The sequence below is a fragment of the Labrus mixtus genome, chromosome 1 (genome assembly GCF_963584025.1).
Source record: "Labrus mixtus chromosome 1, fLabMix1.1, whole genome shotgun sequence".
NCBI lineage: Eukaryota > Metazoa > Chordata > Actinopteri > Labriformes > Labridae > Labrus > Labrus mixtus.
Genome location: NC_083612.1, coordinates 2,240,097 through 2,311,244, shown reverse-complemented (window position 1 = coordinate 2,311,244; position 71,148 = coordinate 2,240,097). Strand labels below are relative to the sequence as shown.

Here is a 71,148-nt window from a genome sequence, read left to right as displayed (position 1 = left end):
CAAACTATAAGCTGAAGTCCATTTATCTGAACTACAAATAAACATAAACAACAAACTTCATCCGGAAACCGGAGCACATAAAAAGATCCAGCAGGGCGAAGGTTTGATCTGAGCAGTGGGAAGCAGCGATGGGAATGAGCCTTCACAACATGTCCTCCTTCGATCTGGCCTCAGACTCACAGAGGCTCATCTCGGTCCCCGGGTCACAGCTCTCCCCGATCTGACGGTGTTAACGGAGCACAATTAAAGGCCACATAATTACAGCAGGCACTTCAACACAGCCAAACCAGTAATGTTCTCTTCCAGGAATTCCAGGGATGGGTGTGACTGTTCACTAAAAGTAGTCCTGGATGTGCCTGGTTTACAGAGCGGTCCCTGTAATTAGCCGGCCTGACAGCCTCCGGGTTCTGGGTCAGGGTAAGGGGGTGCACGAGGAGATGTGGATCATCATACCCCCAACTATGAGGAGTTACAGTGAACCGACATGGTGACCTCTTAAGATGTAAAAAAAAACGTCTAAAAATAGAACCTCACACAGCCGAGTCGTGCACGCGCACCGCCTCATGGTAAACAAAGGAGTGATGTAGGACTTTTAGATTCAGGACTTTTAGATTCAGGACTGGCGTCGGACTCGTTTGCCGATGGACTGGAGCATGTACTGTATGTATGTGTGTAAGATGGAGAGAAAGACTCTGACTTACTAACTGATTAATATGTGTTTGTGTTCGTTTTATTTTTAAGAAGGGTCGGGTCAGCGATGATTTATTCAGTTTGGACAAACGTTTAACGGTCTGTCCTAGCATCAGCGCCAAAATCAGCCTGATTCTATTGTCCCCTATTGGAGTGCCCACGAGCGACACAGCGTGATACGGCACGCTGTTTTTAAGCCCAGCGCCACGTTTATAGTTTTCTCACTGTTGCTCGAGTAGACGGACGAGGAACCAGGAAGTAAAGGCTCTATAGGTAACTGGCACTCCAGCAGCAGAGCTTGTTAGCTTGCTAGCTCGTTAGCTTGTTTTACAAAGTGGAGATCGTGGAGCATTAATATTATCAACATCATGACTTAAACGTTGACCTTTGACCTGTGTCAATAAAGCAGAGAAAAACCAGTGTGGTGTGATTTCAGTCAACAGCTCGTCAATACTAAGCACCACACTTCAGTTTGTCCACCTTCAAAATAAAAGCACCACACTTCAGTTTATCCACCTTCAAAATAAAAGCACCACACTTCAGTTTATCCACCTTCAAAATAAAAGCACCACACTTCAGTTTTTCCACCTTCAAAATAAAAGCACCACACTTCAGTTTGTCCACCTTCAAAATAAAAGCACCACACTTCAGTTTTTCCTCCTTCAAAATAAAAGCACCACACTTCAGTTTTTCCTCCTTCAAAATAAAAGCACCACACTTCAGTTTGTCCACCTTCAAAATAAAAGCACCACACATTAGTTTATCCACCTTCAAAATAAAAGCACAACAGCTCTCGTTTATCTAAAGTGCAAAGAAAATGTCCTAAATTCGGTCTTGTGAATGAAATGTCAATTGGCATAAGTCCATAAAGTCCTCAGGCGGAGAAGAATAAGTTTTGTGTGAAAGCACTTTCATGGTGTCATAGCTGTACTCTGAGTCAGCTCTGATTACTTGATTTGTTCTGCTAACGTTCCTGTATCGAGCTTCAGTAATCTAACCCCGATCTGTTGTCTCAATGTGTGCCTTGCTCACAGGCCGTCTGATCCACTTTGAAACCACCCGGGGGCGTTTTCTTACCGAAACCCGGTCTGGTCATTCATCGGATCGATAACTGACAGAGGGGAAAGATTCACGCCCTGTTTTCACTCGGGGTTATATAGAGGACATGAACTCATTCATAAAACTCCTCCAGAGAACAAACGGCTTCAGAGCCCGTCTGCTTCAACGGGAAAGTCGAGTCTGTTTTTTCTGCTCCGGTGGGGGGGGGGGGGCGGTCGGGGCGGGGGCGGTCGGGGCGGGGGCTCCCATGTTTACTTCCCTCGTTTTTTTGGGTGTTTTTTTGTCTCGTTTATAACTTGTAGACTTCTCCTGAAGAGGGACCGTGTCCGTGCATGCTGGGAGTAAACACACACTCTCTCTCACACACACACACACACACACGCTCTCACATCGAGCAGCATGGGGGGATGTTTTTCCGGTGCTTTGTACGGTCTGAGGAGATGAAAGCACATCATTAAAGTACAAAGTAGGTCCTCTGGGATTTACTGGAAGGCGTTTTTTGTCTTTTGTTAACCCTTGGCTGAAGGGATTACACATTAAACTCCACGGATCGTCTGAGCGGCCGTCGCTCGGCCCTCCGCCAGATGAATTAGCAGAACTAGACGTGTGTGTGTGTGTGTGTGTTTGCTCATTTGGTTGATTTATTATCCCGATGAGATAATGGACCTCCATGAATTCAGGTGTGTTTTTTTCAGGCAGAAAATGATGTGAATGTTTGCAAACTGTATTCAAACATTTGTGGCCCAACATGCTCTGATACACTATGAAGAAAAAGATTTAAGAGTTTCTGACTTCCATCAAAAAACTTTTTTTAACAGAGGTTCTCAAACTGATGGTTCGGGACCCAAAGGTGGGTCGCAATGCTGTTCCCAGTGGGTCGTGATTGTGCATGAATACCTACTTCCTGTGCACCTGGAAAGTAAAATGTGCTTTTAAAAAATGTTGGGTTGCTTTCTGTATTTGGTCACAGCCTCTGATCTGCAGGTACCGGAGCCACAGAACAACATCTTGAGGAAATGAACACCGTTCAGTCCACCAGCTCAAACACTCCATCCCTCGGCCTTCCTCAATTTAATGACGCCTGGCTTTACTGCCACCAGACTTCTCCAATAAAGCGCCTAATAAATCGCACAACAGAGCAGTCTCTGCCGTGAGAGCAGTAGTGCTCATGTTGTTTCAGTTCACTGCTGTTTTAAAGCTGCAGCAGGCAGCTAGCAACAGCAGCTAGCAGCCTCAGCCAGGAGCAGCAGGCAGCAGTAGCGTCCAGGGATGCATGATTTCTTATGCGTCTCACTTCTCCTATATTTAATCTACTTAAAAAGATTTAACAAAACATGTCAAACTCTTGGAAAAGGACGATGCAAACTAAACACAAACACGTCAGTCATGCCTAAAAGTGTTCCATCAGTCCAGCTAGTCCGGAGCAACACAGACTAAATCCATCCACCTCAGAGTGTTTAGTTTTCTTTTCCCCACAGTCACCACTTTGAGTCTCTGGACTGTAACACGGAGCAGAAGTCTGTGTGTGCATGTCTATGACACCATGAATGTGGAGGACCGTGCAGGACCAGTGGTACCTGTTGTAGTCTTAGAAGTAGTAATAGTAGTAATAACAGTAGTTACTCTGGACGCAGCAGCTGGTTTAGCAGTTCATGCTGCAGTCGGGAGAAACAGTAGTAGCAGCAGCTGTCGCAGCAGCACCGCTAATAGAAGTGCAAACACACTTCGTATTAGTTGTTGGCTATTTAAAAAGAATATCCACATTCATTTCTAGTCCTTCCTCGCCCCCCCGGCCTGCTGGGAAAACAACATGTTTGAGTCTAGACTCAACAAAGTGAGGAAAGCAAAGGCGTATTTTTTTTTTTTTTTTTTTTTTTATCAGGAGGAACAGTTCTGTGTCTGTGACCTCCTCACGACCGGCTGCTTGAAGAACTGGTGACAAAAAGACTCAGCATAACAGTGCGCTGGTTATTTAAAAAAAACAAAAAAACTGTACACCTGTACTCTGTTCCTGCCTCGGGGTCATCCGTCAACCTGAGTGTCAGTGTTTAGAATGAAAGTGGATTGTGGCGCAGAATCAGGTAAACTGTATTCTTCCCTCTACAAGTTTCAGCAACATTAAGAGGGAGTGTTTACTTGCAGGGTGTGTGTTTCTGTCGCTTCTCCATCCTGACAGGTCTACCTGCTGAACGTGTGTTTCATTTGAATACTCGCCGTCTGAAGTCCAAGATGATTTGACTTGATTTATGATCATATCAGGAAGTGTGGGGTTTTCAAAAGCAACTTAAGTGACCTCTGCAGGAGAGAAACAAAACTTAAAACCATGCAGATTCAGTACTGATCTGCTCTAATTTACAGAATCCAGACTAACAGGCTGATTGAGGGAGGGGGATAACTGTAACCACATAAAGCAAAACAAATCCTGTGATATGAATCTGAGGTCGTATCGCCGACCACTAGACCGACTGATTAGATAAGCACCCTCTCCTTTTATTCCATGAGGCTAACACTCTGCCACAGAGAGAAAAAGAGAGAGAGGAGAGGTCTTAACTTCTGTGAACTCTCTTTAGTGAAGAATAATGATGAAGAGTGCAGACCTCTGCTCCTCCACCTGACATCCCTCCATCCATCAAACACGACTTCCTGTTTGTGTTTCTCCTCCTGCGCGCCCACTCTCCACCACTCCAACAAAGAGCCAGCGTATGTGAGACATATCTGCATCTTTGAGTCTGTTAACATGTGTGTGTGTGTGTGTGTGTGTGTGTGCCTGCATCTCAGTCTGCACTGTGATTGGTTTATGACTGTGTCCCTGTGTGTACGTGTGATGTACATGCATGGCGGTCCTGCAACAGTTTCATGTCACAAGACTGAAAACATCAACATGCTGAGTCTGCAGCAAGGCGCCAGTCACCAGGGAAACAATTCAGCCAGACACACACACACACACACACACACACACACACACACACACACACACACACACACACACACACACACACACACACACACACACACACACACACACACACACACACACACACACACACACACACACACACACACACACACACACACACACACACACACACACACACACACACACACACACACACACACACACACACACACACACACACACACACACACACACACACACACACACACACACACACACACACACACACACACACACACACACACACACACACACACACACACACACACACACACACACACACACACACACACACACACACACACACACACACACACACACACACACACACACACACACACACACACACACACACACACACACACACACACACACACACACACACACACACACACACACACACACACACACACACACACACACACACACACACACACACACACACACACACTCACTCAGTCAGCCAAAACACATCGTCTGCAACGCACCAGCAAAACAACACTGCAGTCGTAAACACAAAATGAAAAGGGCGACATCACAGTCACCGAGCTCGGAGGCGTTTGTGCCTTTAATTCGGTTTAGGAATGCATGAGAAGGTAACCACCCGAAAATACATGTTTTGTTTTCTAAACCAAGGAGTCACTCCCCTTTGGAAAGACGTGAGCAGAGACAGAGTTTCGATTGATACCTGTTTAGATCTCACTCTGGTTTGATTAAAGGGATTTTTTTTAGCTCTGAGATCGTCATCAACAGCCAGTAAAACAGTCACATCAGGAAAAAAAACAACACATGCACCATCTTTGAAATGTCTTGGAAGTTTGATTTAATTCCAAAGAAAGCAGCCTCACATCGGCCCAAACAGCTGATCCGTCAGGACGTGAAGGAATATCGAAGATGTGAAGTTTGGGGGAAACAAAACAAAGGGCCAAGGCGAGGAAGTGCTTCAGGTCACTAGACGGACGTCGCATGTCCTGCCATGTGACTCTTATTTTGAATGCATACATCGCAATTGCTATTGTAAAACGATGTATCGTTCAGCCCCACTTTTGGCGAGCCAGCCAGGTGTACTGTATGTGTGGGAAACACTTTAATGAATAATTTAAGTCTCAAGGGCGAACGTTTCAGGTTGGAAAAATCTGAAATCTGTATAAATGTGGAAGAATCCCTGAGTGATACATCACAGATATGGACCTTATACTACACAACTTGTAACATGTGAAACTACATTTAACACCCGACATATATACACCAGCAAACATCTCTCCACTCATCATTCCCCTGCCCTCTGACCTGTGAGCAACCACAACAGGACAGCTAAAGTCGATAACAGTGAACTGGAAAATACGAGCCTCGATTCATGAATAGATTTTGAGAAACAAAAACAAAACATTGTCAACAACTGTACTTCTTCAGCGAGTTGGATTGTGTACATCAGCAACTGTTTACATGCAAACAGCTGTTATTTCTGTATTCTAATTTAAGGTAATGGTATTCTGTTTTGGCTCGTTTGGCTCGTTAACGTCTCTGGCAGCAGCGTCCAGGACGAGCGCCCGTGTGTGGCGTTCAGCTTACCTTTCTGGCAGTGGTTCGAGTTCCAGCAGCGGTAGTTGTAGTTGTCGTTGAACATGGTCTTCCTGCACTGCGGGCTGTTCTCCATGATGCCCGGACAAACGTCGCTGCACTCCTTGGACTGCTTGTTCCCGGCGATGTAGTTGTTGAACTCGGCGTCCATGATGAGGGACCAGTCGATGGAGTCCAGGTAGCACAGCTCCGGGTTCTTCTCGATGCGGATGGCGCCGCGTGTGATGTTCCTCAGGTTGAACAGGCCGATGTCCTTCAGGCTGGTCATCTCAAAGATCACCAGGGCGTAGTTGTAGAAGAGCTTCTGGCCGCGGATGACGGTGAGGTTGGGAAAGAGCGCGCTCAGACTGTCCAGGCCGGACACCCGGAACAGCAGCAGGTAGTCGGTGATCATGGTCAGCTTGGGGAAGCTCAGGGAGCGGAAGACTTCCTGGTTGATGTTGTTGTTGTTCTTGTCACCGATGAGGAGGATCTGCAGGTAGCCCTCCACCACCGTGCAGTTCTCAAGTCGCCGGAATTCACTGATGTCATTGCCGATGTCGATGCTGGGACCACATACTGCGGAGGGAAACACAAAGGTAAAGGTCTGATTTAGATATGTGATCAAGAACTCGTTTTTACAGAGTCCCTCTGCACCTTTAAGAAAAAGCTAAAGACCCAGCTCTTTCATGAATGCCTACTAACTTAATGATGATGGTCTCCATATTATTGATGATGATGATGGTAATGACGATGGTTTTTGTTTGATAACGACGACTTATAAGATGGTTTCTATACTGATTAGAGCTCTCAAGAACTGCCCTCAATGTTGTGCTTTGCCTCTGGTCACTTCCTGTCAGCACCTGTGTGTCCAATCAGACTCAAAGCTGATCGTTTGCTCTTACTGACATTGTTCCCTTTTTTCTAGATCCTTGCTTGTGTTGTTCTTACTCTCTGATGTACGTCGCTTTGGATAAAAGAGTCTGATAAGTGAATTGTAGAATTTTACTAATATTCTACACACACACACACACACACACGAAGGTAACAATATGCATAACAATGTTGTGCACTCCAGAAATAGTCGTGTATTTATACAGAGATGTTTATCCAATACATATCTTCAATATTGACAGTACACTTGAGCTGTGCCGTTGTTGACAGAACATGTTTGCTTTGCAGCTTTCAATTTCAATGCCAACTTAACCCCGGTGTGACGGAGCAAACACTCGGGGCTCTCTTCAAGTGCAATAAAGTGTACACGGCTCGGCCCCCGAGGTCTTTAGCTGCTATTGTTTCCACTTCATATTAAACGTGTGTTTGTCTGCTTTTATCAGGCTTTCATAAAACAATCACAGCAGAGTACTACACCATCCATAAAACATGTACGAGTTCAAACAAGTCGACGTCACACAGACAGACTTTCTAAAGAACTACGGCAACAACTTGGAAATGACTAAATGGCCACAGTGATTAGAAGGTTTAATGATTTGCAGCACTAAACCTGGTGGGGATGTGAAAAGCTCTGTGGGGTTTTAAGTCATAACAACAAGTTATGGTTACGCTTAAATAATAATAAATCAAACAGCCCCTTTCAGACGGCTTTTTTTCAAGCTCAGCCGTCATCACGTCTTTGTACATTCATATTAATTCCATGATGAGGTCACATTGAGTTTCAGGGTTGCACAAGCAAGGCACAGCGGGAGCTCCACATACACACACAGTGAAACGTGTAACGCCTCTGAAGACGCTACAGAGGTGGGGTCACTTCGTCCCCCCATTATGCCTCCGCAACATTCCAGTGTTTCCCATACACTGATTAATTTTTTTTAAAAATGTTAAATTTATTAATTTTTTGTATTCATAAAATTGCTGCGTGCACAAGAGAGAGAGAGAGAGAGGGAGAGAGAGAGAGAGACAGAGAGAGAGAGACAGAGAGAGAGCGAGAGAGAGATGGAGAGAGAGAGACAGAGAGAGACAGAGAGAGAGAGACAGAGAGGGAGAGAGAGAGAGAGAGATGGAGAGAGACAGACAGAGACAGACAGAGAGAGAGAGAGACAGAGAGAGAGAGAGAGACAGAGACAGAGAGAGGGAGAGAGATGGAGAGAGAGAGAGAGAGAGACAGAGAGGGAGAGAGAGAGAGAGAGAGATGGAGAGAGACAGACAGAGACAGACAGAGAGAGAGAGAGACAGAGAGAGAGAGAGAGACAGAGAGAGAGAGAGAAAGAGAGAGAGAGAGAGTGCAGGCGCACTATGAGTATGAAGCGTGTTAGATGTAGCTGCAGCTACTTTTCCCTGCTCCTCTCTCTGCTGTCATGACTGTGAGCATCGCGGGGAACATTGCTGCACAAACGCACAGAACTGGCGGCTCTACAGGAAGAAACGTAGAACGATATTTCACCGACATAAAGCATGTAGATATAAACGATTCTGTCTAACAGGGTACCCCCGTGCACAGTTCTCATGTGCTGGTATTTCAGTCCAGACCATCAGACAGGCTGACAGTGACCCCTCAGAGCTAAAAACAGCAGCTGTAACCGCCCTCTAGCGCCCCCTATGTGACAAGTATCAGTCATGGCGTCCTCTATAATCTCGTGCATTGAAGGATTATTGTTGGCAGAAGTGAAAAGGTCTTTGATCAGACAACAAAGCACAGCTGTCTGGCCTTTGATGGGAAAAAAATTGTAGAAACATGTATTTACGGCGTTTTATGTTCGATTGAAAACACATTTGTTTACATTTATTTTTGACCACTTGAGGACGTCTTTGTTCTCGTTCCTAGGAGAGTCGGTGAACTCTGGGTGTGTTTGTCGGGCTACAGTGAACACAAACCAAACAACTACAAAGAACACACACACACACACACACACACACACACACACACACACACACACACACACACACACACACACACACACACACACACACACACACACACACACACACACACACACACACACACACACACACACACACACACACACACACACACACACACACACACACACACACACACACACACACACACACACACACACACACACACACACACACACACACACACACACACACACACACACACACCTCTGACTTCTGGGAAGAGTCGGGGAGCCCACATGAGGACAGCGTGCGGTAAAAGGCCCGATGGTGATGAGCGCTGATGATAAGTGGAACTGTGTGCCTGTCTAACTTTTCCTCCCACCTGTACGCTCTTCCCCAAACAACACTTAGCCTGAAGCCCCGGCAGCACCCACAGAAACATGGAGGCCATTATCGCACATCACTGCGAGGAGGATTTAGACTTCAAAAAGCTGGAGGGTAGTGAGTCATGGAAAACTCACACCAACACACCAACAGGTTGTCACACACACGACGACTTCAATGCTGCTCTATAAAGTTTGACTCTAGGAATGTCACACAGGCATGTGTTAAAAAAGCAAGTCATTTATTCTCTATGTATGCATTTCTACAACGGCAAACCTGACCGACCCTAAAAGTTAAAGGTCACATATTTAAAATCCTCTTCTCCATGTTCCTCTAACTCTAACATGTGTCTCTAGTCTGTCTACAAACCCCCCAATGATGAGAAAAGTCCATCCTCTCTGTCTTCTGTGTGCTCAAACAGGCCGTTTGGAGATTTTCCCTTCATGACATCACAAAGGGCAGTAGCCCCTCCCCCAGGTGGGTGACACTCCCACAGCTAGGTGTTTGTTCTGCCCTCTGAGTCTGCCTTCTCACCGTAAACAACAGGGCATGGAGCGAGAAAGCACCAAGACACCCAAAGCCCTTCCAGAGAGGGGGTGTGGTCAGACACAGCTCATTTACATATTTAAAGGTACAGACACAGAAACAGCCTGTTCTGAGCAGGGCTGAAATAGAGGGGTTTATAGACATGATCAAACACAGGATCAGAGTGGATTTAGAACAAGAAACTTCACACACATGTTTTGAGGAGCTCTGAGACTTATTTAAACTGAAGAGGAGGAGGAGGATATGTCACCTTTAAGTTTTGGTCAAATCGTGTGACCGAAAGCGTGCAGGTATATCTTCCTCTACGGGAGAAAGCTTTTCATTACAGAAATCGAATGTTTTCCTGTCACTTTAACAAACTCTCTGACACAACAGATATTTAAAAAAGGGTCAACACTGAGCTCAGCTGTCTCAAAGTTCAAGTTTAGCTAAACTAGTTTCTTTAACCCACTTCACATCAAACACTGAAGCCGGTCAAACCAGCATCTCCTGCATGATGTGGGTGTTAAAAACTCCTGATGTCACAGCAATCCTCCAACGCAAGAAGCACATTTGAAACTTAAAGGTAGAGTCAGTAGAAATGTTTGTTGCAAACACAACATTCAAACTGGGCCCCTCCTCCTGAGCTCATCGCCCCCAGTGTGTACATTTACTGCTTGTAGCTACATTGCAAGCTAACGCACGCTAGCTCAAGCTAACCGCCGGTGTTTGTCACCTTCCTGTCCAACAGGAAGTAGACCAACTCCACGTCCACGGGTAAAAGACAACACAAGGTTCACCCTCGTTTTAGAACGAGGGAATGGACGAAATCCACTGCACAGGTCTAACATCATTCTGTGGGAAACACTGGATCGTTTTCATCATTGTTAAAGTTTGCAACAGAGAAGACGAACGAGCAAAAGAATCTGAAGTTCTGCACTGAACTCAAAAGAAAGTTTCACTGTTGCGAGAAAGAGAGAGAGAGGGAGAGAGAGAGACGGGGAAAGAGAGAGATGGAGAAAGAGAGAGAGATGGAGAAAGAGAGGAAGAGAGAGTGATGGAGAAAGAGAGAAAGAGAGAGATGGAGAAAGAGAGAGAGATGGAGAAAGAGAGAAAGAGAGAGAGAGAGATGAGAAAGAGAGAGAGAGAGAAAGAGAGAGACAGAGAGAGCGAGAGAGAGAGAGAGACAGAGAGAGAGAGAAAGAGAGACAGACAGAGAGAGAGACAGACAGAGAGACAGACAGACAGAGAGACAGAGAGAGAGACAGATGGAGAAAGAGAGAGAGATTGAGAAAGAGAGAAAGAGAGAGAGAGAGAGAGAGATGGAGAAAGAGAGAGAGAGAGAAAGAGAGAGACAGAGAGAGCGAGAGAGAGAGAGAGAGACAGAGAGACAGAGAGAGAGAGACAGAGAGACAGAGAGAGAGAGACAGACAGAGAGAGACAGACAGAGAGACAGACAGAGAGAGAGACAGAGAGAGAGACAGATGGAGAAAGAGAGAAAGAGAGAGAAACAGACAGAGAGACAGACAGAGAGAGAGACAGATGGAGAAAGAGAGAAAGAGAGAGACAGAGAGAGCGAGAGAGACAGAGAGAGAGAGAGAGAGAAAGAGAGACAGACAGAGAGAGAGACAGATGGAGAAAGAGAGAAAGAGAGAGAGAGAGAGAGAGAGAGGAGGTGAGGGTCTTTGTTGTGCCCTATTCAAACGTCTTTGGTGTGATTGAGGGCGAGCAGCATGTGGTTCTGTCTTCCTCTGTAATCTTCTGTGCACTCTGTCAGCTGAATACCTGTTAAAACAATCCCAACACCCGGGCCGAGTGACGTTTACATCACCGGCGCAGCCTCGGCACTTCTTCACCCTCCGCGGCCTCGCTGCAACGCCAGCATGGCCGTCTTTCATGGGAACTGCTCCTGACCGCCCTCATGCTCCTGAACACACTAAACAACATTTAGAGCTCAAAACGTTCTTCTTCTGGTGGAAGTGAAACTACAAACAGCAGGTGTAGAGCCCCCCCTCGTCCAACACTGACACATATTGAACAGCTGAGTACACAGGCCTCTCTGTGCTGCTTTGATGAGCCTCCACATCACATATTTACTGCTGATAACCTTTTCTCCAGCTGGCTGCAGCACCCAGACCGTCCGCAGACAATCAGAGGAAATCCACGAGAAGCTCCCTTAAGACCAGAAATAGGAAGCAATATGCCCTCTGAACCGGTGCTTCACACACTGCAGCGAGTGTGTTTACTCCTCGTTTCCATCCTGTTAGTGACGGAGCGCCTGGAGGGGGGGGGGGGGGGGGGGGGGGCGCATTCATAAATACTTTCCTCACGAGACGAGGGGAGAAGAAGAAATGCGTCGGGGAAGATCTTTCCTGACAGATAAAAACTTGTTTTGGTTCACCTGAGAGAGCCAAACCGGGTTAACCCAAAACCTACCAGCGACCCCTTTAGTCCCCAAGCTACTGGATCCAGTAAAACCAGCAGGAATGCTGGGAGTTCAGCCACACAAGGCGCCCTCACACAGCCCCCGCAGCGCAGTGAGAATAAACGCAGGACCTGGATGGGAGAAGCTCTCGGCCTCGCAGGTTTGTCCTGTGACCACTGGGGCGAACAGTAAACCCCATGACACACAGTCCACAAGCTCCTCACTCTTTCCAATCAACAGGACTCACTCTGTTTTGCTTTGAGAGTGTACTTTGGCTTGGTCTATTTTTAAAACCCAGACCCCTGGTTCAAGCCCCCCCGACACACCCCCCTCCCCAACGTGTCACCATGAATGGGATGAATCAGGAAGCCTGGTTTACGGGGCAGCCGGAGAGACATGGAAAGATTTCATGTGGCAGCACATAAGAAGAAATTCTGAATAAATAAAGAAACTTAAATTCATTCAATCTGAAAGTTTACGAGCCGACAGAGGCTGAAGCTCGTCACTGGGAGTCTCATTCTTAGACTTTCTTGGTTAATGTGTTACATTAAAGTCTTTATATGTGATTTTTCACACTTAAATATAAATCAAGTATATCCTCTGAAAATTAACTCTGTGAGTCATGACTGTCTACAATGGGTGTAACACCCGAGTCCCACTGTCTGTGATGTTTTCAGAGTCCTATCTTCACTTTGTTTACATCGCCCGGACGGCCGGCTGACTCCTCCCCTCACGTATAAAAGTTGTTTAATTGAGGGACTAGAGAAAAGAAGAATAACATACTGTACTCACTGCTTAACTGTGTTTCTAGATCACGCTCATTTCAGGTAAATTTACATGCAGTGTGAAGATACGAGCATAATAAAGATCGCTAGCATTAGCATGCTAACACAACAATGCAGCGCGAGTTGTTTTGGTTTCATGCTGGTGCTCAAGGGCGACATCTGCTGGATCAAAAAATCACATAGAAAGACTTTAAAAAGTATCTTCCTCACATGCACTCTGTGAGTAGTTACACACACTAAGATGTTTTCTCATAGTCCACTGCACAGCTTCACCTTTTGTGGTTTTTACATTTTTAAATTATATTTTATATATTGTAATATCTTCTTATACTTTATTATTTAAGTTGTTGCTAGTTCTGCTTTATTTCCTTGTTAATTGTTTAACACCAATACACCAAGACAAATTCCTTGTATGTGTAAATGTACTTGGTAATAAACCCAGATTCTGATTCTGATTGTGACTGAACCATCGGTGCGGGGCCGAACGCCGCGTCTATAAAAGTTCACCCAATCTAACACACGTGGTTTCCCTCGTTTGGGTTGTTGACAGGATGTTTGTGTGTCTGATCAGCATGCTGAAGCTTTAGACGTCTGAAAACACTTCCAAGGTCAAGACGAGGAGAGTTATTTAAACGTCTTTCACATTTTGCATAAAAGTCCGGAAGTGACACCCCCCCCCCCCCCCCCGAACAACCAGATCAGGAGGATTTCAGGAGCAGACCTCAGAGATTTCTAGAAGTTTTCAGGAGTTCATGTGTGATTTCACCATCCAGGTTTGTTTTTATTTCTCACTTCATCTCTCTACAAAATAAAAGCCTCCCTTTAAATTCCTCACATCCTGTTTTCTTTTTGTGGTCTTCTTCCTGTTGGGACCTCAGAGACCTTCCACTCTTTGTTGATTCTAATATTCACCACGTTGTGACTCACAGTTAAACAAAGTGGAATATTATAGGTTTGTATTTAAGTCTCTCTTACTCAGACTTTCTCCACTCTCTGAGTCACGCTCAAGTTTTTATCAGCAGCACGATTTAACGGACTCTTCTGTTTTGGTCGTTCCCACTTTCATCCACAGCTGCAGTTAACCACGACTCGCATGCATCAAGTTATTACGAGTGGTTTCAGGAAGTCGAACATTCCCTCCATCATCACACGCTGTGATATATAGAATATAATGACTCACTAACGTTGTGCTCTACCAAATTTATTCTTCAAAACATCAGAAGTGCACCGAGCCCTGAAGTCCCAGAATGTGATTTATTAGTAAATTGAATCTGTAAAGTTAATTATCTTGTGCACACAAGATCATTTCGTTCAAAAACAAGATATTCTCTAGTGAACACGAGTTATCCACTAACATTATAATCTGAGGGAACAAGTCGAAGCTTCAATATTTTGCGCGTAAATCGGATGACAAATTGTGCAAAAACAAGATATTATCTTGAGCAGAAGATGTTTCTGTTTTCGCACGTGTATGTTGTGCGCACAAGATTAAACCTGGTGTGCAGAAGTGAATAACTTGTAGGAAAAAGTTTCAAGTTTGATGATAACGTGTGAAAAAAAACTATTATCTAATAAATTGAATAAGTTGTGTGGACATTTTAATCTTGTACGCACAAGATGTTTATGTTGTCATCAAGCCTGTGCGAGATGAATAACTTGTGTGCAGACGTTTTAATCTTGCGCACAAGATAATCGTCCTGTGGGAACTACTTACTGCATCATGGGAACAAGTGAGAAGATGAGCAACATTATTCAATTGTTTTCAAAAGATTATTTAGTTGTGTGTAAGAAATATCTTGTGCAGGAGTTATCTTGTGTACACAAAGTAAGTATACAAGTTATCATCTGACTCAGATGTTTTTATCTTGTGCACACAAGATGAACGTGTGGGAACAAGTCATCTGCAAGAAATATCTTGTGCAGGAGTTATTATTTTGTGTGCACAAGATTATTATCCTGTGGAAAAAAGTTACTACATTGAGCCCACAAGTTAGAGGATAACTTGTGCAAACAACATTTTTATTTTGTGCGCAGTATTTTGTACGCACAAGATATGTCATCAACTTGTGCGCACACTGTTTTTTTTTTTTTACTGTTGGGGATTCAGGGGCTCCTCACACCTGAGTTTTTTGGTATTTTTGACACAAATATGATGTGATAAATATGTAATTTACAAATAAAAACAATGCTACATTTAATCAAATAGTGTTGTGATGTTTGCACAATAAATAAAGTCACATATAGCCCCATGTTCCCCATGTTTCAGCAGCTCTGGAGCGTGGATCAGTCAATGTTTCCCCGGGTGGAGCAGCAGTGTGGAGCAGCAGTGTGGAGCAGCAGTGTGGAGGAGCAGTGTGGAGGAGCAGTGTGGAGCAGCAGTGTGGAGGAGCAGTGTGGAGGAGCAGTGTGGAGCAGCAGTGTGGAGCAGCAGTGTGGAGCAGTGTGGAGGAGCAGTGTGGAGCAGCAGTGTGGAGGAGCAGTGTGGAGGAGCAGTGTGGAGCAGCAGTGTGGAGGAGCAGTGTGGAGCAGCAGTGTGGAGCAGCAGTGTGGAGGAGCAGTGTGGAGCAGCAGTGTGGAGGAGCAGTGTGGAGCAGCAGTGTGGAGCAGCAGTGTGGAGGAGCAGTGTGGAGCAGTGTGGAGCAGCAGTGTGGAGGAGCAGTGTGGAGGAGCAGTGTGGAGGAGCAGTGTGGAGCAGCAGTGTGGAGGAGCAGTGTGGAGCAGCAGTGTGGAGCAGCAGTGTGGAGCAGTGTGGAGGAGCAGTGTGGAGCAGCAGTGTGGAGGAGCAGTGTGGAGGAGCAGTGTGGAGCAGCAGTGTGGAGGAGCAGTGTGGAGCAGCAGTGTGGAGCAGCAGTGTGGAGGAGCAGTGTGGAGCAGCAGTGTGGAGCAATGTGGAGGAGCAGTGTGGAGGAGCAGTGTGGAGCAGTGTGGAGCAGCAGTGTGGAGCAGCAGTGTGGAGGAGCAGTGTGGAGGAGCAGTGTGGAGCAGCAGTGTGGAGGAGCAGTGTGGAGCAGCAGTGTGGAGCAGCAGTGTGGAGGAGCAGTGTGCAGCAGCAGTGTGGAGGAGCAGTGTGCAGCAGCAGTGTGGAGGAGCAGTGTGCAGCAGCAGTGTGGAGGAGCAGTGTGGAGCAGCAGTGTGGAGCAGTGTGGAGCAGCAGTGTGGAGCAGCAGTGTGGAGCAGTGTGGAGCAGTGTGGAGGAGCAGTGTGGAGCAGTGTGGTGGAGCAGTGTGGAGCAGCAGTGTGGAGCAGTGTGGAGGAGCAGTGTGGAGCAGTGTGGAGCAGTGTGGAGGAGCAGTGTGGAGCAGTGTGGAGCAACAGTGTGGAGCAGCAGTGTGGAGCAGTGTGGAGCAGTGTGGAGGAGCAGTGTGGAGCAGCAGTGTGGAGCAGCAGTGTGGAGCAGTGTGGAGCAGCAGTGTGGTGGAGCAGTGTGGTGGAGCAGTGTGGAGGAGCAGTGTGGTGGAGCAGTGTGGAGGAGCAGTGTGGTGGAGCAGTGTGGTGGAGCAGTGTGGAGGAGCAGTGTGGTGGAGCAGTGTGGAGCAGTGTGGAGGAGCAGTGTGGAGCAGCAGTGTGGAGCAGCAGTGTGGAGCAGTGTGGAGCAGTGTGGAGCAGTGTGGAGCAGCAGTGTGGAGCAGTGTGGAGCAGTGTGGAGCAGTGTGGAGCAGCAGTGTGGAGCAGTGTGGAGCAGTGTGGAGCAGTGTGGAGCAGTGTGGAGCAGTGTTACTTACTCTCTGCGGTGGCGGGCCGGAGGCAGGACGACAGACCCAGCATCAGACCCCAAAACAAGGTCAAGCGGATCCTTTCCACTCGAGACCTCATTCCTGGATGAGTAAATCCTCCCAAATCCTGCAGATAAATAAGCCACGGGGAGGAAACGTGGGCAAAAACTGCTCAGAATTCCTGCAGGAAAAAATCGTTTTAATGTGCAGCCAGCACCTTGTAGCTGTTAGCCGGCTAATGCAGCTAACAGCAGCTACATGCAGGATAGCAGGGGTAGAGTCCAGTGGTGCTCTGAAATCACCGATTCATTCCTCTGGGCAGAACATATGCACTCATAGTTTTCTTTATTCTTGCCAAAAACAGCACCGCACTGACGTGAAGGCTGAAACCAATGCGGCTAAACTTGCAGCGGCGGGGATTCCTCTGTAATCCGCATCTTCACGCTCCATATCTGGAGGAAAAACAGTCCGACGTCCCGCTGCTGCTGGAGGATCCTCGGGAGGCAGAAAACCCCTCAAAACGCGTTAAATCGGGATGGAAAGAGGCGCAGTACGACTTGATAAATCAACACAGACACCTTGTGTGTTTACAACGACGTTTCATTGGAAATATCCAGGATAAAAATCAGGTTTCAGACCGCAGCCTCCGTCTCCTCCTCCTCCTCCTCCTCAGCCGCTCATCACGCACACACGCACCGCGTTGTTGTGGTCGCTGTAATTCACCTTCATGTCAGCGGGAAACCGAGGATTTCCCTCTAATTCTTCCGTTAAAGGCCAGACAGTCGGTTAACTAACGTCCTCCGTCGACAGAGAGGTGTCCGGGCAGCGTCGTTAGTCCGATAAACACGCAGGTACACACACCGTCTCCTCCGCTCAGTCTGCAGTCTGACTATAAACACGGCGCCGTGCGCAGAGATCGTCTCTATTTGTGAAGATGAATCACTCGGTGCCACCAGTCTGTGGAAGTGGGCGTCGCTTTGACTGCAGTTCAGCCACCATAGGGGCAGCAGTTACCATAGTGACAGGTTTGGGACTCATCACAAGAAAGTCTGTTTTTGTCAACAGTGTCGTTGACAGAATTAACTGCGAAGTATAATTACCTTATCATTAATTTGAATTATCAATTTGTAGAAGATGGCATTTTCCTTGTGAAACTGTAAACAGTGGTAGCTGAAGAAGTGAGTATACTCTTCATTTCCCCTCCAAATGTGTTGGGAGTGACCTGTCAAGCAGAAGATAAACGGTTATAAACAGTGACATGTAACAATAACTCATTAACATTCATTTAGTATAGGCTACATACCATAGACTGTAAATAACAATATATATATTTACAGTCTATGGTACTTATAAGTCAATTCGAGACAGAGTTGGAAGGTCATCATCCCTTCGCCATTCTAGGAAAAGAATTGGAGCAAACCACTGCTTATTGTCAATCAGTCAATGATGTGAATAACAAGAGATTTAAAAGTGGGTATAGCCTACATACATGTGTGGAGACTGAATAAATAGGTGTATATAGGATACTCTGTATACCTGCGTATACCCTGCACTGCACCACTGGCTATAAAGTGTAACCTCGTTGAGCTAACTTCAATACAAAAACAAAAACACTGTTTTTTACTTAAGTGCTTGTTCTTGCTAAGCAGCCGGAGTGAGACCTCTGTGTTTTTTGTAGTCCTCTCTGCTAAACCGCTGAAGCGACTCCGTTAACGACGCGGTTTGAATGAAAGCCGGGATGCTGATCCAGGATCAGGGTTGTTTTTGCTGCTCTCGTTCAAAACAAACGGAGGGATTCCGACACAAAGATCGTGTCTGTCTGCATCACCTGTGATTACACGCTCAACAGGTGTGTCTTTACATGGAGGCTGCAGGTCTGTCATCAATGCCAAATATCACATAATGTACTATTTAAATCAGCCAACACTAATCCTTAATATGTTTTATATCCAGATAACATTACAGCAGTTATCTTACATCATAGGATATATTTCTGTGTACTTATGATATATTAAAACACTCATATTACATTTCTACAAACTACAAAAACAGAACATTGCATAGCTCATCTGAAATCCTCAACCAGTCTGCAATGAAAAAAACAAACCGAGGATCGTTTAAAAATATTGTTTCCTAAATCAAAAACCACTTCCGAGATTTGAATCGGGTGAAGGACTTTTCCGGAAATAACCACAGAACATTTTGGAAAATCCCCTTTAATGTGTTTTGATCATTTGATATGAAGACATGTTTGTTTGGCAGCAACAACGTCGAGTTTCCTCTAGAAGAAAAAAAGGCGCCGAAATGCTGCCACCTTGCGGCCGGAGCACTGAACTACTGCCTTCTGATCTGCTGTAAAAAAACAAAAAACAAGAGAGTAAAAAACACTCAAATTAAAGGCACGGTTGGTTATTTTCTCCAGATCCACTTTTTAAGATTTTGGTTGAAGTTGTCTTTAGGTCCTGACAGAAATGAATAACTCATGTTCTCTGAAAAAGGAACAAAGAAAAAGAAAGATCTTGGCCGATATATCTGATTTTTTTCTCTTTCTCCCTGATATCGGTATCGGCCTCAAACATCTCAAATCAGTCGGGCCTCACTTCTAATCTCTCTGACCTTTGAAAAACACATCTTCACCACGGACACTCAGACCAAACGATCTGATGCTCCTGACTGTCCCGAGGTCGAGGTTGACCCAAGGCTCTGGCCTCCACATGTTGGTCCGTCCCTCACACCGCCTGCTTTTAAATCTAACCTTAAAACACATTTTTATGTCTCCTGGATCTGCGTGAGAGTCCCGTCCTATTTGTCTCAACGCTTTTCATCCTGCTGTTTTTACAAACTGTTTGATTGTGCAGCACTTTGATCAACTTCTGATGTTTTTAAATGTGCTTTATGAAAACATTTGGATTCTGTGCCATCCTTTTTTAATCACGGGAGGTCGTAGTAAATATAGACTGCTAACCTGCTAATGTTACCTTTGAGTCAAACAGGAAGTGTGTTTAGCTGCTGGCCAGCGTGGGAATGGCGCAGCGGGGGGGCAATCGTGCTTGAGTACAGCATGGTACAGATGGCCAGTGTGACCGCGCCCTAAGACGCTCACTTTGTTTGACACTCAGACTGGTACAGTTGCGACGATGGTCTGAGGTCTGAGGTCCAGGCTGAGGAAGTGGAGGGGGGGGGCATGCTGTGAGAGAAGCAGACAGTAAACAGAACCATCCATAGAGGAGCCCCTGACAGTTTTGATTATCCCTGTAATTACAGGCTGCTTTCATCACTTCACTTCACAGAGCACAGAGGCATTATTGGAGCGCTGCACATTACCTCAGCTCTGGCAGGCCGCACTCGGCATCCGTCACAATCCAACAATTAGCACCGGGGGAGAAAAACATGCATATTAAAAAATGAAGTGAATATCAGTGGCCACCCAAGAGTCCAGATACAGTGAGTCACCCTCTAACAAGTGCACACTGTACCAACATGACCTCCCTGTGCCAGAGAATGTTGTGCCTGTCCACTTGGATTTGTTAAGTCCCCATTAAAGTCCCCATGAAGGCAGCCGGCGGGCCCACCTACCTCGACTGTCCCGGTGGAGAATCCATTCTCGCACTGCACTCATGTGGAAATAAGCCTGTTTACCACCAACGGGTCACACATGCTAATGAGCATCTGTTTGTTTTCCAGCGTGCTCATGCAGGAGGAAGGGAATTTTAGAGGGGGAAATAATAGATGATATGCAGACAACGGCCCGGGTGGCTTTGCCCCCGCGCGCTAATGATGAAAAACTGCAGAACAGAGAATTAATGGATATGAAATCAGAACAGGAAATGTGCTGCTTCTGATCACACACACATTTACAGGATGTCCACTGGCCTGGTTTGATAGAAGTGGTGTGATGCTGGCCTGAGGATCACCTGATGCTCTGACATTTGACCACCGGCCAATCAGCTCCGTGCCCACGACTGAACCCGGTCTGAAGACTTCAGAGTTAGTTTAAACTTACTGTTTAGTCTCAGTGTTACTCATAGAAACTTTTGGTTAGAAAAGTACAAAAACAAATCATTTCCTGATCTTTAATTGACAGAGATAAACGGTGGCTGTCATGAACCTTTGTCTAAACATTTGTAATATATTTTTTGTGTGCGTCTGGTGAAGCTCACTCAACGTGTTTTAAATGTTTCTTTCTGCTTGCTAATACTTGGACATTACTGTTAAATGTCTTTCCTGTTGTGTGCACCTAACGTTTACCTAGCGCTGGGCGATAAATCGATTTTACCGATAAATCGTATTTGTGGAAAATTGAGATTTAAAAAATGACTCCGCCGCTCCTCTTGGGTTCCTGTAGGTCACAACCCTCGTTTAGTTTCTACAAAATGGCCGACTGACCCCAGGTATGAGCCAACCAGGGGCCTTAAGGGCCTTTCAGATATGACGCGGAGGGAGCGCGCACACACAACCAAAAAGCAACGTCCATGGACCATGATTCTACTGATCCATTATTCATGAGGTTTTGCACACTTTAAGGTGTATTTTAAAACATTAGAAATAAAAGGGACTGATGTGTGTTTAGTTATCTTAGTGAACACCAGGGGGCGATGATCACCTTCCCAAACACTGAGGCTGATAGGAACCACCATGATGTGGCTGCAGCATAAACTATTTACTGATTAAAACATAAAATGAGTTAAAATTAAGGAATACCATTTGGTGTTAAAGCTGTCAATCAAAGACTGGTGCTGACCAAATAACTGTACAGATGTCTCTTGAAAAGGCGGCAGATTCTGGTGCTGCAAGAAACCAGTTAAAGGAGCAGTCTGTAACTCTGACCCCTAGTGTTTAAAATGAGTACTGCAGTCTAAATTCTAAACATTGTAGAGAGCTGTCCCCCCCCCCCCCCCAGCCCCCCCCCCCCCCCCCCTCCTCTCTAGAGTCGATGCTCACACAGGTCACCATGTGGTGGACTCTGAAGCTTCAGTGTTTATCCAGCTCTGCATGGGTCTGTAAACCTTTCTGTGTTCTAACCTCTCTCCATTTTTCAAAAGCATCTCCAATATTGATCCTAGTTTGAGCACGTTTCTGCTCGTGGAGCTTATTAGAAACATGCAGAGGCTTTTTAGGTCGGGTACAATCACTTCTATCTGAACCACTTCTCTTGCCGGCTTCCATCGCTGCAACACCTGTTGACCTGATAACTGCTCTCATATCTGACAAACCGAGGGGCGTCCAAAACGGCCGTGTGGGGGGGGGTCTTAAAAGCGCCTACCTTCTCTGGTCCAAACAAATCCAGAGCATTCAGGAGCAGAATCTAAAGTTAGAAGGAGGACATACTGGCTGCTGCATTGTTGTCAGAGAAGCCAGCACTTCAACATGTTTCCTTAATGATCAGATAGTAAGATACCTTTATCATCTCACTCTCTACACAGCTCACTGGTGACTTGTTGTGAAATCAGTTATGTGATAATTGATGTGATGCAGAGTCGAGCCAGTCTTCCTCTCACTGATGGAACAATAAGAAGTTCATGATGTTTCTTATTTGTGGAGACAATCAGAACGTTGACTCAGTTGATCCACGTCGGAGGTCGCTGTTTATAAAGCGGTGAACAAAACAAATCCTTGACGGGTGTCGGTCTATTTACGACCATTGTTCCTTTTTTGTTTACACATTATTATTTTTCATTGCGTGTTGCTCTCTGGGACCCGCTGCTTTGTTCCATGAATGTGCTTTTTGATGAGATTCTTACACGACATCACAGCTTTGAGATCTCAAGGCAGCGCGAGGCGGCCAACAAAGGTACAAAGGGTTCACTGATCATGTTGTGCCTCGGTCGTTGGTGCATTAGTCACAAAGACAAGCGAAATGATGTAATGTGGCGGGAAATGCATGCGGCCTTATGAAGCTACACAAAGCCTAAATAACCGTCTTGACAAAAACAAAAACACGATGAGCTTCGCTGAACTGCTGTAGAGCTTTTGTTTTGAATGTTACTGTTGTGTTCAAAGTCTAAAAGCGTATAATGCCAGTGCGCTTTAACCACACAGACTGTAAATATGAATGTTTGAAGTCTGAGTGGCGTCCCCGTCTGTTCCTGCAGGGGGCGCTGGAGTCCCATCGATGGCGGTCTCCATGCTGGAAATGCTGTCTCAGTCTAACTTTCAGTCAACCTAACGACAGGCTGAGAGCTGGAGCTGAGGCGGGTTTTAAACCTCCTGACAAACCGTTACACCGCGCCCACCTGTCAATCAGGTCAGCTACACGCCTTATTGTGAATAACTCTTATCCTTCATCAAATCAAAACTGATGAGTCATCAAAACATTCACCCCCCGTACAGTGTGTGTCCATCGAGACATGAGCTAATCACACCTATTTGGTTTTTTGAACCAGGCTGTAAACATGTTAATCTCTGCTGTAAAAACAGGCTTTTTAGAATGGGTGTGTATGTGACTTCCTGTGCTTCTGCAGCCAGCCTCTAGTGGACACTCAGGGAACTGCAGGATTTTACACTTCAGCATCAGCTTCATTTTTCAGCATCTGAGGTTTCTGCTTGGTATTACTTAAATACAGTTTCCAACTGTGATAGTTTTTATGTGCATTCGAGCTCCACGTATCCAACAAAAACCTCTAAACTGTTTTTTTAATTTCTGTACTTTTTTAAATTGATGTTTCATAACTTTAATGACCTCTCATAAACGCTACACAGCAGATATCGACAGCAAACTTAAATCTCTCTCAGGAATGAATGAAGTATTTCTGGTTCTGATGAAGGCTTGTGTTCAAACCTTTATTTATCTCCCTCTTTGTTGCTCCAGCTCTCTCTTGTTCTCTGCATCTCCCTCTATCCCCTCTCAACTCAAACAAAGTCAGAGGCTTATCTACGGTGCGCCTAAAGGGACAAAACAGCACTCGATTAATCCCATTTATTACAAATGGTGTGTTAAATCCGGACTTTAATTAATTATGATTAATTACTTAATGCTAACAGCCATAATATTTATATGTTACCTGATTTTGTTCACTCCAGTGCAGTGGGTGGCGATATACACCTAAACGTTGGTTTGCGAGTCGCCAAAAAACGAGGAGAAGAAGAAGACACAACCGGAAGTAGCCGATTTAGTAGCCGAGATCGTTAGCTAGCATCCTAGCTAACAAAATCTTCACTCATTAAAAGATTAAATTCATATCGTGTTTTAAGAACTCTAAAGAAGAACCATGATTAAAGCTATCTTGATATTTAACAACCACGGGAAGCCGCGGCTGATCAGATTCTATCAGTATTTTGTAAGTATTTCATTTTTGTGCAGTTCAAAACATTAGCATTAGCCGTTACTCTCATTTAAACAGCTATAAATACTTTATTACTTTCTGTCAGTCACTATTAATGTTTCAGACATCTTCATCAATGTGTTCTTGTTTCGACTGTCTGGGAGAATAAAAACAGAACAGCTGTTAAATACCGTTTACCGGCGTGAGGAGATAACAGCAGGTGTTACGGTGTAACGAGTGACCGTGCTAACTGGTGACTGCGTCTGTGGTTGTCTTAGGGTTAGGGTTAGCTGTTAAAGACGAAGCCTTAGTTTAATGTTTTAATGTTGAATATACTCATCAGATTAGTAAAGTAAATTTAAACAAACAGCCATTTCCGGGAACACTTCACGTTTTCAGAAGATATTTTAATGAAGGTCATCAGTTAACACGGTCACCACTTACACCGTAACACCGTTGTACACCGTAACACATCATTTATTACATTACAACGACAACACAGACACACACACACATAAACACACACAGACACACAGACACACACACACACACACACACACAGACACACACAGACACACATATACACACATACACACACACACAGAGTGAGACACACACACACACACACACAGAGTGAGACACACACACACATTGGTACATACCATAATATTATTTAGTGATGGGCTGTGATAGTCTAAAGATACAGAAGTTCAAACGATGCATCCGTAGTTTTTCTTCAAACTTTCTATCCTGGCTTCAACTGAAAACACTGAGCAGCGCTCTACATGTTTAAAGGTCGCCTGTCGAGTCGGGCTGCACGATGAATCGTTATGACGATCTCGATTCATTCATACACGCCAGCACATTTCTAAACGATGGAGATTCTCTTGCTCGTATTTCCCTTTCTCTTATTTGCTTCACGATCGTCCCCGTTGCTTCATCAGTCACACTTACAGCGTAAAGCAAAACACACATTTAAGTCCTGAATCAGGTTGGAGACGATCCTCTGATTCTGCCTACAACTCTACAGCCTTCAAGCTGTTCACTTCCTGTTCTAACATACACAGAGGGAAGAGACCATGTGTTCATAAGAGACCTTCTTAGTTTAAGTCCAGCACTTCACTAAAGGTTATGTCTGTTGAAAACCTTCGACACCACATGTTTGTATTGAGCCGATAAATGTTTCTGTTGAAAAAAGAAGAATTGTGTGAGAGAGTCTTGATCTCAGGACTCAGGGAAACAAATCCTGATTCACATTTTAGAAAGAATCCTGCAGAGTGGGATTGTTGAGCCGATGACTGAGCAGACTGTGAAACTTGTGTCGTTGCAGGCGGAGGACATGCAGCAGCAAATTATTCGGGAGACTTTCCATTTGGTATCCAAAAGAGACGACAACGTTTGCAACTTCTTGGAGGGTGGGAGGCAAGTAGAGGTGTTTTCTGACGTCTCATGTTGACAAACCAAAAACTGTTTGTACGATATGTGAGAATTAAAGGTGACAGATTCTGTAAAATAAACAGGTGTCCATAGTCTGTCTACACACCCTCAAATGATGAGAAAAGTCCATCCTCTCCTTCTGCCTGCTCCACTTTTCAGAAAATGTGTGCTCAAACAGGCCGTTTGGAGATTTTCCCTTCATGACATCACAAAGGACAGTAGCCCCTCCCCCAGGTGGGTGACACTCCCACAGCTAAGTGTTTGTTCTGAACCTCTGAGTCTGCCTTCTCACCGTAAACAATAGGACATGGAGCAAGAAAGCACCGAGTCCACCCGAGCCCTTCCAGAGAGGGGGTGTGGTCAGACACAGCTCATTTACATATTTAAAGGTACAGACACAGAAACAGCCTGTTCTGAGCAGGGCTGAAATAGAGGGGTTTATAGACATGATCAAATACAGGATCAGAGTGGATTTAGAACAAGAAACTTCACACACATGTTTTAAGGAGCTCTGAGACTTAAAACATGTGAAGAAGAGGAGGAGGATATGTCACCTTTAAGAAATGTAGATGTGTTTGTTGATGATGAGTGATATACTGACATTAGTTAAATTCTTTCTGATGTGTCTTTTCTTTATTTGACAACACAGGAAAGCTGATTACAATGTCTACAGTCCAGATTATAGAACATGTTCATGTCTTAAATGTCTCCCAGATGTCTTTTTATTTTTTTTAAATAGACAGATTAAATAATTGGTCTTTGGCTCCACTTTTTTCTCCTATTTTTATTTATTTTTTTACCACTGAAGGCAGACGTCACTCTGCAGCAAAAATGAGTTTCTCATGAGCAGCTGCTGGCAGATGTAGTAACATGACTACGACCACTAGATGGAGCCAAACCCCCAAAACAGACCTTACCGTCCCTCAGTCTCCTCTTTTCTATTCTTCAGTCAGTTCATTTACATTCTGAATCACCTGTCAGTCAGACAGTCATTTCCCTGACAGAGTTCAGTTCACCCCCTCACAAAGCGGGTCCTAACTGCTCAGTAAAATATAGATTTTTTTTAATCTTGTTTCAGTCTCATCGGTGGCTCGGACTACAAGCTGATCTACCGACACTACGCGACCCTCTACTTCGTCTTCTGTGTGGACTCGTCGGAGAGTGAGCTCGGCATCCTGGACCTGATCCAGGTCAGCTTCCAGTTTTGTTTAAGAAATTTACAGACATACAGACTCCATTAACTCTTTTCTGTTGTAGAGGCTTTTCTATCAACACAAAGTTGTTCTGAGTCATGATCACCTTCTTCCTATGATTAAACAGACAGGATTGGTCTCTCCAGGATAACAACCTAACCACCATATATGAAGAATCACTACTTTATAGTGTTATAAATATTAGACAGGTCTCCACCAGCAGCGTCAAAACTCCAAATGAGGGACTAATCCTGAAGACAAGTGTACACTGTACGATTTCAGCATGATTTAGTCCTCGTGTTTTGAGTCGTACGACTGATTTTGAAGTGTGTCTAAATTTCAGCACTATCAGGCATCATTAATCGTGCAATTTTTGCCGGTGTGTGTATTTGAGCCTAGATGAGAAAACTGAAATTTACAGATCTGTTGATGGTTGTACAGCGTGAGCTCTCATTGGTGGGACTCGACTTTGTTCCTCTCTGTATTCATTCAGCTGTCCAAGCTGTTGAATAGAAGACACCTTAGTTCCCCCCTTGAGATAATAAATAAGCCCCTCCCATTATTATATCTGTGTTGGGTTGGTTTTAAAAAGCACTCTGGTTGCTTTTCATGCTGCTGCTGGTAGGAAATGGAACTCATCTCAACTGATCTCATGGAAATGGTTCATGATAAGATAAGACGTCGTAAACATGTGAGTGGGGAAACCCTGATGTCAGAGACCGTTATGTTCTGTCTTATCAGAGCACCTTCCCATGTGGGGAGAAACACACGACACATTACACTTCCATTAAAAACAACATCAAGTGCTCCATAAATGTGTGACATCAATACAGAGTGACTCATCCGGCTCTTCACAGCCAGTCGTTATGTCCCGGGTCGAGGGGAACACAGACGCGGCATGATGATGTCACACTCCGAAGAACGGCAGCAGCACTTCAGGTTGAACGTAGCGGAGCGGCTCCCAAAACTACAAACACAAGTTGACTACAGAAGCCAAAACCTTTTCTAACATGGAAAACAAAGTAAAGTTCCTTCTCTCGTCTCCTAAACAAAAAAACAGAAAAACAAAATGGCTTATGTTAAGGACGTCTGGCAGAGTGGAAGCAAAACTTTTGAGCAGGTCTGCCATTTTTATTCTCGCTAGTGAAGGAGTGATGTCTACTGGGGAAACTCGCGGGGGGGGGTCATTACATTTAAAGAGACACACACACCAAAACGGAGCGTTCTGAGAGAGCTGGTTTATACAGGGTCACAAACTTCCTCTGGTGCTTGATTCATGTTATATTTTGAACAAAGCACAGCACAGATGTTTCATTTAGACCACAGACTGTTTGAAAAGGTGGAGGAGGGGGATGATATGTCCTCTTGAATGATGAAGACATTGATATGATGAAGACATTGATATGATGAAGACATTGATATGATGAAGACATTGATATGATGAAGACATTGATATGACTCTCGACGTCCTCTTCTCTGCAGGTGTTTGTGGAAACTCTGGATAAATGCTTTGAAAACGTCTGTGAGCTGGACCTCATCTTCCACATGGACAAGGTGAGTGTGAACTCTGACCTTTGAGTGTTTCTGCTGCAGCGGCGAGCTCAGAGGTTACATGGCACTGCAGCACGGTTTGACCACATATGTACAACGTTCATACACAGGGATGACGCACTTTGTGGGTGGAGTAGAAAGTTTGCTAGTGTTGATTTAATTGGTGATACGTCGGCAGAAGCTGATTTTAGTGACCCTTGTTTACGAACAAAATAACGTTAAACATCCTACTTCGCTGCTTGCCTCCCGATTATAGACATTAACGTTACAAGGAAGAGTTTGTGGAGTCACAAAGTACGTTTGAAGAGATTTTGCAGCTTGTTCACAATGATGTAAACAGTGGTGACCCGTTAAGAAAAAACGAAACATGAACCCTGGTGTTTATGAATCTGATGGAAACTGGAGATAAAATCAAGCAGCAAACTCCGGTGTTGATAAATGAAGCTGATGCTGAAGTGTAAAATCCTGCAGTTCCTGGAGTGTCCACTAGAGGCTGGCTGCAGAAGCACAGGAAGTCACATACACACCCATTCTAAAAAGCCTGTTTTTACAGCAGAGATTAACATGTTTACAGCCTGGTTCAAAAAACCAAATAGGTGTGATTAGCTCATGTCTCGATGGACACACACTGTATGGGGGGTGAATGTTTTGATGACTCATCAGTTTTGATTTGATGAAGGATAAGAGTTATTCACAATAAGGCGTGTAGCTGACCTGATTGACAGGTGGGCGCGGTGTAACGGTTTGTCAGGAGGTTTAAAACCCGCCTCAGCTCCAGCTCTCAGCCTGTCGTTAGGTTGACTGAAAGTTAGACTGAGACAGCATTTCCAGCATGGAGACCGCCATCGATGGGACTCCAGCGCCCCCTGCAGGGACAAGTTCTTTTTAAAGTTTCTGTACTCTTGGATACTACAGATGGTTAAAATAATGGAGACCGTACTGTTTTAAAAACATCACGGTCTCAAGCCTTGGTGTAACGTCAACAACCTTATCATTCCATGATTTATTCACACATCGACATCACTGACGAGTTGTCCTGTGAGGCCGGCAGAGTTCAGACCGTTTCGTGTCAGGTTGAAGTGATTGAGACGTTTGGCTTCTCACATTCAGCTCCTCTGGGTAACGTCTGGATAAGCTCAGCTTTAACTTGCACATGTGATGAGGATTTAAGATGAGGGTGAATGAGCTGTGAAGAGAAATGTAAAACATGAACAAGGTGTTCTTACCTGTTCAATACTTCAATAACAAAATGAAATACACTGAAATTAAAGAATATAAAAGTGTGCAGATCAGGTAGAACTCACAAGCTGTTTTCACACATGCACTCCTGAAAATATTTAGATCATTTCAGGAGTCAGCACACTGACTTTCTGCAGAATAAATACGAGGAGGCTGGAGGAGAAACTCCGGGTGAAGAGAGAAACATTCAGCTGTTTGTGTTCACACATGACGCTCAGCGTGATAAACTTCAGGACGTTATCAGGAGTTTTGTGCAGGTGTTTGAGGGTTAACAGTTTCTGTTCTTATCTGCTCCAATATTTTTACACAACCTGTGTTTGCAACACGTCACTCCGCCTCAATAGTTCCTCTTTTTCCTGTGATTATTTCAGACTCTTTCCATGTGTTTATTGTGAGCATGTTCTGAGCAGCTCGATCATACAGCCAGCTGCTGTTCAGGAACATCTGCACAGAGAGTGTATCAAACTGTGACTGATCGCTGATCACATGTAGAGTCTGAATGATTCTGCAGCCCTGATACTCCCCCTCATCCTCCTCCCCCTCCTCCCCTCCTCCTCTTCCTCCTCCTCTTTCTCCTCCCCCTCCCCCTCATCATCTTCCTCCTCCCCCCCTCCCCCTCATCATCTTCCTCCGCCCCCCTCCCCCCCTCCCCCTCCTCCTCTTTCTCCTCCTCCTCCTCCTCCTCCTCCTCCTCATCTTCCTCCTCTTCCTCCTCCCCCTCCTCCTCTTTCTCCTCCTCCTCCTCATCTTCCTCCTCTTCCTCCTCCCCCCTCCTCCTCCTCCCCCTCCTCCTCTTCCTCCTCCTCCTCCTCTTTCTCCTCCCCCTCCCCCCCTCCCCCTCATCATCTTCCTCCTCCCCCCTCCCCCTCCTCCTCCTTCTTCCTCCTCCAATGGGAGAGATCGTCCTCTGCCTGTGGGAGTCATGTTGTGAAACAGGAATCTTTCTAAGAAAAGTATAAAAACACATCAATGTTCGAGGTTTCTAATTTCAAACATCACAGATAGTAAAAGTAAAACGGCCTTTAGTTTCTGTGCTGGCTCCTTCGATTGTTGCGGCTACAGCGAGGCCTCCCTTTTCTCTCTCTCTCTGGAGCTGGACGAGAAGTGTTGCTGGAAACTAATCAGACACATCCACGGCCATCTTGATTGAATTTTCCCAGCAGGAAATTGACATCATGTGGTGCGGTGGGGTTTGGCCTGAGGAATGTGCCAAGACGAGACTTTGGAAGGTTTCTCGTAGACTCTCTCCTGGCTGGGCAGCACTGACCTGTGGAAGTGTTTCCACACTCCTGCAGGCATCTGAAACTCAGTACTCGTCTGTCCTGCACAAGGGCAGACTCTGAATGCCTCGTGTGATGTGTTAGAGATATCACTGATACAGTAGAAGTGTTTGCACAGATAAAACATCAGAATACAGCTTTCTGAACGTGCTGGAACGTGTGCAGCTCTCCACGTTTCCACTCTGTCATCTGTAACGTCGCTACAGGCCTCCAACAGAAGATGCTCTCATTTTTCTAGAAACATTTCCTGCCCGCAGGAAATCCTGAAATCTGAACTTGAAAGGGAAATTGAAACTGTGTGCTGGAGATGTTTCACAGACATGACAAATCCCTCCAACATTAGATTCTGTACCTGCTTCATCCCGCTTGGATCAGTTTTTTTTTAGAAACAAACACAGAGGAGCGGAGGAGGGATTGTAAATGAACAAACTGTCTACAGCCTCAAACATCTGGTTGTGTTTGGGACTCTGCCTTTGTGGGGTTTTTGTGTAATCCAGTTTTTAATGTTCAGTCCTCTCAGGTGACACGGACCAGACAGTAGCGGTCTTATTTCTGATGGGGCGGTGGGCTTTAACCTTCTGGCAATCCTCGACTACAGTGCTTCCCAAAGTGTGGGCCGCGGCCCCCTGGTGGGCCGTGTGGGTACTACAGGTGGGCCGCGACAAGTCCTCCACCAATTTTAGAAATAAAATAAATATCACAATAATGATGATTCACCATGAGTCAGCACTTTAAGTGATTAGTAAGGCGTGTCATGACTATTCATGGACATAATGTTTAGTAAACTTTTGTGTCTATCTCTCCATAATATCATGTTGTCATGTCCAATCATTTAACCCTTACTGAAAGTTAAATGTGTAGTCATAAACATTTTTTAGAATGAGCCCTGGAGTAAATTAGTATTTCAAAGCGGGCCGCGGCAGTCTGAAGTTTGGGAAAGGTTGCTCTACTAATGACATGTTAAGATATATGAAGGACAGTAAAACCCGAACTACTGTGGAAAACACCCAAAAATCTAAACTTAACTCACCAGCTGTGAGAGATCTGAGCCTGTTGTCTGGAGACATGCTGTCTGCTGCAGAGCCTCGTTTTGTGTTAGTGAGCTTTCTTTGTATTGGTCCATAACCTGATGACTGTCTCCAGGGGTAACACCTCGAGAAGCCCCCTTCAGTCATGGAGATGTACTGTATATGGGCGCCTCGGCCAAATGTTTACAGTCATGGACACCGTGTGTCACTGTGCGTTGAGATTTTTGACTGGTTGTAGACGCTTCACTCATCACTGTGACCTGTACACTCAATCTGATTGGCCATCTTTGAAGGTGCGCAGGTATACACTGTCTGAAGTTTATTTATTAAGCTCTTCTTGGTTTGGTGCCTTCTTGTTTATGTTCAGACCTTCAAAGAACCAGAAGCCACTACGCCTTGCGTTCCTGTGATGTCTTTAAACTGTCTGTGCCTCGTGTCTGCACGGAGCTCAGGAAAAGAGCGTTTAGTTTTGCTGCTCCCTCCGCATGGAACTTTCTCCAAAATGACTTGAAAATGGCGGATCTCATTTCGCTTGAAGCCTTTGGCTCGATCTTAAAAGATAAAATACGTGAGACAGTTGGACAGAGCCTGATGTGTTTCTGTAATCTGTGATCAAGATTCTGCACTTTATCTGTAAATCAATCTGCACGTTGTAAATTGTTGTTCTCTCCTAACTTATTGTTTGTCTCTTTTATCATGTCATGTTTTTGATGACGTGTGCTGCTGCCCTCTTGGCCAGGTCACCCTCCTGAAAGAGATCCTGATCTCAATGGGTTATTTACCTGGTTAAATAAAGGTCCATCACTTTAAAGAGCGATGAGGATAGTAAACAATTATTAAAGATATCTCACCCTCCTCTGCTTCTGTCTGCAGGTCCATTACATCCTGCAGGAGGTGGTGATGGGCGGGATGGTGCTGGAGACCAACATGAACGAAATCGTGGCCCAGGTGGAGCTGCAGACCCGCATGGAGAAGTCAGAGGTGAGTCTGTGAGCCTCTCTTATGGACCGTGCTGATGTTTGTTTAGGGGTAACATGGGTTCAGTTCTTCAGGTTGTTAAGGGGAAGTCTACATACAGCTGATAACTGTACGCTGTATTTTCACTTCCCTGTCCTTCAGCTTTATGTTTTTATCACGCTGTAACCATAGTGATGAAAAATGAAGACAGTGAGGAAGTGCAGAAAACTTCAGTTCCTCAATCGCCCCCCCGAGACCAAGGAGGCCCGATGAGGTCCCGCCTTAAAGCAGAGGAGAGAAACACGTTTAAAGCTCGTTACATAGAATGAATAAACAGCTGATTATCTGCTCCTGATTTCTTTAGAGGTTTTTTAAAAAGCTCTGCACGTCCGTCCTGTCTCCATGACAACAGTCTGTTGATAACGGCCGCTGTTCCGTCACTGCTCCGTTACTTTCTACTGCATGTGTGATATTTGAGATCGCTTATTTCCCGATCAGACACGGAGCGAGGAGGACGAGGAGACAAGACGCGATCTGTAGGCGGCAAAACTACGGGGAATATCAGACATTTTGAAAAGAGCGCCGGTGATGTCAACAGCGCCTTTCTGAAAAGTTAGATGATGTTCAACGCAAAACAAAGAATAAAAAAAGATGCTGTGCTTGCTCTCTCCTCATTGAAAACAACTAAAAAAAAAAACGCTGGCGCTTAGGAAAAAAACGCTAGGTGGACACGTGGGCGGGCCTTAGAGCAATGCATACATTACATACATTACAGCGGTTACCGGCGCACTGCAGCTCCGTCTCTACGCCTTTTTCTAGATTGATGGAAAGTTAGGTTGAGGTGGCATTTCCAATATGGCGCCGCCATTGTTGGGAGTCCAAAACTATGATGACAGCGTTCTGCTTTACATCAATGCTACTTAATATTGGACGTATTCAGTACCAACGAGGTAAACAAAAAAAAACTTTTTAGATGGCATCATCACTCCCACCCAATTGTGAATTTTCCTAAATGTACCCGCTCCAGGATGCTGTCGGGAAAAGTCTGTTTGTGTTTAAACATAACATGCACCAAAAAGTTCGGGAATGTCAGAGAATCAGAATCAGAATCAGAATCAGAATCGGGGTTTATTGTCAAGTACATTTACACATACAAGGAATTTGTCTTGGTGTATTGGTGCTAAACAATTAACAAGGAAATAAAACAGAACTAGCAACAACTTAAATAATACAGAATAAGAAGATATTAAAATATATAAAATATAATTTAAAAATGTAAAATATAAAAAACACAAAATGTACAAAAGGTGAACTGTAGGAGCTGTGCAGTGGAGACAAAAAAAAGTTTTGTGCGCGTGTGAGAACTCTTTTCTCCTCCTAAAGACATGTCAGTGATCACACACGATGTCCATGAACCGTCTTTAAAGCGTGTTGTTGTTTTTTTGTCGTTCTGCAGGGTGGTCTGTCGGCTGCACCTGCTCGCGCCGTCTCCGCCGTCAAGAACATGAACCTGCCCGAGATTCCCCGCAACATCAACATCGGAGACATCAATATCAAAGTGCCGAGCCTCTCCCCGTTCTGAACCGAGCGCTCCAGCTGAGCTCTGCAGGGCCAATGTCCTCCTCCTGATGGAGCTCCACCTCCACCCTGAAACAAAAAAACAAACTGTTTTTATATAAATGTATCATGGAACCACAGCAGCTTCACCTCCCTCTTCCTCCTGATGAAGAATTTAAAGAATAATGTCATTTAGATTCTAGCATCTAGAGTAACATAAACATGTGTCTACCTTCTGCTGTACGCTCTGTGTTGATCCCCTTCACTGTCTCCTGATGAAAAATGACCTGTGTTGGACTTTTTGTGTATATCCTGGCCAACTCTTCCAAACCCTCACCGGTCCTCCTGACTCAAACGTTCCCCTCCCAGCTGCCTGACGCAGAACACTTCTCTGTAATAAAATCCTCTGGCTTCTGTGTTGGTCTGTAATCACTCCAACACATCTTCATCTCCTTTTTCCAAGAGTGTGTGTGGTTAAACACTCTGGGATCGGACTCCTCTGCTCGGCTCTTGTCACACTTTTATTTTTCCTTCCTCGTGATTTGTGAGTAACATGATTGTTCTCCTGGGTGCTCATCGAATGTGAACGCCAAGTTTGAGAGAGTTAGGATATCGCCAACATCTGTTCAGAGAAACAGCCGACCTTGCAAAGACGACTTCTTCTTCTATGGATATTTAAGTGTTTGTATAAAGTGTGTGTGTGTCTTATTGGCAGAATCTCTGTGTTACAAACATTCCTGTATTAAAGAAAGCAGAATATAAACGCCTGTGTCTGTGCTTTATTGTGCACCGCCCACTCGCCCACAGCAGCCTGGACTTTTTCTTACTCTTCAGCAGGTAGTCGAGTCACTAAAGGCTCTGAACACCCTGCACCTCTGAGGATCACACGCAGCGCTCTGTCCACCACAATGACTTAGCAGTCTTGTTGTTACAGCCGCATTCTTTCAGCTCCCCCCTTTTCCAACCAATTTAAGGATTTCTTTTTTTTTTTTTTTCCTTTTTGAAAATTGAAGGGAGTTGTTCCCTCCCTACAAAACGAAGCAGAAACCTGTGGTCGCTCTCGCCACCTCCCTCCTCCTCCTCCTCCTCCTCCTCCTCCTCCCTCACAGATGCAGACTGAGAGTGTTTCACATCAGCCAGTGATCACTCCAGCTCAACTTCTCCATCTCATGCCGGAGCAAAACCAGGGCTTCCAGTGGACCTCCAGCGACAGGAGGGCTTGGTATGTACTGTTTACCCCACTCGTCTGGCATGTTCATTTATCCAACCTGCTCGATGCCAAGTCACTCCTTTGGTCGCTCGTTTGTGTTTCCCTGAACAGCTTTTTGTAATATCCTGTTTGAGCTCTTTTTGGCTTCTGCAGAAATGTGGAGCTGCTGCTTTCTCAGAATGTTTTCTCCTTCCTGACAGTAACGTGAACGCCCTCTGAAGTAAACTAAAGTTGAGTCTTTTTGGCTGCTTTCAATTTCAAATGAAAGCAGGAACATACTGTAGAATCAGAGGAGTAACCAGTGGTATGAAACAGCTGAGTGCTCTGCAGCTCTGAGATGCTTTTGTGCAGGACACCCTTCCTCATGCGCTTGAATTTCCCAGAGTGACTTTGTGGCTCTGCTGTGAGTTTCTGAGTTGTCTGTCAGCGTGCAGAGTGAACTGGATGTAAACCAACGCTTATCTGTAGAGTGTGTGCAGAGCCAAGACAACACACTGCTGATAGTTTAGATCCCAGGTTCATGCTCAGGTGGAACGATAATGCAGAAATGTTTCCTTCACATTCTCCAGATAAGATTACATTTATTGAACCCCAGCAGGAAATCAAACACCAAAATAATAAAGAAACAAAGAGGAGACGATAAATGATGCAAACAGAACGAGTAGAGCCGGTGAGGCAGGTATGACCTCCTCCCAGCTGACACTCATATTCACACTCCTGTGCACAAACACTTTAAAAGTGCTGACTCTTACACACTGCTCCCAGGACAGAGAAGAAGAGTGTCTGCTGGAATGATAACATAACCCCCCCTCTGGGTCACATGACTCCTCTGTTGACATTTTTTTACTTTGTTAAAAATGTGTGATTTTGAACCCACAGGATAAACATTCCCACTCACATGATTATCCCGCTCTCAGCCGGCTGGAGGGAAGCTTCTAATCACTTTGACGTTAGACGTTTTTTCTCCTAAACAGGAGGCAGATTAAGTTCAACGCTTTACCTGTTAACCCCTGCCAGTGCTGGACAAAGTACACAGCTTCACGACTTGAATCAAAGTAAAGATCCTCCTCATCAAATATGACTCCAACACAAGGGAAAGTTACTCATTCCAAAGATTACTTCACTTAAAGATCACATATCCTCCTCCTCTTCTTCAGTGTAATTAAGTGTCAGAGCTCCTCAAAACATGTGTGTGAAGTTTCTTGTTCTGAATCCACTCTGATCCTGTATTTGATCATGTCTATAAACCCCTCTATTTCAGCCCTGCTCAGAACAGGCTGTTTCTGTGTCTGTACCTTTAAATATGTAAATGAGCTGTGTCTGACCACGCCTCCAATAACAAACAATAACAGGAAGAACCAAAACTACCTGACATGAGAGAATGTCAGCCAGGATTTTACGCCGCAGTGGGGTTAGGGCTTGCTGTGGCTCAGTGATAGAGTCGTTCGTCTCAATCAGAAGGTCGAGGGTTCAATCCCCACCTCCTGCAGCCTCATGCACGATGTGTACTTGAGTAAGACACTTAACCCCGAGTTTCTCCCGCTGCTTCGTCGGCGGTGGCGTGTGAATGTGATGAGTTAATACTGATGGATCTGAGCATACAGGACTACCACGACCTCCAGATGTTTTTTTATACTACAGGACTGAGGGCGTGTTTGTGTGGTTGTGTGTGTGCGGCGTGTAATCAGATCAGATCATTTCCAGATGTTCTCTACCTGTTGGGCACCGAGTTCAGACAGCAGTCACTGTGAGCGATTGTTTCTTTTCACTGCATGGAGGTCTCACTGAACTTTTCAGCATCAGCGTCCCCCCCCCCCCCGATTTGGATTCAATCATAAGTTATAAAATGTGCCTTTGAACCTTTTTGTCCCTTCAGGCTCTCCATAGTTAGTGGTCCTCAGTGTCTCCCTGTAGTCTCAGTGATGTAAAAGAAGAACACTGCTGCATCTTTGAATGTCTCATTTCACTTTAACAAACTCTCAGACAGCTCAGCTGACGAGTCCAAAGTCATATCTACCTTATGACATCACACATTGACCTTATGACATCACACATTGACCTTATGACATCACACATTGACCTTATGACATCACACATTGACCTTTGTTACCGTTTCTTTGAGCTGTTGGACCTCACTTTGGGATCCCTAACCACTTCCTGTTCCTGTGCTTAACTTCATGTCCTAACCTTCCATCTACAGGAAGGGCCTTACTGTATTTCAAAATAAAAGCACAGAGCAAGTTTAGTAATCTCAGTTTAAGACAGGACATGCCTTCAAAATAAAAGCCCATTTATATATACTTTTAAATGTGAAATATTTTAATTTCAAACATGCTATTAACAATGTTAATGTTATGACAACCACATATTATTTTCAATAAAAGTTCAAAATAGTCTTCGGGTGGGTTCACATTAGGGACCCGGGTCCGGATCTGAGTACGCTTGATTCCAAATTCTGGTTCATTTGATCAGTGTGAACACAAACATACCATACTCGGACACAGTGCCTGAGTCCTGCAGAAGAGGCGTCGTGCCTGATGTGAAAACACCCTTCAATCCATGCAGTGCAGAATGAGGAAAAGTCTGCATGAAAATGTCACAAAGATTGTTAAAGTCTTGGTGTCAGGCTCCAGTCAGCTGAGATAAACGTGTTTATAAGTAAAGCACATCTTATCTGTAGTCTCTCCATATCATATCACATCCATTGTAAGTGTCTTCAATCATTAACAGGAAAAGGAAGGTTTTTATCACAGTGTACACACTCCCTGCAACATGAACTCCTCACACGGGCTTTAAATATTTAAAGGTCACATATTCTGTAAAATCCACTTCTCCATGTTCCTCTAACTCTAACATGTGTCTCTAGTCCGTCTACAAACCCCCCAATCATGAGAAAAGTCCATCCTCTCCGTCTTCTCCCTGCTCCACTTTTCAGAAAATGTGTGCTCAAACAGGCTGTTTGGAGATTTTCCCTTCATGACATCACAAAGGGCAGTAGCCCCTCCCCCAGGTGGGTGACACTCCCACAGCTAGGTGTTTGTTCTGCCCTCTGAGTCTGCCTTCTCACCGTAAACAATAGGACATGGAGCGAGAAAGCACCGAGTACACCCAAGCCCTTCCAGAGAGATATATCCAGTCTGGCCTGTGAACGCCCCGGGATCCCCCCAGGAGGAGCTGGAAAACATTGATGTGGAGAGGGACTTACTTCACCTGTTACCTCATGACAGCAAGCTTAGCATGGCGTCAGAGGTTTGAACATGAATTGTCTTTATCAGCAGATTTTGCTCATTTATCAGAGAGATGGCTCAGGTGTCAACACTTTGGAAAAACTCAACTCCAGTCCAAGTCCAAGTCGCAGGAGGAACTTTACCTTACGACAGGCTGCCAACAATAACACACTAACTTCCAGCTCAGATTAATAAGAAAATGAGAGCATTGAAAGTGTTAAACATGCCCGACAGTTTTAGTACCCATATGTTTGAACAAACGTTTAATTTTCTATTGACAGTTGACACATTTGACTTACGACTGTATGTTTCTCATATTATCACACATGTATAATAATTAAAGGAAACATCTGTACATTCTACCCAATAGGAAGGAAAAGAGCAGGAAACACATTCTGGGCTCTTCAAATTGAAAACGTGACAAAATGTGCTCTGAGTCTATGTGTCAGAATCCCTGCAGCTGAATCCTGAGCAGACACTGATACAGTGAATGATTCATAGAACGAGGAAACCGTAAATCAGCTGCTAAGGCCAACAGAATTATGTCACTGGTTAACTTTGGTATCGTTATCGTTTTCTAAAGACTCTCATTGCTTTTTAGGTAACACTTTACTTTAAGGTCGCACTCCCACTCGGCCCAGTTGTCCCATACCATGTTGAAGCAAGATTGTCCCCCCTTCCCATTCCCCCTCTGGTCTGCACTCACACACCTCCAGGACTAACCGGGTCTGAGCACGGTTACCTCTTGAACAAATGTTGTAATACAACACATGCATGGCTTTACATGATCCTGAAGCATGCTCCGTTTACAAACAGGTAGAACAACACGGAGAACATGAGCGCTACTTTACTGACTTTGTGTCTTATTCTGAGTCATGTTAGTCGGATACAGACAGAACACTCCCGGGATTCTCCATAATGAAGGCTGTCCAAATTTTGTTCTGTGTTTGTGCTCGTGCATGAACTCTACCGTGCAGAGTTACACCTCTTCCAAACGTGCCAGGACCGAAGAAGTGTATCGAGCATGAGCACAGATCAGAGCACGAGATGGACTTTTAGGGTGAAGCGTGCTTCGGCACCTTAAAGGTGCACTATGTAGTTTTGCTAGATGTTAATACGTATTTTAATGAATTCATTCATCTTGATAATTTTGTGGATATATCTTTAAATTCTGTCAACCATCTAAGAGTAATTCTTCTTTTAGGTTTGTGAAGCTGTAGTACATATGTGTAAGAGACCTCATAGCAGCAGAGTTATATTTGGATTGTCTGTTGTGAGCTGAAAAGGAAATGTGACTCTGAGACTGAAGAGATGTATATGTCTGATATTTAAGAGTCAAGGTGATGTCTTCTTTCTAGCCTTTTAGAGATGTAATGAAGCAGCCAGGAATTTGTGGGCTGTACCTTCTAGCAGAATATAAGCAACACTGTGAAGATGAAGACTTTGCCGCTCTGCCAGTTTGCCAATGATTGTCAATGATTGTGAGATCTTGGTCAGCATGGGTCAGCGATGGTCTGCACTTTGTCAGCCATGTATGTTGTGTTTCTGTGTGACCATGGCTGAATAAATCTAAGATGATCCACAGTCTGTTTCACGATTTCATCATTGTTCATCTACTACTGAAACAACCCCCACCTAACAGTAGAGAAATGTGAAAGTTGGTCCCTGTAACACTGTTTGAAGATAAAATGCTACAGGAGAATTTGTGGTGGTGGGTGTCCTGGTAGCTTTAATGTTTTAAACAGTGTTCAGGGACCCATTTTTTCTTTAAGTAAAGTTTGTGTATTCAGTATTCAGAATTGTTTCACTTCTCCAACTTTAAAGGTGCACTTAGGAGTTTTGGTGGTGAAATTTTAAAGAGACAGAAGCTGAAATGAAGCGTTTCAGGCAGAGGCTGAAATGAGGGATTTTTACTGACGCCAGAATCAGATAAATCTACGTTTTTTGAGCTGCAGATGTCCCAACGCTGCTCAACAGGTGTCTGAGTGAATACAGGGGGGAGTTATGATTGAATTTGCTTGGCTGTATGAAGAGCAGGTGATGAGGCTTGTGATGTTTATTAATGTTTAAATGACTGAAAAGTGAGATCATTCTGCAGCTACAAAAAAAACTGTATTTCTACTTTTAACATCTATTTTGCATTCTATTCTGCTCACAGATTAAATAACTCCAGTTTGTCGTCTTTCTTTTCCTCCTCAGATGTTATGAAGGTGACTTTGTTGCCATGTTAATAGCTCAACCATTAACTGAGGACGAAAGAGACCTGCAGAGCTGGACAAACACAGACTGAGACCCCCCGCAGAGTCCTCCTCTGACCGTCTGAATCCAACATGGGGAAAGTCTACTACATCAGTAAAAATGTGGGCCTGGGGTTGCTCGCGTTGGCGGCCGTTGCCCTGGTTACCATTTTAGCTTTGTCCATCGCCTACGACAAGGAGAAGGCCAAGAATCAAGGCACGTCTGGGGACGGGACAGGAGACAGCACCAGCATGCCTCCCACCACCTCCTCCACCCCAAAGGAGCCGTGGGACCGCTACAGACTGCCACACTCCCTCGTCCCTGAGTCCTACGACGTGACCCTGTGGCCCCGACTGACGCCCGACGAAAACGGCCTGTACGTCTTCACCGGACGCTCTACCGTGCAGTTCAGATGTGTGAAGGAAACGGACCTCATCATCATCCACTCCAACAAGCTCAACCTCACCGACTTCAACGGTCAACTAGCTAAGCTAACCAGCCTTTCTGAAGCCACGGCGCCCGCCATACAGAAGTCCTGGCTCGTCCCGAAGACGGAGTATCTGGTTCTTCAGCTGCAGAGGACGCTAGCTGTCGGAGCGACGTATTCCCTTCACACTGAGTTTCTGGGAGAGCTGGCAGATGATCTTGAAGGCTTTTACAGGAGTGAATACACCGAGGACGGGGTGAAGAAGTAAGCATGACGATGCTTCATCGTATTGCTCTTGATGGTGGTTGTTGATTTGCTGCTACAGTTTTCATCTTGGCGGGACTTTGCGCTTCATAGATGTTTTATTTGAAGGGGTTGTTGGGCTTTATGAGCATCGTGTTAATAGTAAGTGTATTAGCCACAGGAAATCCTGCTTTGCAGAAGAAACTGGCTGGAGTGCTGGCACAGTATCTAAGATGTACGACTGCTGCAGAGGAGGAGGCGAGGAACGAGGAGCTGGGGATCGAACCCCCGACCTTCCGGTTAAGTGACGACTGACTCTACCACTGACCCACAGCCGCCCTAATATTTGGTGCATCATCCAGTAGTGCTCCAACAAGCTTACTGACAGCAACTAAACACATTTATAATTAATTAATTTTTATTAATTTGTATTTTATTTTATTTTATTATTATTATATTATATTATTATATTATTTTATTTTATTGGTGATAAGGTGAACAAAATGAAACAAGAATACATAGACATGACAACTAAAGCGAGAACAAACAAACAAAGTATTTATAAATAAATAAATAAATAAAACAGACAAAATAGATACAAACTAGCAAAACATAAGCAAAGATACAGAGCAACAATACAGACAAAATACATTTAAATGAGATGAAAGTCAAGACATTTATAATTAATATAGCGTACACTTACTTGGACGTTGATCTGGATGTCAGTTTTGACGCCGTCTGCAGCGCTGCATCGCCTGTAGCTTCTGTGCCAGCACTCCGACCAGCTTCTCAATAAAGGGGCCGTAATACCATTATGATTGACAAAGTTCCTTAGTCTTAAATAAATGAACTTTTTATTTCATGTTGCATTTGAACATTTTGCAGAGTGGTCGCGACCTCGCAGATGCAAGCGACGTACGCCAGGAAAACCTTCCCTTGCTTCGATGAGCCGGCCATGAAGGCCGTCTTCAATGTGTCCATCATCCACGAGCGAGACATGGTGGCTCTGTCCAACGGCAGAGAAATAGGTTTGTTTTAGAAACACAGACATTCAGCTCTGTCAAGTTTCTCCTGCTGCGTAACTGAGGAAACAAAGACTGTAAAAAAGAATGTGTGACTTTTTGATCGAGTAGATGTCGCCTTTGAGCACCAGCATGAAACCAAAACAAACTGCTGTTTGGCCACGCCTCCTCCATACTGAAGCCTCCGCTCTCCTCCAGAGACACACCCCCAACCCCCATCCCCGCTCGTCACAGCCCCATAATTAAGCACCATTAAGCGCAAGCTGTGATCACCTGTGTCCTGCATTGTTGTGTTAGCATGCTAATGTTAGCGCTCTTTAGTTAGCTCGTAGCTTCACATTGTTGTGTTAGCATGCTAATGTTAGCGCTCTTTAGTTAGCTCGTAGCTTCACATTTCATGTAAACTGACACAGAATGAGCGTGATCTAAAAACTCTTACTAACATCCAAATAATCAGTGAGTATGTTCTTCTTCTTCTCTCTAGTTCTTGACTAAAACAGCTTTTATACACAAGGGGAGGAGCCGGCCGTCCCGTCCATGTAAACACGGCTCTGACAACAACACAGCCAGCGGGACTCGAGCTTCTCCCTCATTGTAGACAGTCATGACTCAGAGACACATTTACACAGGACAGACTTTATGATTTATTTATGTGGAACATGTCGCACATTCTTCCTTCACTGTGGGTTAGAGCGAGTTGTGAGACAGGTTGGCTCTGGTTTTGTCTTAAGGGAGTCAGGTTCATTGTAAATAATTATTAACTTGGACATGTGATAGGCAAATGCTATTGTTAATGCTAACAGAATGTGACGGTTCCTCCCTCTGATCAGCCACTGAAGACGCCGTCGTCGATGGCGTGCCGGTTAGAACGACAACATTCGAGCCCACGAGAAGAATGTCCACATACCTGCTGGCCTTCATCGTCTGTGACTTCATGAGCATTCAGTCGACACAGAACAACAATCTGTTGGTAAGAAACAAACTGCATGTGTTTGCTTCATGCATGTGGTCGGTGTGCTGATAAACGCTGATCAAGCAGAAAACCACCGTTAAAAAAGACCAGGACCAGATCTTATATCACACATTTAAAACTCCTGAAAGTTTCAGGGTGAGACGCTTATGTGCTGAAGTTTCCACCCCGACTTTACCCAGAACGCTCCTGCCAGCTGTCTAGTAAATTTGGAAACGTGAAGTCGGGGTGAGCTGATGTGAGAACAGGAAGTAGGCGTGCTCAACTGTAACGATCCCTGTGCACGTTATGAAGCTGATTCTTCATGCTTTCTTCTTTCCCGCTCTTTTGTTGATGCAATGAATACATGGAACTACACGAAGCATTGATTAAGACAAACATTAAAATGAAAGCGTAGACTTTTCCCTGTTCTTCATGTTGCATCATATTTAAAGTTTATATTCCTGATCCAGAATGAAGTCTGAATCTGAGGACAGGGATTACTTTAAGGGGATTTATCCGGGTTTCAGACTTCAGGATGATCGGGATGATTTGAGGTCCGATTTCTTCCCCGACAATCGCGGCGCTGTTCCCGACTCGAGGCTGCTCGGGGACCGATAATCTGAACCGAGTTATTTTGTAGTGTGAAATGTATAAAGATCCAATCTTAACCTCCAAGATCTACTCTGATTTATATCAAACATGTCTGATATTTAGGATTTCAAATCTTGACGATTACGTCACAAAAGGGTCTGGAGGAAGTCGTGACTACAACAGCCGCGAAAGACCCATATGTGTGATCTGGACGGGAGCGTGCCTATGTTCCCACATTTCCTTTTTCATATCAGTTAGTTGTATCAGTTAGGGTTTGTGGGAACATAAGTCTGACCCCATCTGGACACCTGGAATCGACTGATCGTTCAATCTGACCTCCAGCTCTCGCTGAGGATCAGACCGTCCATGATGTCCTCGTCTGCCCAGACATTTCTTCACCCAAACTCATTTAACATTTCCCCGTTCTTTCTTTCACATCATGTTTCATTTCACGATTATATTCCTGATACAGAAGATTATTTTATATTTTAAGGAGTTTAAAAACTTTCCGTTTCTTTGCAGATCCGAATCTGGGCCAGAAGAAAAGCCATCGATGACGGGCAGGGTGAATACGCTCTCAACGTCACGGGGCCCATCCTTCAGTTTTATGAGCGGTACTACAACGCAGCGTATCCGCTCTCCAAGTCAGGTGGGTCAGCGATGTGTCAGCACGCGCCGTTAAACCTCTTCCTGTGGGGGAGGAAATGTTCTGAGGATTTCCTTTATCGCCCATCATTCAGTCACTTTGTTCATCGTTTTGCTGCGTTTGCACATTTTTCCTGTGGGACAGTTTTTTTCCTGTATGTCTGAGGCTTTTTTTATGAGGAACATTAAACAGCTGCTGGCCGCTCTGTGAGACTGAACTCGTGCAGCTCAACAGCACTTTTTCACTACTGTCATACACGCACATCAGGCAGTCGCCGGTTCAAGTCCCAGTGCGGACCAAGTTTTGAAATCGTCTGGTAGCTGAAGAGGGGCCAGTTCACTTCCTGAGCACTGATGAGGTGCCCTCATTTTCCCTGAGATGGGAAATCTTTGTATTTCTAAGTCTAAAAAGGAGCTTCCAGTGATGCAAAAATCATCATGTTGCGTCACTGGACGCTGTTGTGGTTAGCGGGGTGAAACTACAACGCTAGTTCCTCATATTTTCGACCACTGAAGCTACAGACCAATCACAGATCAGTGGGTGGGAACTCACTCCCAGAATCTAAACTTAACGTCCGCCATATTTCTTGGCATGCACCAAAACAAACAGCATGAAGCATGAAAAACAAAACAACTGGCGCTGCATTGTTGTGTTAGCATGCTAATGCTAGTGATCTTTATTCTGCTCGTATCTTCACACTGCATGTAAATTTACCTGAAATGAGCGTGATCTAGAAACACAGTTAAGCAGTGTGTACAGTATGTTATTCTTCTTTTCTCTAGTCCCTCAATTAAACAACTTTTATGCACGAGGGGAGGAGTCAGCCGGCCGTCCGGGCGATGTAAACAAAGTGAAGATAGGACTCTGAAAACTCTGAAAACATCACAGACAGTGGGACTCGGGTGTTACACCCATTGTAGACAGTCATGACTCAGAGTTATTTTCAGAGGATATACTTGATTTAAATATTTAAGTGCGAAAAATCACATCTAAAGCCTTTAATGATACCTGCACACTGCTACAGCTGTAGTGGTTTTAGTATTTTCAGAGTTCTAGTTTCTGACTCGTGTCCGGACGTTCTTGTCCTCCTCAGATCAGATCGCTCTGCCTGACTTCAACGCGGGGGCCATGGAGAACTGGGGTCTGGTCACGTACAGGGAGACGGCTCTGCTCTACGACCCCGTCATGTCCTCCACTGGAAACAAAGAGAGAGTGACGACTGTGATCGCTCACGAGCTCGCCCACATGGTAGGCCCAACCCTGTCATCACGGTTATCACATTAACCGAAAGGAGTCAGTTGGTTTGGTTCAGGCATTTGATTAGGATCTTCCTGGAAGTCTCCGTGGGAGGTTTTCCAGGCAAGCTGAACTGGGAACGCCTCGGATAAGAAGAAGTTTGAATTGTTCACATTAGTGTTTAAACATATAATGACAATATAATAGAGGAGTCAGTTCAGAGAAAAGAGAAAATGTTTTTTTTAAATGGAGCAAAAGTTTCTGGAGATATGTCGTAATGTAATAGCTGTGAGTCACCGGTCTGGTTCTGATAACTGCCGGAAAATCAGCTGATCTCGGAGGACGTCCAGACTCTTACAGGGTTCTTCTTAGATAAAAGTCGGGGCCTGGTCACTTAAAATCAATATGCAAATAAAAATAACGTTTTATGATCTCTTTCACTTGGAGCAGTGATAACTCCAATCATGGGTTGACTAACCGACCCTCAGCCTGGTCACTTCATTCTTAAGAAAAACACAAACATGTTTTGGAAGTTAAATTTAGCCTGAGACTCTACCTCCCTCCCTCTCAAATCAGATGACAGATCATCACATGAGTACAACATAACCACGCTCCATTTGTGATGATCTATTACAGCCTGACATCAGAATTCATGTGAAATCTGTGGTAGGGAGTTTTCTGAAGTTCCTGCTTGTTCTGTGTTTGTTTTTTTAAAAATAAAAGTTGGAGTTGAACTCAGTGTCTGACAGAACTCTGACTATCTGTCAGACACTGTCGGCGTTGTTCCTGGAAGAATGAGTTCCCTGAAAACGTCCCGGAGCTGAACTCTTTATTTCATCTGTTGTGTTTTAGTGGTTTGGGAACTTGGTGACTGTGCAGTGGTGGAACGACCTGTGGTTGAACGAGGGCTTTGCGTCGTACGTGGAGTACCTCGGAGCCGACCACGCTGAGCCCACCTGGAACATCGTAAGAACCACACGTTCTGCTTAGACCCCCGAGGTCTCAGTCGCCCTCTAACAGAAAGACCTCTCTATAATCTTCATCTCTCCTCTGCTGCAGAAAGACCAGATCATTCTTTATGACGTGCACAAGGTGTTTGGGATGGACGCCCTCGCCTCGTCTCACCCGCTGACACGCAGAGAGGACGAGGTCAACGACCCTGCACAGATCAGCGAGATGTTCAACACCATCTCCTACAGCAAGGTCCGCTCCTCACACACCGTCCTACGCTGCAGGAACTCAGACAGACACACGGTCAATGTTGCACTTCTTAAAAGTCCCACAAGGGGATTCAAATAAACACAAATATCAAAATCCTCACGGGAGCAGGCTGTTTCTGTGTCTGTACCTTTAAAGAGGACATATCATCCCCCTCCTCCACATTTTCAAACAGTCCCCCTGTGGTCTAAGTGAAACATCTGTGCTGTGCTTTGGTCAAAATATAACATGAATCAAGCACCAGAGGAGGTTTGTGACCCTGTATAAACCAGCTCTCTCAGAACACTCCGTTTTGGTGTGTGTGTCTCTTTAAATGTAATGACCCCGCCCCTGAGTTTTCCCCGTAGACATCACTCCTCTGTAGTGAGAATAAAAATGGCCGACCTGCTCAAAAGTTTTGTTCTAGTCTGGGTTTGAGTTTTTCTCTGTGTTGTAAGACTTATGCAGACCACAAACAAAGGACTAGATGGTTTATTTCACATGTTGTGGGTCAGTAGACTCTCAAGTTACACAGATATATGTTCAGAAACACTGAAGTGGATTTTTTAATAACATGTCCCCTTTAATAAACACAGGTTTGTGATTTAAAACGCAAATGAGCTTTGTCTGACCACGCCCCCTCTCTGGAAGGGCTCGATTGGCTCGGGCTTTCTGGGTCCAGAGGGCAGAAACAAACACCCACACTGTGGGAGTGTCACCCACCTGGGGGAGGGGTTACTGCCCTTTGTGATGTCATGAAGGGAAAATCACCAAACGGCCTGTTTGAGCGCACATTTTCTGAAAAGAAAATAACACCTGTGTGTGTAATCTCAGCCAATGTCAACCATTTTTAGTTCATTGTCGTCCACCTTCAGGCTGTATTACCTGGTACATCCTCGTTTTATTTACAAACTACAGAGAGATATATTTAGAGCAAACATACAAGAAATCAGTCTGAGATGAGTCGTGTTACAGTCTCATGAAAACATCTTTCTTTTGGATAGAAGATGAAATCCTCTATAAGTCAAACAAACAAAACTCTTTTGTTCTTTTTCAGGGAGCGGCGGTGCTCAGGATGCTGTCCGAGTTTCTCACAGAGTCTGTGTTTGCGAGAGGCCTCAGTGTGAGTATTAACCTGTTTGTCATCTCTTAATTAGTTCTGCAGCTGTGGGCATGTCTGCATTTGTACTGACTCGGCATGTGGGTGATTATTCAACAGAAAATCCTTTTACTGTAAGTCTGACAGTTTACTTCCTGTTTGCAGTGTTTTCTGATGATTCAGATTCTGACTAATAACAGGCCTTGTTGTGTTTAAAACACGTCGCCTAAGAGGCAGAGGCAGACTTTTTGGATTTGAGACGTTTTCACATTTGAACTCCTGAAAATTCCCAGATAATTTCAGGAGGACTGATCCTGCAGCATGGAGACCGCCATCGATGGGACTCCAGCGCCCCCTGCAGGAACAGACGGGCGACGTCACTCAGACTTCGTCCATGTTTATTTACAATCTATGGCAAACAGTACAAATAGTTGATATTAATGTATTATAGAAAAGCCCCACCTCTGAAATAGGTATAGCCAAAAATAGTTCATGTTTTTTGTTGCGGCCAATCAGATTTCAAGAATACCCTGGCCACCTCCTGGATCTGCCCCTGCAGCTTTAACATCTTGATGACAGTGAATGCAAAGTGTTGATTGATGCTTTCTCCTCTCAGTCTTACCTGAACACGTTCGCCTTCAGCAACACAGTGTACACCGACCTGTGGGACCATCTCCAGAAGGTGTGTGACCTTCATGACCTTCATGACCTTCACAGTCACACACGTGTTGTTGTGCATGATTTCACCTGACAGTTTGTCCTTCACTGTGTGAGTGTGTCTTTTTATTTTGGTCATCAGGCTGTTGAGAACACACCAGGTTTGCACATTCCTCACACTGTCCACGACATCATGAACCGCTGGACTCTGCAGATGGGCTTCCCCGTGGTCACTCTCGACACCCGGACGGGACGCATCACCCAGAAACACTTCCTGCTGGATCCGGACTCTGTGGTGGACCGGCCCTCTCAGTTCAAGTAGGGATCACTTTTACTTCACCTGTAAGTTCCCTGCCGTCAGTAACCAAGAAGATGTTTACCTTCATGTAGATACATCTCAATAGATCGATCACCACTGACCGAAGCACAAACATAAACGTTATGTTATTGGAATCACACGCTGCTCGTAATAAGACGTTTGTGTTTCACATTTGCAGAAAAAAAATTATAATCCACGACAGCCTCTTCACTTTTTCATTAAAGAGTCCATATTCTGCCCTTTTTGGGGTTCGTATATTTAATCTATGTTCCTACTTTTGTACGTTCACAATAGATAAAGTCTGAAAAAAGTGTCTGTTTTCATGTACTGCTCCTCCTTGCTCCCTCTACACTCTGAGTCCGTCAGCTGCACTCTGTTGAGCCCACACTGTTAGACCCCATGTGGGCCAAGTCTGCTCTGATTGGTCTGCCGATCCGCTCTGTCGTTATTGGTCAGTTGCTCAGCACGCGTCTCGGAAATGTCCCGCCTCTTTTACCATATTGGGAATGCAGCCACTGGCTCCGTCCGAGGGGAGCATAAACATTAGCACCTTAGCACTACTGTGCTACCGCAGGCTACGGCATATCGTGGGCGTGCTACAGAAGTTAATGGGCGTGCAACATGAGCTGCTGGGCTTGTCACAACGAGCCAATGGGCTTAGATCAGTGATCTCACACTGACAAGACGTCACACTGACAAATTTTTATCGAGGGGGGCTAGAACCGAGCGTTACATGCAGCTAATGCTACAGCTAACAGGAAGACGTAGGAGAAGCCGCGTTTCCGCAGACTTTGAATTTTGCACATAGATGTGACTAAACATGTACAGGACACTTGGAAAACACACTAAAGAGCATATAAAACCAGAAAAAGAAGAATATGGGACCTTTAAGTCACACGATGCTGTCCTGAGAGCCATGACACTAGTGAAACAAAACACCAATATGTTGTTTCTGTCTTCAGTTACACGTGGTTTGTCCCCATCAAATGGATGAAGACAGGTGTGGAGCAACAACAGTACTGGCTCCTTAAAGACACAGGTACACTCCTGACCTTCTATATAAGATCATCATTCACTGTGAACTGTGCTCAACGTTTTAAAAAATGCTTTCCTGTCAGACACCCACGGTGAGATGAGCGTTTCAGGAGGGGACTGGGTTCTGTTGAACACCAACGTTTCCGGGTTCTTCAGGGTGAACTACGACCTCCAGAACTGGGATCGTCTTCTCTCTCTGCTCAACACCGATCACCAGGTGAGTCACAGAGTATTCACCTGTTCTGAATCCACTCTGATTCTGTATTTGATCATGTCTATAAACCCCTCTATTTCAGCCCTGCTCAGAACAGGCTGTTTCTGTGTCTGTACCTTTAAATATGTAAATGAGCTGTGTCTGACCACGCCTCCAATAACAAGCAATAACAGGAAGAACCAAAACTACCTGACATGAGAGAATGTCAGCCAGGATTTTACGCCGCAGTGGGGTTAGGGCTTGCTGTGGCTCAGTGGTAGAGTCGTTCGTCTCAATCAGAAGGTCGAGGGTTCAATCCCCACCTCCTGCAGCCTCATGCACGATGTGTACTTGAGTAAGACACTTAACACTTAACTTAAGTTTCTCCCACTGCTTCGTCGGCGGCGGCGTGTGAATGTGATGAGTTAATACTGATGGATCTGAGCATACAGGACTACCACGACCTCCAGATGTTTTTTTATACTACAGGACTGAGGGCGTGTTTGTGTGGTGAGAAGGCAGACTCAGAGGACAGAACAAACACCTAGCTGTGGGAGTGTCACCCACCTGGGGGAGGGGCTACTGCCCTTTGTGATGTCATGAAGGGAAAATCTCCAAACGGCCTGTTTGAGCACACATTTTCTGAAAAGTGGAGCAGGTAGAAGACGGAGAGGATGGACTTTTCTCATCATTGGGGGGTTTTTGCTTCAACACTCGGCTTTGGTTGTTTGTGTGTAAACATGTTTGTGTTTGTTTTATTTCTTTCAGGCTTTATCAGTCATCAACAGAGCTCAGATCATAGACGACGCATTCAACCTAGCAAGGTAAAAACAACAACATGTTTAAAGGACTTCAGACGTCGTTCATTCATGTCTGCAAAGAATCCTAAAAGATGTGTCCTCTCTGTGTAGAGCCAAAATAATCAACACCACACTCGCCCTGAGAACGACCACATACCTGTCCAGGGAGAGAGACTACATCCCCTGGGAGTCGGCTCTGAGGAACCTCGACTACTACATCCTCATGTTTGACCGCACCGAGGTTTACGGAGCGTTGCAGGTTCATACTCACACGTCCTCTACTGCGATACGTGATGTGTACAATGAGCGGGCATGCAGGTGATGGCAGATATATTTCACTTTCAGGCGTACCTCAAGAAACAAATCCAACCGCTTTTCGAGCACTTCAAGGAAATCACCAACAACTGGACCAGAGTTCCTGCAGGACACACCGACCAGTAAGACGTTTCACACCCGACGAGGCAAAAAGTGAATAAAATGCAATTATCTTATAACCAGCTTTCTCAAACCGCCCCGTGTTCTTCAGGTATAATCAGATAAACGCCATCGGAATAGCGTGCAGTACAAACGTGGCGGGCTGCAGAGAGCTGATTAAAGGCTGGTACCGACAGTGGATGGAGAATCCACAACACAACCCGTGAGTAACGGAGCATTACAGCGTGTCCTAACAGCATGAGACATATGGAAGCGTCAGCGTCAAATTAAACATGATTCAAATGTTTCCTATTGGAGCGTCCTAAATGATCGCGAGCGACAAGAGGCAGAGCGCCGATTGGAGCCAGACGGCCTGTTTCCATTTTCCTTTCTGTAGAGGTAGGAGGAAGGAGGAAGGAGGAAGGAGGAAGGAGGTGGAGATAGTGGTGCATAGATAATATCCACATCATGACTGAAATGTTGACCTTTGACCTTTTTCAAAAATAAAAGCACCACACTTTTGTTTGTCCACCTTCAAAATAAAAGCACCACACTTCAGTCTGCCACCTTCAAAATAAAAGCACCACACTTCAGTTTGCCCACCTTCAAAATAAAAGCACCACACTTTTGTTTGTCCACCTTCAAAATAAAAGCACCACACTTCTGTTTGTCCACCTTCAAAAATAAAAGCACCACACTTCAGTCTGCCACCTTCAAAATAAAAGCACCACACTTCAGTTTGCCCACCTTCAAAATAAAAGCCCCACACTTCTGTTTGTCCACCTTCAAAATAAAAGCACCACAATTCAGTTTGTCCACCTTCAAAATAAAAGCATCACACTGCAGTTTGTCCACTTTCAAAATAAAAGCACCACATGTTATAATGTTTAAAAGGGGATACTGAAACTCAGAGAGCAGAGAATGAAATATTTAACGGATGCAGTGTGAACAGCGAGCCTGCGCGATGCGACACGATATCCAGCGCTCTCTGCTGTTAGGACACGGTGTTAGAAGACAATAAATACTTTAAACTACCACGCCATTGTTTGCAGTAACTAGACATTTTTAAACCTTTGCATGAGAGGAGTGACGCTGTGTGTTTGGTTTTCACGCTCTGATCTGCTGTGTGTCGACCAGCATCCATCCCAACTTGAAGAGCACAGTTTACTGCAGTGCCATCGCGTTCGGAGGAGTGGAAGAATGGGACTTTGCCTGGAAGATGTTCAAGAACGCCACTCTGGCATCGGAAGCCGCCAGGCTACGGTCAGCCATGGCCTGCACAAAAGCACCTTGGCTGTTGAACAGGTATGTGTCTGTGCCATCCAGATATGTGGGAGCAGCTTTAAGGAGCTTTGTTTGATTGATTGTCTGCAGGATTACAGAAAAACTAGCGGCCGTATTTTCATGAAACTTTGTAGAAAGCTGAGTCCAGTATGGGGTTAGGAAGAACCCGTTTAAATATCAAGGTATACAATCAAAACAGCAGGTCTGACTGATGAAAAAGATATAATACTGACCCAACTGAAATTTTTTAGATCTGAAAATATACCAAACTTCATGTGGTGCTTTCAGGTTTCACCGGTATTTTGGATAAAATATTAAAGTTTGCAGTTGCAGCTTCAATTGTTCATGAACAGAATATTTGACCTTGATTCAGGTATCTGGAGTACACTCTGGACCCGTCAAAGATCCGCAAGCAGGACGCCACCTCCACCATCCAGTACATCGCTCGAAACGTTGTGGGGATGCCGCTGGCCTGGAGCTTCGTCAGAGCTAAATGGAGCTACATTTTCCAGCAGTAAGAGCTCAACTTCTAAACATACATTTACATTAACAGCGCTAAAGTGTTCAGCCAATCAGATGAAAAGATCATTTTCATCGACTTAAGTTTTTTCTTTTAGGTACGGAAGAGGATCGTTTTCCTTCGCTGGTCTCATCAACGGAATCACAAGACGGTTCTCGACAGACTTTGAGCTGCAGGAGGTATTTCACGCCGCGACTCCCCGAGGAGATTCAGACACAAAGAAAGAAAGAAAGAAAGAAAGAAAGTCACTCATTCTGCTTCTGCTTTTTGTGTCTCTCTCTCGCCAGCTGAAGAAGTTCAAAGAAGACAACGTCCATGTTGGTTTTGGCTCCGCCTCCTTGGCCGTGGAGCAGGCGATCGAGAAGACCACCGCCAACATCAAATGGGTGACGGAGAATAAAGCCGGTGTGCTGACGTGGTTCACTGAGGAGTCCACATGAGGACACGAGGACACTTTAAATGACAAACTCTTTTTTTCCCTGCACTGGGATACGTAATGAATGACAATCACTATAATCATCAACCACAAATGAGCGGCCTGTGACAGCTGCTAACAACTGTGCAAACACGACTAAGTGTGATGATGGTCACACCATCGTCACACCATCGTACCAAATCAGTGATATGACACTAAACCAAGGACTCCATATCTTAACCTCCGGTCCATGAATGACATCATCACTGTTTGGTGGAATAAATATAAGAAACGTTTGACTCCTTGAAATCACCAACAGAAAATAAAAAGTGATGTCAAGGAAAACTTCCAATCACATTTTCTTTTAGCTTCAACTTCCTGCCTTTCTACGGTGGCCTGTAGGTGCAAAGGCTCGGCAACCGCTGAAACGACGTACATTCAGAAAAACACTCAAATGCTGCAATTAAAAAAAAACCAAATGCAACAGATGAAACTTGCTGCAAATTAAACAAACGTGCTGCAAAAGCAAGAAACAAATGAATTAACATCAAAAACATGCATATTCAGAAACAGCTGTAAAGGGAGAAATGCTGCAAATTCAGCCTCCAGGCCTGTAGGGGGCGCTCTAAGGGGCTTATTTACATGAGCGAGTAAAGGTCCAGACACACCAAGGAGTTCGCCGGCCGTCAAGGTGAGCAATTGTCGCCCTAGTTTTTGCGCTGTGTCCAGTTCTGTCGCTACCCATCGGCCCCCGTCTGCTATTTTTTTCACTGAATCGACATGTTGATTCACTCTGATTGGCTGTTCAGCTAAGCGAATCAGTGCACGAGAAGAAAAACGGTAGTGATGAATGCAAGTAAACGACTTCAACTTTTTATCACACATCATTCTCGATTAGAAGTACAAAGTCAGCCTCCAGGCCTGCAGGGGGCGCTCTAAGTGGGAAGTTTATTTTCATTAGAGAGTAAGAGAGGATCCAGGCTAGGTGGGAAAGTTGCACAGCTGAATGAATTCACAGCAAAGAAGAGATTTAAAGCGAGTCCAGTCTGGATTCTGACACCGGGTAAGAGACAGCCGAGGAGGGGTTCCGTCGCTGTAGCCCCCTCGGGATGCCTGGCGCTAGCGCTAGCTGTGTGGCTAACGAGCTCCGGCACCTCCCTCTGCCTCCACAACCTTCCCACCGTCCCCGCGGTCAGAGTCCAGGTTGAACTTTCTGTTTATCTCTTGGCTACAGATTAGCATTTACTCCTCCCTGTCATCAAACCATAGCCCTGTTCAGACCGCCGTTTCAAGCCGCGATATTTACGCCTCTGTGACGTTTTTTGTGATGGATGTTCAAAGACGAGATGGCGGCTGAGCTTAGTTGAGTCACATTTGCAGTCTGAAAATAGCTGATGACACTTTCACCACCTGACAAGTTCCATCTCCCGGCATTCTGAAGTCCCGTGCCTACGCCGGAAAAACAGTAGCGGTCGCCGCGATGCTAACTTCATTAACTAGCTAACTTAGCTAACTAGCTAACTTGCTTATGAATTCTCTGCGTTTCTAAATATGCTGCGCTGTTTTCTTAATGTACGTTGTTTCATCTGTTGCAGAGCCTTTGCACCTATCGTTCCCTGACATTTCTTATCGTGTAACAGGTTTAACGTAACGGCGTCCTGAGCGGCGTCCTCTCTGTTGCCATCAGGATGTTGAGCGAGGCGTTGGACAAAATATCCACACAGAACTATATCCCTGTCCTTACTTGTGTGGTATATTTACCGCTGGTGCCAAATATCGATGTTTTGATTTTTTCAAAATGAAACGACTCTGATCAGATTCTTCCTGCTGATTCGACTCGTCACTGCACGACTCCTCTCGGTGGCGCTTACGACATGAATGAGGGTAACATGAACAGATGGTAATCGGGCAATGAGGATGATGACGACAGCAGGACCAAAAAAAGAAGAAGATGAAGTTAAAGTCAGGGTTGGTCATTTCCTCCAGATCCACTTTTTCAGATTCTGGTTGAATTTGTCTTTAGGTCCTGACAGAAATTAATAACTCATGTTCTCTGAAAAAAGGAACAAAGAGAATCCATCATCTGTATCAGCTGTCATGGAGAAGAAAAGATGTTTTTCTACTGGCATTATGTTTCTGTTTACTGTGATGTTTATTTTACTATTTCATTTGTCTCATCACACGTCGCCGTCTGCTGTAGTGCAAAACATTCTGATCATAAATATCAGACCGGTCAGGATGAAGAATTAACAAAGCATAATCAAGTAGCGACCTCCAGTGTTGAAACATGAAGCTGATGCTGAAGTGTAACATCCTGCAGTTCCTGGAGTGTCCACTAGAGGCTGGCTGCAGAAGCACAGGAAGTCACATACACACCCATTCTAAAAAGCCTGTTTTTTGAGATTAACATGTTTACAGCCTGGTTCAAAAAACCAAATAGGTGTGATTAGCTCATGTCTCGATGGACACACACTGTACGGGGGGTGAATGTTTTGATGACTCATCAGTTTTGATTTGATGAAGGATAAGAGTTATTCACAATAAGGCGTGTAGCTGACCTGATTGACAGGTGGGCGCGGTGTAACGGTTTGTCAAGGTTCTTTTACGTCCTTCAGCTCGCTTCTCGTCTGGATGGACTGACCATAAGTTTCCACTTCAGTGGGAACAGAGAAACCCTTTGTATAAAATAAATATGACCGTAATAAATGATTTACCCTTTGTGGATGTTTTTACTCCGCCTCTTCTTGTTTGTCTTTTTTTTTTGGAGGTGATGACATAATAAGTTGAAACGCTAACGGACCGCCCAACCCTCCAGGTACGTATCTCTCTCACACTTAACACTGATGTACTATCACTGATGAGTGTGAGGAGAGAAAGATAAGCAGAGATGAGACACATTTTTCTGTTTCAGCCTGTTTAATTACAAAGTTCAAGGTAAAAAAAAACAGCTGATAAGAGCTTTAAGTGACGTCTTATCGCCTGTATGAGACGCCACGAGGCCAAAGGGAGGTCAGACTCATCATGTGAGGGACTTCAGGGTTGTTAAAAATAGTTGTGTAATTGTTTTCAGTTGTAAGGACTAGTGTTGTAGTCGAGACCACGCTGACTGAGATCAGGACATACCCGAGACCAGTGGGCTCCGAGACCGAGACAAGACCAAGACCTCAAATATCACTGAGTAAGCCTCATCGTGTGCGCAGGGGGCATGTCACTCTCTTAGACCGTAACTAAACACCATGAAGGTTGCGGCTGTAACCGGGGTGGGTGATGGTTTGTCAGGAGTAGAGTTGCAAAGGGGTGGAAAATTTTTCAGATAAATTTCCTATACATTTCCAGTAAATTTCCGGTATATTTCTTGTACATTTCCAGAAACTTTCCATGAGGTTCAGCTGGGGAATTTTGGAAATATTCCAAATTAGAAACTTTCCATGGGAATTAATGGGAATTAACTGGAAGCTGAGGGTGATTTAATCAAACTGTATCATATCCAAGCATGAATATAAACATTATTTTTTTGTCACAAGCAGACATCCATGCAAAATAAAGCAATTAAAAACATTTCAACAGATTTATTTGTAAGTTAAACATTAATACCATACATACAATTTTTAAAAATATATTACCGCATAATATCATCAAAACGTACTTCACTTTATGTAGTCCCTGGGCTAAAATGTGTGGCTTCAATAGTCCTGTGCTCTGGGCTCGACAGTGTGGTCCAGGGTTCTAGAAATCATCTTGCATGTAATGGAGGGAATGCCCCGTGCATGTAGGGGGCGTGGCCTCAGTAGCCCTGCAGTAAGCAGTTTGCTATGTGCATGTGATTGATGAATAGCATAAATATTCAAGTGTACCTGCATGAAATCTGGTTGTTTTAGTCAAGATCATGCTAAAATATATTTTCCCCAACTATATTTAAGGGCCAACTTTTCAATTTTGTAAATTCCGGGTTTATTCCTGTTTATTCCCATAAATTCCCGTAAATTCTGTCGTTAGGTTGACTGAAAGTTAGGCTGAGACAGCATTTCCAGTATGGAGGCTGCTGCCGATGAGAAAACCTTTTCAGCTCACTGCGAGCCGTTTATAACAAGCCTCTCTGAGTGTTGAGATTTGAGTCAACAGCTCCAACTTCAAAATAAAAGCACCACCATTTCAGAATGTTTGGAAGGGGAAACTGAAACTCACAGAGTGGAGAATTGAATGTTTAACAGATGCAGTGTGGCCAGAGCGCGTCCGATCGTGTTGCTCTCTCAAACCCAAACACTGAGCTAGACCTGCACGATAAGAGACAAATATGTGTGACAATATAGTTCAATATCCTGGTAATGACACAAAGCAAAGTAAACAACAATTAAAAACTTCACATCAGCTAAAACTCACTTTTTATGTTCTAAACCAGCTTCTTTATTTATGGGGATACATTCAGACCTTTGCCAAGTGTTTTTTTTTTCAGAGTTCTTTGTGCAGCCCTTCAGGGTACTTCTGCTGAAACACATCTGTAATCTGATCTGATGAAGTGCCACCTTTCAAAAGCATCAAAACAGCAAAAAAACTCTCAAAACAAGACACAACAAGTTGAAGAGCAGCCTCCAGTTAAAATATCTGGCTTAGAAGATTGTGCAACATCCTGATTCATGCATCATTTTTTTACACACTCATCCTCGACCAAACGTTGGAAGTGACACATTGCATGACCTGCTGAATAAAAACAGATTTGACTCCAAACTTTTTCTGACTTTGTTCACAAGAGAGCGATCAGGCACACGTTTTGGGCGAGCGGTCGATGTGCTTGAAGCGAGCGCAGATTAAAATCAAAGTCAACAAAACCACAAGTGAAGTAAACCGGCGTCTGACTCCAGAACTCAGAGCAGGTAAGAGATCGTCATGGTTACAGGAGAAATGTTTGTTGTTGCTTTGCAGTGTGTTTACTTAGCGGATGTTTCTGAAGCTCTTCTCAGGCGTTCAGCTTCAGAACAGACCTCTGATTAAAGACTCGGAGGCTTCTTGTGATGCCTCAGGTCCAATTAAAAAGATTTATGAGTCTGAAAGTTTACTAGACTGCTCTTCACTATGAGGCCGTTAACTCAACAGTTACAAAGAATGGGCCTCTGGAAAGCCTGGCTCACACTGTGCGATTTGTCCCCGATTGTATAAAAGTCGGGGTGGCATGTCAGCTCACACTGTACGACTGAATCGTTCACGACGCCCGACCAGACCTTGAGATTTATGAGCTCACACTGTACGACCCGAATGTCGGGCACAGCAGAGAGCTCACACTGTACGAGTGAAATCGGGACGGAGCGTTGACAATTGTTAATAAAGTTTCATTTGAAAAAAACAACGGACGACGGTTGGTGAAAGAGAAGGAAGTGGAAGTTGTTGTAGGATATAGAAAAGTTGATACAATCGTAGATATATGGAGACAAGTTTCAGAAAAGTGCTGCACTGATGATCTGTACTGAAAAAAAAAACAAACGCCGGGTTGCGTCCTGCCGCTGGTCGCCATGACTACAGTCCTCCCTTGTCTCTGGTGATTATATTGTAGTCACACAACTTCTGCCGGACCCTTTCATGACGTAATTGTCCAGATTTTTTAATTCTAAATATCAAACATGTTTGAAATAAATCGGGGCGTCCCCGACGATCGCCGGGCAGATAGGGGACGTTAAGATTGGATCTTTGGACCGCTCACACTACAAGATAATCTGAGCAGATAATCGGGTCCGAGCAGCCTCGAGTCGGGAGCAACCCTGAGATTGTCGGGAAGGAAGAATCGGAGCTCAAATCGGCCCGATTATCCTGCAGAGTGAGCCGGGCTTTAAAGATGTGATTGTTCTGCTGCTGCATGCTTTGTTTACCTTTGACTCCACTTCTTCATCATACCAGCTTCACTGAACACAGCGTCGGAGCTGTGATTTGTCTTGTCTCGGACGATGCAGCCTCTCGGGATAACTGCAAACTTTTTGAGGGTTCTGGTGTAGCTAGCGGTTATTTTGGACAAATATCTGGAGTCTGTCCAGTGTGACAGCGTGCCCTAACAGCAGAGCGTGCGACAAAATCAGCCTGATTGTATAGTTTCCTATTGGAATGTGTCCTAACTGCTCGATTCTATTTCCCTCTCTGTGGCTCGTGTAGCCGGTTGAAGAACGAGGAAGGAGAGGGCTCTATAAGGCTCTCTCTCCTCACTCAGCAGAGCTCGTTAGCGTGTCATACAAAGTCGAGATAACGGTGAATAAATAAAGTCCACATCATGATTTGAAGCTTTTGAATCCTAAAAGAGACAGAGTACTTCAAAAAGTGATCTCATGACCGAGATCGATCTCGAGTACTACAACACTACTGCACGCTTTTTGGTGCTTCCTCTGGTGTAGCCAGCAGTGTTTACAGACAAACACTTCTATTTCTCTGAATTTGTTCATCGTTTATAGTGAGGGAATACTGCAGAAACTTCTTCACAAATGTGTTTCTTATAACACGTATAGACTGAATTCAATCCAACTCCTGTAGGAGAATCGGGGTACCTGGAACCTTATTGGTGATAAATGTTTAATGTTAACCTCTACCGGGCCGGACTCAGAGAGAACATTTTATTTTATTTTATTTTATTTTATTGCACTTAAAAAGCAAAACAAAACAAAAAACAAACATATTAGATCAATGGAAAAACAGACAGTACATAATGATTAGTTAATTAACAAAATATACATTTTGAAAGATGTAAAAGTGGGCGTGGCCTTTAAACCACACGAGTGGATTTTGTGCAAACAAATGTTTGCAATGGATTCAGAATCCTAAAGAACCCCTAGTTTGACCCCTCACAAGCTCCCTAAGCAGAGGTTAACATTTTCAATTTTCACCAAGGTTCCAGGTACCCCGACTTTAAAAAAGCTCTCACAGATTCTCCTACAGGAGTTGGATTTAAATCTTTTTATAAGTGTTATAAGACACCTTTAAGAACACATTTGCAACTTTAAAAATTGTATAAAAGTAGTTTATGGGGGCGCCGGTGGCCTCACCATACAGAGGCTGGGGTCCTCGTGAGCAGGAGGCCAGGGTTTGGATCTGACCTGTGGCCCCTTACTCCACATGTTCCTGACGCTCTCTCTCTCTCACTTGTGGTATCAGGACAACTCTGACCTGAACAGACCCCGCGTTTGGACTGGCGCTGACGTTCAGCATTCTCAGTGTAGGCATCGAGATCTGACTCAGTCATGACGCCTAATGGCTCCAAAAAGTTCCATTTCCTGTCGTTCCTCAGACGTAATGATGCATGTACAGATTCTGCATCAGTCAGTCTTTCCTGCTGCATAACGAAGCGTCTGTTGTACCGCACGATGATGTTGAAATTATGTTTAGATTTTATCTCTCTCTGAGGAACTAGACTCCTGTTGTCATGATGTTTAGGGAACAATGCTGTTGTGTTGAGAAAAGGCGTCCATGCACACAAAATAATGTGTTTCCCTTCAACCACTGGAACGTCACATGCAGCTTCTTAAAACCACAAACCATCTGGGTCGAGCGAAGACAAATGTAGAGATTGCACAACATCTCAAGCAGTTTTCTTCTTCTTCATTCTTGGATAACCGTGCGGTATATTGGTGATGTTTGCAGCGTGTAGACACAAGTCCTCCTGTTTTTTCCACCACCACATAATTAACAGTGCTGTTCTGGGGGGGGGGGGGGGGGGGCCTTGATGCAGGTCTAAGGTTCACAGATAAGCCATTATCCTCGCTTATCTTTTTTTTACAACTCAATGTTTTGGACTTCCAGGCCCCGGAGATCAACCATTAACTTTGGGCTGGATTTAAAAAAAGGCAGGGCATAAATATCCGTCTTCATCTCGCCTCCGTTCATCTTCTCTGGTGGAGACATGGGGAAAGGAGTCTACCTCAGCAAAGCGTTGGTGGTGACCTGTGTGGTGGTGGCCAGCGCCGCCGTGGCCACCATCATAGCCCTGTCTGTGGTCTACGCTCAGGAGAAGTCAAAGAATGAAGGGACGACTACTCCCGGCCCGATTACAACCGCCTCCCCCCCGCCGCCGCCCACCACGCCCTCCACCCCGACGGAGCCCTGGCAGCGCTACAGACTCCCCGACTCCCTCGCTCCCTCCTCCTACAACGTGACCCTGTGGCCCCGGCTGGCGCCCAACGCAGACGGCCTCTTCGTCTTCCTCGGACACTCCCGGGTGGTCTTCAGATGCATGAAGGACACGGACCTCATCCTCATCCACTCCAACAAGCTGAACCTCACCAAGTTCGACGGACACCACGCCAAGCTGACGGGCCTCGACGGAGCCGCCGCGCCCCCCCTCAAAAGAACCTGGTTGGAGGTCCCGACGCAGTACCTGGTGGTGCAGCTGAAGAGCCCGCTGAGGGCCGGCAGCACGTACGAACTCTTCACCGAGTTTGTGGGAGAGCTGGCGGACGACCTGGGAGGATTCTACCGCAGCGAGTACATGGAAGACGGAGTGAAAAAGTACGTCTTAAGTTTTTTTTTCTTCATATTTTAAGGTTCTTTGTGGTTACTTTACATTCATGTAAAACCAGAAAGAAACATCGTCACCGCTCTTAACTGTCAAGAATAAAAGCAGCACACAGCTAGTTTGGTTAGCTTAGCACAGAGACTGGAAACACAGGGCACTGGATGGCCTAGCGGTTATGTCACACGCCCCATGTACAGAGGCTGTAGTCGTGGGTTTGAATTCGACCTCGGCCTCTTGCTGCATGTCATCCTCCCACTCTCTCCTGCCAACACTTCCTGTCTCTCCTCAGATAAATCCAAAGTAAAATGAAAAGATTCACTGCACTCTAAGAGGCTTTTTATGTTCTTAAATATCTCAAACTAACAACGCGTTTAGCCCGCATGCACGGCTTCATCGGTGATACAAGACAATGCACAGGTGTTTTTATAAAAAGGCTGCACTCAGACCAATCAGCAGCCGAGTGCGTCCACTTTTGTATGAGATAATATTCAGAGGTTAGAAAATCTGTTTCCCTCTACATAGATTTGTGTTTCCTCTCTCCTCGACTCCTCAGTGGAAATTAGAATAATTTGTTGATTTGAGATGCTGAGATTTGCTTCAAACATAAAAACTTGTGGATTAACTTGTTTGGATAAATTGAAAGGGTGCACTAAAAAAATATATTTTGCAGCTGCTTAAACTCCAGGATGTAGAAACCAAGCATGCACCTCCATTTTTTGTTTTCCATTTTTTGTATTGAAGCCCGTTAAGTACTGAAGTGTATTGCATTCACATGAGAAAATAAAGATCTAATGATCTCGGTGATTCAGAAATGTGCAAATCACGAGCGGCAGGCCAAACAGCAACACGCAGTAAAATAATATTTACGTTTTAAGAGGTTCTTTATGGGATGACTCGCGCAGGCTTTGCAGTGATTAAGGCCAGGGGAAGGCATCGTCATGCTAAGTGTGCTAATGAGCAGACGATATCACTCCTCGTTCAAATGTCCCCTCATCTCTACTGGATGTGTCTTTGGATCCAGCTGCTGTTTGGCCACATGACGAGGTGACGTCTCACTTGGCTGCAGAACTTTATGGTCCTGTTTGTGCACAATATCTTTGTGAACTGGACCTTGAGATGTGGTAGATAGTGGTTTCCAGTCATGTGAAACTTATCTTGCACTATACAAGCATTTCCCGTACACTGCAAAAACTTGAATCTAAATCTAGTCGGAAATATCTCGTCGTATTCTTTATAAAAAAACCTAAGGCCTGCATTGCTTGTTATGAGTTAAAATAAATTCTAAGAATGGGGAATTCTGTGACACATTTAACTATTAAAGGTCCAATCAGTGAGATGTGAAGACAGCTCTCTATAATGTTCAGAATTTAGACTACAGTACCCATTTTAAACACCAGGGGTCAGAGTTACATACTGCTCCTTTAATTTTTATTAAAACCAAGTCTTTCAATATTTAAAAGCATTTCGGGACTTATTTTATTGCATTTAAATAAGATGTTTATCTAGATTTGTTAGGAAGGCTTTAAGTGTAATGAGATATTTGTGACTTTAAATTAAAAACACACACTTAGCTAAGATTAGAGTTTTTTCAGTGTATGACACTGTGTCATGTGTATGCTCTCATCATGTTGCTTTTGTTTCTACAAGTTTAAACTAAAATTGTAAGTTCACCTCCTCTTCATCATGACGTAACTTTTTCTGTGTTTTGTCGTCAGAATCGTGGCTACGACTCAAATGCAGCCGACGGACGCCAGGAAGGCCTTCCCCTGCTTCGATGAGCCCGCCATGAAAGCCGTCTTCCACATGACTCTGCTGCACCCACACGGGACCGTGGCTCTGTCCAACGGCATGGACTACGGCAAGTCTCTGTTTCAGTTACATGCACACCTACAGACAGCTTGAAGCTTAAAGGTCTCACAGCGATAATAACTATGGAAGGGTTGGTCATTTTCAAAAACTAGCATGATTTTGAAAGTAGCATTCCCTCTGTGCTCCCTCAAAAACCACGCCCCCTCACTGACATACACGAGCGCCGTTGGTCCAGAAGTGGACCTCAGCTCATTCTTTGAGTGTGGGCTCGTGCATGCAGAGAGCGAGCAGGGAGACAGGGAGGCGTGTGATTGGTTCATCAGATTGGTACCTCGTGGCAGACATTGGCTGAAGTTTTTACAGACTTACAAACTGATACAGATGATGGATTTTCTTTGTTCCTTTTTCAGAGAACATGAGTTATTAATTTCTGTCAGGACCTAAAGACAAATTCCACCAAAATCTTAAAAAGTGGATCTGGAGAAAATGACCAACCCTGCCTTCAGGACGTCTCATGTTGAAATGAAACCCATCCTCATAAGTTACAGATAGAAGCTGTCAACATCAGTCTACTTTTTCTAAATCCTCCAGTAGGAAATCTTTCTGTCACAGATCTGAGGCGGAGCTATATCTAATAACCAGCTTCCATCTTTGTCCCCTCACAGAGCCCGTTAATGTCACTCTGGACGGCGTGGATGTAGTCCAGACCAGCTTTGCCCCCACAGAGATCATGTCCACCTACCTGCTGGCTTTCGTCGTGTGCGACTTTACATTCATCGGTTCGAAGCCTGGTGCAGCCGTCCTGGTAATCACACATCACACATCATATGATTATTAATGATCTCTGCAGTCTGAGCAGTCGCCCTGGAACAGTTGACTGTATATATAAATATAGACGACATGTCTCCACCAAAGACGATGAATCCAAAGGGGGGCGGCTGTGGCTCAGTTGGTAGAGTCGGTCGTCTCTCAACCGGAAGGTCGAGGGTTCGAGAGCCTCTGCGTGCCATTTTTTATCTAGAATCAAGACTTTAGTTTAGTTTAGTTTAGTTTATTAGTTTATTTGAATCAGGGACAGAAAAAAAAAGTACAAAAAAAAACCATCCGTCTCAGAAGAGAAAAGCTGCTTTGTACCAGATTTAGATAAGAAGCTAATTTCCATCTGTTGTCCCCGGGCAGCAACAATAAAATACAACCAGTCATGCACACACACACACACACACACACACACACACACACACACACACACCCACACACACACACACACACATGCACAAGTTTCCCTGAGTTATACAAAGTTGTTGAGATGTCACATCAATGCTCACAAGACTGGTTCCCTTAAAATCCATTTTTTTTGACTTGGTGGGAGAAAATGTGAACGTTTGTGCAAAGTTTCAGTTGGGAGATTATTGCATTCTTTAGGGGCGGCTGAGGCTCAGTTGGTAGAGTCGTCGTCTCTCAACGAGGGTTCAATCCCCAGCTCCTGCAGCAACATGTCCGATGTGGAAGACACTAAACCCTGAATTGCTCCGGCTGCATAAGAGTCTCTCTGAAGGTCTCCTCAAGACTAACTGCTGCACTAATTTGAAGCATGAGGCTCACCCAGGTGAAGCAGCTTCTTATCACTTCTGATGATTCTACTTCTATTATTCCTGCCAACACGCCCGCTGTGATAGCAGCAGCTTGATAAAAGCTGATGATGTAAGTTTATGTGAGACTGCACTTTAGTCTGAAACTTAAAAACTTCAACCATCACTGCTCCCTTAATCTGATCATTTATTGATGAAGATGTGCATTCATCCTAAAATATGCTTGAATAATTTTAGTTGCCCGAGATGGCGAGGGGATGAGGGGAGTAACGATACGATAAAACACACTTCCTCAGTAGGAATAAACTGAAGTTGCTCGACATCAAGACACCCGAACACATGCAGCCGAGTGGCATGCTGCCTCCTCTCTCCTCCTGCTCTTTACACTCCGGCCTCTGATTGTTCAGTTGTTCAGCACTGAGGCTGAGAAGCAGCACCTGGAGGGCGAGCGAACAGGAGAGAGAGAGAGGGAGAGGAAACACACAAACAAACACAGACAACACTACGGCATATAGCAGCGACCTCAAAGTTTAAATTGTAGCTCATTAACAGTGAAAGGTTGCTCGTTGTGTTTTTATGGCGCCCTCTGCTGGACTCAAAGCTCAGTGCATGTGTGTTTTTGTTTTTCTTTCCTGCATTGTTTTGTGTCCAGATCAGGATCTGGGCCCGTAAGAAGGCCATCGAGGAGGGTCAGGGAGACTACGCTCTGGAGAAGACCGGACCCATCCTGTCTTTCTTTGAGAAATATTACAACTCTTCTTACCCCCTCGCTAAGTCAGGTGAGAGCCACGTGCACACCTGCAGACCTTCACAAAGCCGAGGAAGAACCTGAAACTTCTGTGTTAGACCACATTATTCAAATCGTGTTTATACAGTCATTTATTGATTTAACACTCTGAAAATGTCGTTAAACTTCATAGACGAGGACTTACAAAGAATTAATAATTACTTAATGATAAATATGACTTTTAATTGAGCTGTAACATTCATCTCATAGACTGTATGAAACATGGACGTAGACTCACTCACTGGTTTCTGAAGCTTTGTTTTGAAGCCAATCGATGACAGTCGCCATATTGGAAATGCTGTCTCACCCTAACTTTGGCTTAAGCTAGCACAAGGCAAAGAGGTGGAGTTGAGGCGGAGCTTAAGCCTCCTAACAAACAGCCTAAACACAGTTACAGCTCAGGCTATTTCTGTGTCTGTACCTTTAAATATGTAAATGAGCTGTGTCTGACCACGCCCCCTCTCTGGAAGGGCTTGGGGTGTACTCGGTGCTTTCTCGCTCCATGTCCTATTGTTTACGGTGAGAAGGCAGACTCAGAGGGCAGAACAAACACCTAGCTGTGGGAGTGTCACCCACCTGGGGGAGGGGCTACTGCCCTTTGTGATGTCATGAAGGGAAAATCTCCAAACGGCCTGTTTGAGCACACATTTTCAAAAGTGGAGCAGGCAGAAGACAGAGAGGATGGACTTTTCTCATCATTGGGGGGTTTGTAGACGGACTAGAGACACATGTTAGAGTTAGAGGAACATGGTGAAGTGGATTTAGCTTCATAAGTGACCTTGTCCTCTGTTGTTTTTTTTTTTTAAAGACCAGATCGCTCTTCCCGACTTCAGCGCTGGCGCCATGGAGAACTGGGGTCTGATCACTTACAGAGAGACCGCCCTCTTGTACAACCCCGACGTGTCATCCAACGGAGACCAGGAGTGGGTGGCGACGGTCATCTCACACGAGCTCGCACACATGGTATCACAAATTCACTGCTGCACAACCCGTCGACAAAATTATTTTTACATCTGTGATTGGAATAAAAAACAAAGCTCTGCACTTTCAGTGGTTTGGAAACTTGGTGACGACGAGGTGGTGGAACGACCTGTGGCTCAACGAAGGGTTCGCTTCCTACGTCTCGTATCTTGGAGCCGACTACGCTGAGCCGACGTGGAACATGGTGAGCTCTGTTTTTTTAAATGTACCTGTTTAAAGTTTGCCATGGTTTGAATAGTGTCATGAGCTTTTAAAGGCTTACTATGCAACTCACAGAGCAAAACAAACGCTCTCTTTTGGACACACCTCCTCCATCCCTCCACACGTTTCACCGGCGAGGGTCTGTGAGATGACGAGCGGCAGACACTGATAAACAACATATACAATTCCAAGCTGACTCGGTTGTTTCATCTGGTCGTCTTTGTAGACCAAAGAAAAGCGTTTATTCGGTTTGGAAAGTCGGTTGGTGCTCTTTCAGGCGTCTTTATGACGACACTCGGCGTCCCTGAGTGGGCGGGGCCGTCTCAAATAACAACAAAGAAAAAAGTGAAAACTGAACTGCTGCAATAAGTTAAAATATCTGTCGATGCAGCGAGGGGAATTTGACCTGAGTGTCTTGACATCTTAAAATAAGATCTTTATCAGTCACTTGTCAGGTGAATGTGCAGAAATAAGATACTTTGACGAGACGTTAGACAAATTACCTTTGTTAATATTTTAAGTTAGTTTTGTAACATGCTCATTTCAGTCAGATCTCTTTTTCTTGTAAAGCTTCATTTTTTAATTTGACTCCAAAATCCTGTTGGCGACCAATAACAACCCGTCTCCAGATGACACTGATTACTGGAAAAATGTGTGTCAGAGCTGAACACAAACTGGTCTCTGTGTGTTTCCCAGAAAGATTTGATCGTCCTGAACGAGATCATCGGTGTGATGGGAGTCGACGCTTTGGCCTCCTCTCATCCGCTCTCGTCCAAAGAGGAGGACGTCCTGAAACCGGAGGACATCAGTCAGCTGTTTGACTCCATCACGTACAGCAAGGTGGCGTTTAAACAACCGACACACACACACATGAAGTCTCTCCTGTCGAGACGCATCGTTTCTCTTCATGCTCCGCTACACGAGATACTGACCTCCTCTAAACTGTTCTCTTGTCCCTCGTGTGACTCCCTGTGGAAGATGCAGAATTAAATCAGGCCGCTAATGAATCACTGATGCTCATTAACACACTGCTCTAATTAAATCCCGTGTGATACGCTGCCCACCAACACTGCTAATCTCCTCCTCCATCACAGGGAGCTGCGGTCCTCAGGATGCTCTCAGAGTTCATCACCGAGGACGTCTTCTCCAAAGGACTCCATGTGAGTACGCCCGATTAAACTGATGATGTGACTGTGTGGTGAAAATGCACAAAGGCTGCTTTTTATCGGCCTGCATATGTCGCTTTGTGCAATTTAAATAAATACTGTTTTCTGTCTGCAGACATACTTAGAGGCGTTCAAATATCAGAACACGGTCTACACCGACCTCTGGAAACACCTGCAAATGGTAAGATAGCATCGAGACTTTCTTTCTGCAGCAATGCCACGTCAAAGGGAGTCTCAAAGTCTTCTTTGTTTTCAAAACTATTCATCTGTACTGAATCCCAAAGCAGCAGCCATACAGTTTATTCAGTCTGTTTCCTCATCATTAGGAGTACTCGAGATCTCAACTTATTTAGAAAGTTAGAGCCCCAGTTAAAAAAAAGTCTGGACATGCCGCTGGTCCATGGATTAAGTCAAAAGTTAAAATCCTTTGCATCAAAAAAGTGTCTACAACTACATAACATGGTCATTGCTTCCTTCTGTTAAAGGGGACATAGTATGAACATATATCTGGGTAACCTGAGTCTCTACTGACCCACAACATGTAAAATAAACCATCCAGTCCTTTGTTTGTGGTCTGCATAAGTCTTACAACACAGAGAAAAATGCTCTGTTTCCAATGTGCTCTCCTTGTGATGTCACAGTGGGATTCTGGTAAAAAAATAAAATCTCCTCCCCTCCCCTGGTATCTCCACCCATGGACTCCACCCCCAGCCTAGAGCAAAACTTTTGCACCTGTCCACCATTTTTATTCTCTCTACAGAGGAGTGATGTCTATGGGGAAAACTCAGGGGGGGTCATTGCATTTAAAGAGACACACACACCAAAACGGAGCGTTCTGAGAGAGCTGGTTTATACAGGGTCACAAACCTCCTCTGGTGCTTGATTCATGTTATATTTAGACCAAAGCACAGCACAGATGTTTCACAGGGGGACTGTTTGAAAGGTGGAGGAGGGGGATGATATGTCCTCTTTAAAATATCTCTTTGCAGGGATTAAGGAAAGTCATTCTTTGACTCTTGTGTTTTTTCCCTGTGCTAACAGGCCGTGGATAAAGCCGGCGTTCCGCTGCCGTACTCCGTGGAGGAGATCATGAACCGCTGGATCCTGCAGATGGGATTCCCAGTTGTCACCATTGACAGCAAGACTGGAAAAATCAGCCAGAAACACTTCCTGTTGGACCCAGACTCTGTGGTACATAGACCCTCGCCGTTTGGGTAAGAAAACATTTCTTTATTTTATTAAAGATATTTTTTGGGGACAATTTTGCCGCCATTGGATCGGACAGCTGAAGAGAGACAGGAATTGTTGGAAGGGGGGAGTAGGGGTCACTTCTAGCAAAAAGGGAGAAGCCCGATCTGGTCCCTGGTTTAATGAAAACATCCTGGACATACAGTATGTGTTAGATTTACACCGTTCGATTTTCTAACATGCTTATTTGTTTGGCTGGATGGATGCTTCAGGTACGAGTGGTTCGTCCCTGTGACCTGGATTAAAACTGGTGGAGTTGAGCAGCAATACTGGCTCCTACATAAAGAAGGTGTGTTTTAATTCAGGTTACATGTTCAAAGCATCGTTATAAAAAACGAGGATCTGACTTAGAAAATGTTTTCAGCTACAAACACAAACATGACGCTCGGTCCAAACGATTGGTTGGTGGCCAACATCAAAATGAAGGGCTTCTACAGAGTCAACTACGACTCGGAAAACTGGGAACGTCTCCTCGCCAAGCTGAGCTCCAAACATCAGGTACAACACCTCACCTCTGCAATGTTTTCTAAATGACTTCCCAAGCCCTCTAAACTCATAAATGTCTCGGTCACTTTTCAGGATATTCCGGAGACCAACCGAGCTCAAATCATCGACGACGCTTTTAACCTGGCAAGGTGAGGCCGCGTTCATACAGAGCGTCCTGTCAGGACATCAAAAGAACAAGTTCAGCTAACACGTGTCGCTTTCAGGGCAAAGATGGTGGACACGACTCTGGCTC

The 71,148-nt window shown here is 44.8% G+C and overlaps 4 protein-coding genes across 5 annotated transcripts in view; 3 read left to right on the top strand and 1 right to left on the bottom strand.

Moving 5' to 3' along the window:
• Positions 1-17,826, bottom strand: part of LOC132979534 (insulin-like growth factor 1 receptor) — a 45,240-nt gene extending 27,414 nt beyond the window's left edge. Inside the window, 2 exon segments of the mRNA XM_061045425.1 lie at positions 6,278-6,844; positions 16,927-17,826. Coding sequence (XP_060901408.1) covers positions 6,278-6,844; positions 16,927-17,017 — 658 coding nt within the window. The 5' untranslated portion in view covers positions 17,018-17,826.
• A 6,164-nt stretch (positions 17,827-23,990) lies between these two features.
• Positions 23,991-35,184, top strand: ap3s2 (adaptor related protein complex 3 subunit sigma 2). The gene is made up of 6 exons (XM_061045358.1): positions 23,991-24,194; positions 25,510-25,601; positions 26,695-26,806; positions 28,292-28,363; positions 32,781-32,888; positions 34,321-35,184. Exons 1-6 carry the CDS (start codon positions 24,126-24,128, stop codon positions 34,444-34,446), a joined length of 579 nt encoding a protein of 192 aa, XP_060901341.1. The 5' UTR covers positions 23,991-24,125; the 3' UTR covers positions 34,447-35,184.
• A 105-nt stretch (positions 35,185-35,289) lies between these two features.
• On the top strand, positions 35,290-56,882 carry LOC132979073 (aminopeptidase N-like). Of its 2 annotated transcripts, none has more exons than XM_061044556.1 (21): positions 35,290-35,643; positions 41,058-41,787; positions 42,652-42,794; positions 43,619-43,758; positions 44,854-44,980; positions 46,071-46,225; positions 47,066-47,179; positions 47,273-47,416; positions 48,468-48,533; positions 49,126-49,191; positions 49,309-49,484; positions 50,448-50,524; positions 50,604-50,737; positions 51,482-51,537; positions 51,625-51,772; positions 51,859-51,950; positions 52,040-52,150; positions 53,065-53,232; positions 53,585-53,725; positions 53,829-53,910; positions 54,019-56,882. In XM_061044556.1, the coding sequence occupies exons 2-21, from the start codon at positions 41,189-41,191 to the stop codon at positions 54,169-54,171; spliced, it is 2,892 nt and encodes a 963-aa protein (XP_060900539.1). In that variant the 5' UTR covers positions 35,290-35,643; positions 41,058-41,188; the 3' UTR covers positions 54,172-56,882. The 2 variants fall into 2 exon arrangements, with proteins under 2 accessions (XP_060900539.1, XP_060900546.1); XM_061044563.1 differs by lacking the exon at positions 35,290-35,643 and adding an exon at positions 38,453-38,880.
• Positions 56,883-61,916: 5,034 nt separating this feature from the next.
• The window catches only part of LOC132979063 (aminopeptidase Ey-like), a 12,368-nt gene continuing 3,136 nt past the window's right edge, over positions 61,917-71,148 (top strand). Inside the window, exons 1-14 of the mRNA XM_061044544.1 lie at positions 61,917-62,621; positions 64,344-64,486; positions 65,103-65,242; positions 66,679-66,805; positions 67,622-67,776; positions 67,865-67,978; positions 68,692-68,835; positions 69,090-69,155; positions 69,277-69,342; positions 70,203-70,375; positions 70,622-70,698; positions 70,774-70,907; positions 70,989-71,044; positions 71,120-71,148. The exon at positions 71,120-71,148 is cut by the window's right edge and continues 119 nt beyond it. Coding sequence (XP_060900527.1) covers positions 62,017-62,621; positions 64,344-64,486; positions 65,103-65,242; positions 66,679-66,805; positions 67,622-67,776; positions 67,865-67,978; positions 68,692-68,835; positions 69,090-69,155; positions 69,277-69,342; positions 70,203-70,375; positions 70,622-70,698; positions 70,774-70,907; positions 70,989-71,044; positions 71,120-71,148 — 2,029 coding nt within the window. The 5' untranslated portion in view covers positions 61,917-62,016. The remainder of the gene's footprint in view (positions 62,622-64,343; positions 64,487-65,102; positions 65,243-66,678; positions 66,806-67,621; positions 67,777-67,864; positions 67,979-68,691; positions 68,836-69,089; positions 69,156-69,276; positions 69,343-70,202; positions 70,376-70,621; positions 70,699-70,773; positions 70,908-70,988; positions 71,045-71,119) is intronic.

Bases quoted from the DNA above. Each gene is read 5' to 3' on its own strand.
- ap3s2 (XM_061045358.1), top strand. From the start codon at position 24,126: ATGATTAAAGCTATCTTGATATTTAACAACCACGGGAAGCCGCGGCTG. The intron at 25,602-26,694 runs GCAAGTAGAGGT...ATCTTGTTTCAG, and splicing joins AACTTCTTGGAGGGTGGGAG to TCTCATCGGTGGCTCGGACT. The intron at 32,889-34,320 runs GTGAGTCTGTGA...GTCGTTCTGCAG, and splicing joins CCCGCATGGAGAAGTCAGAG to GGTGGTCTGTCGGCTGCACC.
- LOC132979073 (XM_061044556.1), top strand. From the start codon at position 41,189: ATGGGGAAAGTCTACTACATCAGTAAAAATGTGGGCCTGGGGTTGCTC. The intron at 43,759-44,853 runs GTAAGAAACAAA...GTTTCTTTGCAG, and splicing joins CACAGAACAACAATCTGTTG to ATCCGAATCTGGGCCAGAAG. The intron at 53,911-54,018 runs GTATTTCACGCC...CTCTCTCGCCAG, and splicing joins CAGACTTTGAGCTGCAGGAG to CTGAAGAAGTTCAAAGAAGA.